Source organism: Coregonus clupeaformis, unplaced genomic scaffold (assembly GCF_020615455.1).
Source record: "Coregonus clupeaformis isolate EN_2021a unplaced genomic scaffold, ASM2061545v1 scaf0096, whole genome shotgun sequence".
Classification (NCBI taxonomy): domain Eukaryota; kingdom Metazoa; phylum Chordata; class Actinopteri; order Salmoniformes; family Salmonidae; genus Coregonus; species Coregonus clupeaformis.
Window position 1 is genome coordinate 497,385 of NW_025533551.1, and position 60,948 is coordinate 558,332.

The 60,948-nt window shown below is 43.0% G+C and overlaps 2 protein-coding genes across 2 annotated transcripts; both read right to left on the minus strand.

The window, feature by feature from the left end:
* Nucleotides 1-10,074: 10,074 nt before the first annotated feature.
* Nucleotides 10,075-12,526, minus strand: LOC123481088 (sialic acid-binding Ig-like lectin 13). The gene is made up of 7 exons (XM_045213313.1): nt 12,175-12,526; nt 11,930-11,985; nt 11,688-11,871; nt 11,231-11,457; nt 10,798-11,057; nt 10,396-10,482; nt 10,075-10,251 (listed from the first exon to the last, which is right to left on the minus strand). The coding sequence occupies exons 1-7, from the start codon at nt 12,524-12,526 to the stop codon at nt 10,158-10,160; spliced, it is 1,260 nt and encodes a 419-aa protein (XP_045069248.1). The 3' UTR covers nt 10,075-10,157.
* Nucleotides 12,527-37,300: 24,774 nt separating this feature from the next.
* LOC121586112 (sialoadhesin) lies at nt 37,301-40,695 on the minus strand. The gene is made up of 10 exons (XM_041902603.2): nt 40,611-40,695; nt 40,451-40,513; nt 39,760-40,122; nt 39,277-39,567; nt 38,754-39,005; nt 38,364-38,624; nt 38,153-38,249; nt 37,964-38,047; nt 37,749-37,824; nt 37,301-37,598 (listed from the first exon to the last, which is right to left on the minus strand). The coding sequence occupies exons 2-10, from the start codon at nt 40,503-40,505 to the stop codon at nt 37,533-37,535; spliced, it is 1,545 nt and encodes a 514-aa protein (XP_041758537.2). The 5' UTR covers nt 40,506-40,513; nt 40,611-40,695; the 3' UTR covers nt 37,301-37,532.
* Nucleotides 40,696-60,948: the final 20,253 nt, after the last annotated feature.

Here is a 60,948-nt window from a genome sequence, read left to right on the forward strand (position 1 = left end):
TCCATAATTATCTCTCCATGGGGGAGAAACGTCCCCATCCTAACCCTAATAAGTATTTTTCCCCTAAAATTGGTGCTGTATTGGTTCCCTTATAATCAAATGCGATATATTTATGGCTTTAATAACTATCAATGTTGAAAGAGTTAAATTGCTTCTCACTGTTGTTATAATAGACTGAAGTGTTAATGTCCTTAGTTACTTCTAGTTTTTCCCCAAAGAAAAGTTGTCTTTGCTTGTACTTCCATCTATCACCACTAGTGTCACTTTTTCCCAACTCTCAGTCCTATCTCTAATCCCTGACTTTCAAACTTTTGATTATAAAAAATACACCTATAATTACCTTGATCTCCCTGCTGGGAACTGTAACTATAGATACTCAATCACCCTCAATCTTCTCTTATCATCCAGCAACACATACTTTCTCAATGCATCTGCTCCTAACAGATCTAAACTCCTACCATATCTTCCCACTAAACTTTAAAATGTCCTTCACTACTGTTCTCTCTCTCTTACTACTAACTTTGAAACTTAGCTTACTGTCTTAGAGTTCCTTCAACCCTAGTTCTCCTAACTTATTTTAATCTAATCTTTTCTCTCATAACCTTTAAAACTTTTTCCACTGATTTATTCACAAAATCCCTTTACCACCAACTTTTTAGAATATATGATAGGGAAAGTCCCCACCTGTTTCTGACTTCTTCACACACAGACTTGGCAAATGACTAAACACCTTTTAGCCTAGCCTGAAATCTCTTAGTGTAAGAATGTAACCCAGAGTAACAGTCACCCCTTTTAACTTTATTTTTCAGACAGATTGTCTAATAGGCAGTCTAATAGATTATCATCCTTCCTATGATATTATCTTTTTAAGCAAATATGATTCCCAAAAACCCTACTTTTTAAAATCCTCTACCAGACAGCCGTTTAGTGTACATCCTATTGTACAGTTCAATTTAAACAATGCATCTCTTCCCAACACTGCAATAGGTATATGCTCTAATATTAGTATGTCTATTTTAATTTCTCTTTGAGTTCTTATAGAATTGGTTCCCTAAGAGTAATTAACTGTTTTACTACCTCCAATCCCTATCCTAATTAGTTAATTTTACATAGTGATATGTTTAACCTCTTTAGGCTGAACACAGATAAGTTTTTACACTATTCACTATCACTTCTCATAGTCCTCTGGTTTTACTTCAATTGTTAGATATTTTCTCTTCTTCTCTAATCGGTGCTATCAGCTGACCCCCTCCGGATCCTCTAGGCACTCTAGAATCTTTAGGGTTCACCTGGAGAACAGGTGATCTTGACTGACCCCTGTATCTTCCTTAAAAATGTTCTCTGTTGTTTCCTCCTGACTTGTTGCATTAACAGGTAAAGTGACCAACCTGTCCATAATTATAACAGTCTTCTGAAAGTTGCTGGAAGTGTAGCTGAAATCTTCCTCCTCCTTCTAAGCCTTCTCGTCCTCTTCCTCTCCAATTCTGTGTCTGTCCAGAAACTGGCTGTGGATATGGAACATTTGGTACCCCCCTTGGCTGGTACAATTGCATTTGATATTGTTCAGTTGAAGCTGTAACAGTGATTGTTGATTTGGTTCACTCTGATTCTTCATAACCAAAGCTTCTCTTCTCCACCAGTTGTATGATTGAGTTTTCTGAGAGTTTCTTGATCTGTTCTTTCTTGCTGTTGACATATCAGGATTCTTCAACAGCTTATATTCTAAGTACTGTCCTCGAAATATCATCTTCCATCATCTTCTTACTTTTCTTCAGCAGCTTGGCCTCAATGTATTCTTCTTCTCCTCCAATTCTTGGGATTAAAAATGTTCTCAGCAGGTTTTCTCCTTGTCTCTTCAACGTCTCGAGCTGTTCCTCTAGCTCTCTTACCTCTCCCAAAGTCCTCGCTTCCTCCAGGCCTGATAAGCCTCGGTCTATATCTCCTTCTATTTCTTCTGTGCCAGTCCTTGTAGGACAAACTCCTTTTGAATACACAGCACCTTCAGTCTCCTCTTTCTCGCTGTCTTCATCTGAACTCGAATCTCTTGTATCCTTCTTCCTTCAACTTCCATCAGAGATCAAATCTCTAGTATCCTTCTTCTTTCCTCTCTTGCCAACTTCCTTCTGATCACAGAGTCATATCCACCCATGACCTCTTCTCAATCACTCATCTTCATCATCCTCGTCCTCTTTAACCTCACTCTTCTCTTCCAGACATCTCATTTTCTTCCTTCTGGAGTTTTGATTCATCTTCATCGTCGTTTCTGCTTGTCCTCTATCTATTATTTGTTCATCTCCATCTCTGATGCAACAATCACCCTCCTGGATGATCACCGGAAGCTGAGGATAAACATCCCTAAGCTCTACTCCCTTAGCCTTATCTCTATAGCTTTGTTTATCTTATCGCTGGAATCTTTTATCAGTTTTTGTTTGAGAATGAAGGGCAACTTTTGTTTCACTTGCCGGATAACCTCGCAATACTTTAGTTAAAGGGTCACTATTTTGTACTATATCAATCGGTGTAATCACCTTCATATAGCCTTGCTGTCCTTTCTCCCCATTGTAACTACTCTTTTATATTCCTTTATCGTGAATTATTTTATTTTAGACTGTATAGCCTATGGCTTCCCCCCTCTAATTATTAATATAAACCTAACAACTTTTAAAATAAATCAATTAAAAATCCTGAATAATTAAAACCAATTTTTATTCCTATATCCTATGTCACCAATTTATCAATTAGTGTTGGCTATCTTACCACAACCCATCAAATGCAAGTAAATGTAAGTTAGTCAACTTCAAAGCAATCCCCAAAAACAAAGCCTGTAACCCCTTGCTCTATAACCCCTTGCCCCATAAGCACCCAATTATCTTAAATTTACAGAATAATGTCAGTCCTTGATTCCCAACACAATTCCAATCAAACCCCAGTGATGCACAGAGCCTCCAAAATGCAATTTTTAATGAATCATTTGCCAAGCCTATGTAAAATTGTCATAACATCACATATTTTGTAAGGGATGATTTTGTGAACTAGCCTGATATCTGATCCTCTGCCGCGTCACACCTTGTCACGTGACGCACGTCAGTCACACGTTAGCCCCTCCTCTCTCCTGTCGTATCGTCCTATTGCTCCTCTCATGACAGAAGAACAGAGACACAGAATAACATTTTAGTAGTTAATGCAATCACTGAGTTATTTCAAGCATATTCAATATTCCTTCGTTCATATTCGCTCTAAGACTTAATTTAATTCATTACGTATTTTATTTTAATCCGTCATTTAACTCAGGACTAAATAGATCGCTCAAAAACATTTTTATTTAATTTTAATCCGTCATTTAATTTAATTCATTATACTTCGCCAACATATATTTAATGTATAAATTCACTACATCTCAACAAATAGTTTCATGTTCGAATAACAGTTACTTTAACGATTTAGAAGATTCGTGTCCACCTTCCCCTTATCTGTGGCTATTTTCCCCTGCAGGGTAACCCCAAAGACCTATGACCCTTTCCCACAATGCCGTGTTTTGTAGGCTTAGCACAACCGCATGTCGTAGTTTTAGCGCCGTAAAATCAAGCGCATGCGCACATCCATTCAAAAATACTTTTTCACCGTGGAAGGGAGATTTTCTACTCCCTCCGCAAACAGACAGAATAACAGTCCCGCTTTACCTCCGTTTTCCCCTCATAGTCAAACAACATTTAACAGCGCTCACAAAACATATAACCTGACTTACACACACAGAGACAAGTTTAAGAGACTTTAATCCATCGCAAAGGGGTCTCTAAGGATATCCGTTAGCATGTAGCACGCAACACAATTAGCATTTAGCATTAGCATTATCATTAGCCTTAGCCGCTATGTACCACGTGGCCTGACACACAATCAAGCATTTAGAATTAGCCTTAGCCTTTAGCTAACTGCGGCCTACTACGCAAATAAATATCCTGCATTGTGCCCAAATCATTATCCATCATTATCCATATCTCCGCCTAACTTTATGCTGCCTTGAATGATGAATATCATATCGAGAGGTTACCCCCAACATATCTCCCGTCGGCTATAGGAGGAGTATAACATAAATACAATCGTTCAATTCATGGTTCCCAGAACCAACCTGACAAAGTCTAATACTTCGCCCAGGATTTGTAGCCCACTCCTGCGAGTCGCCTTGTTTCAAGGTCTTTAACAGATTCACAATGCCCTAAATATGCATACGTATTCCAGCTTTTATTCACTACCAATCCATTGTTCTAGACTTGCTATTATTTACCGTTTACCCATCAACCAAATTTAGAATATTTTTCAGACTCCCAGTCAACAGCAATAACGCCACCCGAGGCACGGTCGTAATGGTACATTCCTCCAGTGTACACAAGCAGTAACAAAACCAACAACTTAGCTGTGAGGAACACTCACCCTTGTCTGGTCATGACTCCAGACCAAAGTTAGCTTGAGTTAGCTTGGCGGCTACAAATGCAGCAGAGGAGAGATGCAGACCAGCCCCACGTTGGGCGCCATTTGTCGTATCGAGTGAGTGGTGGCAATTATTGCTGATAAACAAAGGAGTCTGCTCATACTGAATCCTTGATCATAAGTTTATTCAGATCACAAGCTTCAGCATAAGTGACAGGTGACATGACACCCGGAGAGCGACGCCTCAGAATGGCTGCTCTGCCCTTTCTGTAGTCTAGCCCCTATTTATAAACAATGCAAAAAGATGGGCTCCCTCTTCTGGCCAATCACCAGTCTCTCCTGTCTACAACACACTTCCTGTCTGTTGTATGTGGCGTTACACTAAAACATTCCCTCTTGATACTAACATAAACAACATTCCATTTCTTCATGAAAAACATTTAACAAAGACATAATCTTCATATACGATAAAAACTGTGCACGGGCAAGCGAATGCACTCAATAGAGAACCCGCTGAATGTCATGGTGTAATTCACACTCTGTCTACAGTACATACAGTACCTCCATGTTGCCATATAGCTGATCGTTGGTGTAGTAGTTTGTGTGGATTTCACTGCTGGAGTCTTTCTGCTCTTTCCTGTGGATAGAGTTAGGGCCACTATGTGATGCATTCTCTTCATTTGATAAAAAACAACAAGAGTGAATGTAGGCTAATGGTCTTTAGCAACTCCGCAGGATGTATACATTATGATCACAGATAGAACAGCCTGTAGAAAAATACCTTGATGGTGAGGGATCTGAGGAAGCACACTTTGCTGCATCCATGTCCTGCATACTGGTTACTGGCTGGATACCATGACTCTTCCCACTGACGAGAAAAATGCCAAGATATCAAAACAGAACAAAACAGCTATCAACAAACACAAATCTACATAACTCCCTCCAAAAATAAATAAAAGAGTAACTTACCCCTTCTTGGTCAACAGGCAAGCTGACATGATAATTAGTATTACTACCACCACTAATGCAGCAATACCAATTGAAACGTACAGCATAAATATCTTATCTGTCCAAAAACAGATGAATATGATTTATTCAATGTACCCATACTATTCCTTATGATATAAATATAGCATAATAATAATTAATTATTGATACACTTCCCTCCACTGTTTCACTTACCATTTGTGGGTACAGTGAAGGACAAGGTGGCATTGCCCTGTGTGTTGCTGGCATTGCAGTGGATGGTCTCTGAGAAGCCTAGTGCCCTCTGTAGGGTCACCATGGCAACTGACCCATGCATCTCCACCCTGGTACTGGGCAGGGGTCCTGCTGGAAGAGACCACTCCACAGTGCCGGGGGGCTCCGAATCCACAATGCACAGACAGGTTATCATGGAGCTGTCTGAAGTGCAGGCAGAGTCCACTTTGATCACAGGGGGGTCTGGGATGAGAATGATGAACAGTTGTTTCAACTGAACATGTAGTGCTAACTACATCCTCAAGAGCATTGTCTTAATATTATATACACAGACATGACATGCCTCTTAGTGACAACATGTGGATGAATCAACTAACTCTGGATCTACTTACACTCTACACTGAGCTTCAGTGAGCTGGATTGGCCTTGTCCCTCTGTGTTGATGCAGTGCAGTAGAGGGCTTCAGTGAGTCTGGTCACTCTCTCCAGTGTGATGGTAGATCCCATGGTGGGCAGAGGCCCTCTGCTGTTGTGCCAGCGGTAGCTGTGGGCAGCAGGGTTACTATCACTGGAGCATCTCAGCTCTACAGAGTCTCCCTCCTTCACACTGGACACTCCCTCAACCTTCACATCCACTGGGGCATCTATGAATAACATCATTAGCAAGAATTCTATTACTATGTAATAAACATCTTAGGACAGATTCAGTGGATCAACCACATGCAAGGTTAAGAATGGACAAAGTTTTAAGTTCCGTATCATGTAAGTTTAATTCTAGTATCACTTTCCTCATATTTACAGAAATATTCTGTTTTCACAGAAGTGAAAGTGAAAATCTTCCAAACAGTGTTGTTAACAGGTGTGGACCACTTACATTTTACATTTAGCGTTTTGGAGCTGCTCACTGTCTTCCCTCCCCTGTATGCTGCTGTGCAGACCAGAGGCTGGTTGTTATCAGCGATGGTGGATCTAATAGTCATGGATGATGTCTCTTCCCACTGGCCGTTGGTCTGCTGTTGTGATTGGATGCTGGGTGTTCCAGAGTGGCTCCAGGTGTCCTCCAGGAGAGGGGGATCAGATGGGCAGGAGTGAGACACAGAGCAGGAGGCAGATACGTCCTCCCCCACTTTCACCTCCTCCCTCTCTGACAGAGAGGGGGGGTCTGGAGAGCCTGAAATTAACAAAGAGATGACAACAGTTATAGCAGTGTGCTTCCACTTATTCTTGGGTCTGTCCTTTCTGTACCATTACAATTATAATCAACAAGAAGCTATAGCTAATAAGATAACGTTAGGTTAAATAGGATACTATAATTAATACATTTGAAATTCTCATTGTCAATTTTCCACGGGAAACTTACTGCTCACTGCAATGGAGACTGTGTCATCTTTGTATGAAGCTTTGCTATGATCTTTGATTTCAATCCTGAAAGTAAATGGTCCTTTGTCACTGTGACGGAGGGGGTCGATTCTGAGTGAGCAGTTCTTCTGCCGGAGGTCTCCCACCAGCTCTGTACGACCCCTGTAGTCTTTGATGATGCTGGAGCTGTCTGGGTGGTATATAACCTCATAAGCGCCTTTGAACCAGATGCCAGTGAGTTCAGAGGGCTTTATCTTTGGTTCTGGGTAGTTGAATGAGCAGGGAATCACGATGCATGAGCCCTGTAGGCCGAAGACTGAGCTGGGCACCTCAGCAGTCCAATGACGAGGCATCAACTCCCATCACTCAAATAGCAGTGGGGGAAATGTTAGTCAGAGGTGTTGGACACGGTCAAGGAATATGAGTATAAGAATGAAATGCAGATACTTAGTTTAGCCAACTCAAACACCCGGCTCAAACAGAAAGGGATGCTATGTTAGCTAGCTGGCTATCCAAGGCTGGATATCTTCCAAGTCAAGGTAAGCTTTTGGTTTTATTAATTTAAAGCCACCAGGGCCCGCCGGTGTAAATGCTAACTGCTTGCTGCTGACTGTACACTGTAGTCCATGATTGTAGCGGGTTTACTAACGCGTTGGTTCTAGCAGCTATGTTGACTATGACGTGACAACGATGTAGGCTGTGTGAGGTTAGTAGTCATGATATGAAGGTTAGGCTTGGAAAGTTTTTTTCGCCTGATCACAGACAGCTGATGTGTTGTGCACTGAAGTCCACAAACAAAGGGAAAAGGTGAGAGGAGTAGAGCGCGTAGATAGAGAAGGAATTGTATATAAAATGAACTGTTTGTATGTGGCTGGTATGAAGGTTAACTGTGTTTGCGTGTGATCAGGTGTGTATCTCCCGATTGGCGCAGTGGCCTAAGGCACTGCATCGAAGTGCTAGCTGTGCCACTAGAGATCCTGGTTCGAATCCAGGCTCTGTCGTAGCCGGCCGCGACCGGGGAGACCCATGGGGGCGGCGCACAATTGGCCCAGGGTAGGGGAGGGAAGGGCCGGCAGGGATGTAGCTCAGTTGGTAGAGCATGGCGTTTGCAACGCTGGGGTTGTGGGTTTGATTCCCACGGGGGCTAGTATGAAAAAATAAAAATAATGTATGCACTCACTAACTGTAAGTCGCTCTGGATAAGAGCGTCTGCAAAATGACTAAATTGTAAATGTATTCATTGCGCCGATTCTATTGAAAAACGTTTCTTAAATGGAAGCAAACGGGTATAAACATACCTGAATTGGTCCAATAGAAACTCTCGTTTGCAACTGTTGGACTAATGATTATACTCTAGATCAGCTAAATGCAGGCAAGAGTGTGCAAAGCGGTATTGACTGTGTCACTGTCTGTCACCTTGATTACTCAAAATTCTCTCAACCTGTGCACCTATGTTGTAAACATGAATTCCTAGGCTAGGTTGTATCAACCTCATGATGGGTACAGGGAAAACTTGAGCATAATGTAGTAGCCTAAACCAATCAATGTTACATTGAGCTGGGTGAATGGAATGTGAATGACAGTCAGCCAATATGCTGTAATAGAAATAAGGCCATGTTCATAAACGGCACAGACTGCCACTGCACTCATCACATTGTTTTGTATTTTCTTGTGAGCAAATGAGTGAATCAATAATAAATAAATACATTATTTTTTACTGTATACAGAATCTATATTTGTAGCCTACCTCCAAGCCAAATGCAATTAATAAGAAAACGGTGTGGTAATTTTTCACTCCCTGTCACGCCCTGACTCAGGGACGCTTAAATGTTGAGTCAGGGTGTGTATATTCTTTGTTGTGCGTTTTCTATGTTTATTATCTAGTATGTGTATTTCTATGTTGGCGGTGTGGTTCCCAATCAGAGGCAGCTGTCGCTCGTTGTCTCTGATTGGGGACCATACTTAGGCAACCTAAGGGCACTATTGGGTTGTGGGATCTTGCTCCGTGTAAGGTATGTTGTGTGTGCTACCTTGGACTTCACGTTTCATTTCATTTGTTGTTTTGTCGTGGTGTTTATCAGTTAATAAACATGTACGTATATCACGCTGCGCCTTGGTCTGTCCCATCATTAGACGAACGTGACAGACCAAGGTGCAGCGTGATATATGTACATGTTTATTAACTGATAAACACCACGACAAAACAACAAATGAAACGAAACGTGAAGTCCAAGGTAGCACACACAACATACCTTACACGGAGCAAGATCCCACAACCCAATAGTGCCCTTAGGTTGCCTAAGTATGGTCCCCAATCAGAGACAACGAGCGACAGCTGCCTCTGATTGGGAACCACACCGGCCAACATAGAAATACACATACACTTGTTTCAAGGTCTTTAACAGATTCACAATGCCCTAAATATGCATACGTATTCCAGCTTTTATTCACTACCAATCCATTGTTCTAGACTTGCTATTATTTACCGTTTACCCATCAACCAAATTTAGAATATTTTTCAGACTCCCAGTCAACAGCAATAACGCCACCCGAGGCACGGTCGTAATGGTACATTCCTCCAGTGTACACAAGCAGTAACAAAACCAACAACTTAGCTGTGAGGAACACTCACCCCTTGTCTGGTCATGACTCCAGACCAAAGTTAGCTTGAGTTAGCTTGGCGGCTACAAATGCAGCAGAGGAGAGATGCAGACCAGCCCCACGTTGGGCGCCATTTGTCGTGATCGAGTGAGTGGTGGCAATTATTGCTGATAAACAAAGGAGTCTGCTCATACTGAATCCTTGATCATAAGTTTATTCAGATCACAAGCTTCAGCATAAGTGACAGGTGACATGACACCCGGAGAGCGACGCCTCAGAATGGCTGCTCTGCCCTTTCTGTAGTCTAGCCCCTATTTATAAACAATGCAAAAAGATGGGCTCCCTCTTCTGGCCAATCACCAGTCTCTCCTGTCTACAACACACTTCCTGTCTGTTGTATGTGGCGTTACACTAAAACATTCCCTCTTGATACTAACATAAACAACATTCCATTTCTTCATGAAAAACATTTAACAAAGACATAATCTTCATATACGATAAAAACTGTGCACGGGCAAGCGAATGCACTCAATAGAGAACCCCCTGAATGTCATGGTGTAATTCACACTCTGTCTACAGTACATACAGTACCTCCATGTTGCCATATAGCTGATCGTTGGTGTAGTAGTTTGTGTGGATTTCACTGCTGGAGTCTTTCTGCTCTTTCCTGTGGATAGAGTTAGGGCCACTATGTGATGCATTCTCTTCATTTGATAAAAAACAACAAGAGTGAATGTAGGCTAATGGTCTTTAGCAACTCCGCAGGATGTATACATTATGATCACAGATAGAACAGCCTGTAGAAAAATACCTTGATGGTGAGGGATCTGAGGAAGCACACTTTGCTGCATCCATGTCCTGCATACTGGTTACTGGCTGGATACCATGACTCTTCCCACTGACGAGAAAAAATGCCAAGATATCAAAACAGAACAAAACAGCTATCAACAAACACAAATCTACATAACTCCCTCCAAAAATAAATAAAAGAGTAACTTACCCCTTCTTGGTCAACAGGCAAGCTGACATGATAATTAGTATTACTACCACCACTAATGCAGCAATACCAATTGAAACGTACAGCATAAATATCTTATCTGTCCAAAAACAGATGAATATGATTTATTCAATGTACCCATACTATTCCTTATGATATAAATATAGCATAATAATAATTAATTATTGATACACTTCCCTCCACTGTTTCACTTACCATTTGTGGGTACAGTGAAGGACAAGGTGGCATTGCCCTGTGTGTTGCTGGCATTGCAGTGGATGGTCTCTGAGAAGCCTAGTGCCCTCTGTAGGGTCACCATGGCAACTGACCCATGCATCTCCACCCTGGTACTGGGCAGGGGTCCTGCTGGAAGAGACCACTCCACAGTGCCGGGGGGCTCCGAATCCACAATGCACAGACAGGTTATCATGGAGCTGTCTGAAGTGCAGGCAGAGTCCACTTTGATCACAGGGGGTCTGGGATGAGAATGATGAACAGTTGTTTCAACTGAACATGTAGTGCTAACTACATCCTCAAGAGCATTGTCTTAATATTATATACACAGACATGACATGCCTCTTAGTGACAACATGTGGATGAATCAACTAACTCTGGATCTACTTACACTCTACACTGAGCTTCAGTGAGCTGGATTGGCCTTGTCCCTCTGTGTTGATGCAGTGCAGTAGAGGGCTTCAGTGAGTCTGGTCACTCTCTCCAGTGTGATGGTAGATCCCATGGTGGGCAGAGGCCCTCTGCTGTTGTGCCAGCGGTAGCTGTGGGCAGCAGGGTTACTATCACTGGAGCATCTCAGCTCTACAGAGTCTCCCTCCTTCACACTGGACACTCCCTCAACCTTCACATCCACTGGGGCATCTATGAATAACATCATTAGCAAGAATTCTATTACTATGTAATAAACATCTTAGGACAGATTCAGTGGATCAACCACATGCAAGGTTAAGAATGGACAAAGTTTTAAGTTCCGTATCATGTAAGTTTAATTCTAGTATCACTTTCCTCATATTTACAGAAATATTCTGTTTTCACAGAAGTGAAAGTGAAAATCTTCCAAACAGTGTTGTTAACAGGTGTGGACCACTTACATTTTACATTTAGCGTTTTGGAGCTGCTCACTGTCTTCCCTCCCCTGTATGCTGCTGTGCAGACCAGAGGCTGGTTGTTATCAGCGATGGTGGATCTAATAGTCATGGATGATGTCTCTTCCCACTGGCCGTTGGTCTGCTGTTGTGATTGGATGCTGGGTGTTCCAGAGTGGCTCCAGGTGTCCTCCAGGAGAGGGGGGATCAGATGGGCAGGAGTGAGACACAGAGCAGGAGGCAGATACGTCCTCCCCCACTTTCACCTCCTCCCTCTCTGACAGAGAGGGGGGGTCTGGAGAGCCTGAAATTAACAAAGAGATGACAACAGTTATAGCAGTGTGCTTCCACTTATTCTTGGGTCTGTCCTTTCTGTACCATTACAATTATAATCAACAAGAAGCTATAGCTAATAAGATAACGTTAGGTTAAATAGGATACTATAATTAATACATTTGAAATTCTCCTTGTCAATTTTCCACAGGAAACTTACTGCTCACTGCAATGGAGACTGTGTCATCTTTGTATGAAGCTTTGCTATGGTCTTTGATTTCAAGCCTGAAAGTAAATGGTCCTTTGTCACTGTGATGGAGGGGGTCGATTCTGAGTGAGCAGTTCTTCTGCCGGAGGTCTCCCACCAGCTCTGTACGACCCCTGTAGTCTTTGATGATGCTGGAGCTGTCTGGGTGGTATATAACCTCATAAGCGCCTTTGAACCAGATGCCAGTGAGTTCAGAGGGCTTTATCTTTGGTTCTGGGTAGTAGAATGAGCAGGGAATCACGATGCATGAGCCCTGTAGGCCGAAGACTGAGCTGGGCACCTCAGCAGTCCAATGACGAGGCATCAACTCCCATCACTCAAATAGCAGTGGGGGAAATGTTAGTCAGAGGTGTTGGACACGGTCAAGGAATATGAGTATAAGAATGAAATGCAGATACTTAGTTTAGCCAACTCAAACACCCGGCTCAAACAGAAAGGGATGCTATGTTAGCTAGCTGGCTATCCAAGGCTGGATATCTTCCAAGTCAAGGTAAGCTTTTGGTTTTATTAATTTAAAGCCACCAGGGCCCGCCGGTGTAAATGCTAACTGCTTGCTGCTGACTGTACACTGTAGTCCATGATTGTAGCGGGTTTACTAACGCGTTGGTTCTAGCAGCTATGTTGACTATGACGTGACAACGATGTAGGCTGTGTGAGGTTAGTAGTCATGATATGAAGGTTAGGCTTGGAAAGTTTTTTTCGCCTGATCACAGACAGCTGATGTGTTGTGCACTGAAGTCCACAAACAAAGGCAAAAGGTGAGAGGAGTAGAGCGCGTAGATAGAGAAGGAATTGTATATAAAATGAACTGTTTGTATGTGGCTGGTATGAAGGTTAACTGTGTTTGCGTGTGATCAGGTGTGTATCTCCCGATTGGCGCAGTGGCCTAAGGCACTGCATCGAAGTGCTAGCTGTGCCACTAGAGATCCTGGTTCGAATCCAGGCTCTGTCGTAGCCGGCCGCGACCGGGAGACCCATGGGGCGGCGCACAATTGGCCCAGGGTAGGGGAGGGAAGGGCCGGCAGGGATGTAGCTCAGTTGGTAGAGCATGGCGTTTGCAACGCTGGGGTTGTGGGTTTGATTCCCACGGGGGGCTAGTATGAAAAAATAAAAATAATGTATGCACTCACTAACTGTAAGTCGCTCTGGATAAGAGCGTCTGCAAAATGACTAAATTGTAAATGTATTCATTGCGCCGATTCTATTGAAAAACGTTTCTTAAATGGAAGCAAACGGGTATAAACATACCTGAATTGGTCCAATAGAAACTCTCGTTTGCAACTGTTGGACTAATGATTATACTCTAGATCAGCTAAATGCAGGCAAGAGTGTGCAAAGCGGTATTGACTGTGTCACTGTCTGTCACCTTGATTACTCAAAATTCTCTCAACCTGTGCACCTATGTTGTAAACATGAATTCCTAGGCTAGGTTGTATCAACCTCATGATGGGTACAGGGAAACTTGAGCATAATGTAGTAGCCTAAACCAATCGATGTTACATTGAGCTGGGTGAATGGAATGTGAATGACAGTCAGCCAATATGCTGTAATAGAAATAAGGCCATGTTCATAAACGGCACAGACTGCCACTGCACTCATCACATTGTTTTGTATTTTCTTGTGAGCAAATGAGTGAATCAATAATAAATAAATACATTATTTTTTACTGTATACAGAATCTATATTTGTAGCCTACCTCCAAGCCAAATGCAATTAATAAGAAAACGGTGTGGTAATTTTTCACTCCCTGTCACGCCCTGACTCAGGGGACGCTTAAATGTTGAGTCAGGGTGTGTATATTCTTTGTTGTGCGTTTTCTATGTTTATTATCTAGTATGTGTATTTCTATGTTGGCCGGTGTGGTTCCCAATCAGAGGCAGCTGTCGCTCGTTGTCTCTGATTGGGGACCATACTTAGGCAACCTAAGGGCACTATTGGGTTGTGGGATCTTGCTCCGTGTAAGGTATGTTGTGTGTGCTACCTTGGACTTCACGTTTCATTTCATTTGTTGTTTTGTCGTGGTGTTTATCAGTTAATAAACATGTACATATATCACGCTGCACCTTGGTCTGTCACGTTCGTCTAATGATGGGACAGACCAAGGCGCAGCGTGATATATGTACATGTTTATTAACTGATAAACACCACGACAAAACAACAAATGAAACGAAACGTGAAGTCCAAGGTAGCACACACAACATACCTTACACGGAGCAAGATCCCACAACTCAATAGTGCCCATAGGCTGCCTAAGTATGGTCCCCAATCAGAGACAACGAGCGACAGCTGACTCATTGGGAACCTCACCTGCCAACATAGAAATACACATACTAGATAGTAAACATAGAAAACGCACAACAAAGAATATACACACCCTGACTCAACATTTAAGCGTCCCCTGATTCAGGGCGTGACACATCCCCATCCCCTCCTCTCAGTGCTGGACCTGAAGGAATAAGGAACATTTTATTATCACTAGAAAGTTAGCATTGCATATGATACTTTTAATATCTAAACTCCAAATCACTTACTTGCGTAGTTTGACAATTCTTGCTCGTTCATGTCAGATAACCCCCCTCCTTCAGAGACTAAAGTCTCCTTCAGAGACATCTAAAATGATTTCTTTATTTTTGCCATCACGACTTCCCATATTTTGTCTCTGACTGATGGTAGGTGAGTTAACGATTCCCTTGATGGTTAACCGGCCTCCGCTCAGTACCCTGCCCTGAACCTTAGACACCGTCACTAGCCAGCTACCACCCAGTACTGCTGCCATATGTACACTGCTCAAAACAATTAAGGGAACACTTAAACAACACAATGTAACTCCAAGTCAATCACACTTCTGTGAAATCAAACTGTCCACTTAGGAAGCAACACTGATTGACAATAAATTTCACATGCTGTTGTGCAAATGGAATAGACAACAGGTGGAAATTATAGGCAATTAGCAAGACACCCCCAATAAAGAAGTGGTTCTGCAGGTGGTGACCACAGACCACTTCTCAGTTCCTATGCTTCCTGGCTGATGTTTTGGTCACTTTTGAATGCTGGCGGTGCTTTCACTCTAGTGGTAGCATGAGACGGAGTCTACAACCCACACAAGTGGCTCAGGTAGTGCAGCTCATCCAGGATGGCACATCAATGCGAGCTGTGGCAAGAAGGTTTGCTGTGTCTGTCAGCGTAGTGTCCAGAGCATGAAGGCGCTACCAGGAGACAGGGCAGTACATCAGGAGACGTGTAGGAGGCCGTAGGAGGGCAACAACCCAGTAGCAGGACCGCTACCTCCGCCTTTGTGCAAGAAGGAGCAGGAGGAGCACTGCCAGAGCCCTAAAAAATTACCTCCAGCAGGCCACAAATGTGCATGTGTCTGCTCAAACGGTCAGAAACAGACTCCATGAGGGTGGTATGAGGGACCGACGTCCACAGGTGGGGGTTGTGCTTACAGCCCAACACCGTGCAGGACGTTTGGCATTTGCCAGAGAACACCAAGATTGGCAAATTCGCAACTGGCGCCCTGTGCTCTTCACAGATGAAAGCAGGTTCACACTGAGCACATGTGACAGACGTGACAGAGTCTGGAGATACCTTGGAGAACGTTCTGCTGCCTGCAACATCCTCCAGCATGACCGGTTTGGCGGTGGGTCAGTCATGGTGTGGGGTGGCATTTCTTTGGGGGGCCGCACAGCCCTCCATGTGCTCGCCAGAGGTAGCCTGACTGCCATTAGGTACCGAGATGAGATCCTCAGACCCCTTGTGAGACCACATGCTGCTGCAGCTGGCACTGGGTTCCTCCTAATGCAAGACAATGCTAGACCTCATGTGGCTGGAGTGTGTCAGCAGTTCCTGCAAGAGGAAGGCATTGATGCTATGGACTGGCCCGCCCGTTCCCCAGACCTGAATCCAATTGAGCACATCTGGGACATCATGTCTCGCTCCATCCACCAACGCCACGTTGCACCACAGACTGTCCAGGAGTTGGCGGATGCTTTGGTCCAGGTCTGGGAGGAGATCCCTCAGGAGACCATCCGCCACCTCATCAGGAGCATGCCCAGGCATTGTAGGGAGGTCATACAGGCACGTGGAGGCCACACACACTACTGAGCCTCATTTTGGATCAGCCTGTAGTGTGGTTTTCCACTTTAATTTTGAGGGTGACTCCAAATCCAGACCTCCATGGGTTGATACATTTGATTTCCATTGATAATTTTTGTGTGATTTTGTTGTCAGCACATTCAACTATGTAAAGAAAAAAGTATTTAATAAGATTATTTCATTCATTCAGATCTAGGATGTGTTATTTTAGTGTTCCCTTTATTTATTTGAGCAGTGTATATACAGTGTGTGCAAATGTAGCAAGTTATGGAGGTAAGGCAATAAATTGGCTAAAGTGCAAAATAATTACAATTAGTATTAACACTGGAATGATAGATGTGCAAGAGATTATGTGCAAATAGAGATACTGGGGTGCAAATGAGCAAAATAAATAACAATATGGGGATGAGGTAGTTGGGTGGGCTAATTTCAGATGGGCTGTGTACAGGTGCAGTGATCGGTAAGGTGCTCTGACAACTGATGCTTAAAGTTAGTGAGGGAGATAAGAGTCTCCAGCTTCAGAGATTTTTGCAATTCGTTCCAGTCATTGGCAGCAGAGAACTGGAAGGAATGGCGGCCAAAGGAGGTGTTGGCTTTGGGGATGACCAGTGAGATATACCTGCTGGAGCACATACTACGGGTGGGTGTTGCTATGGTGACCAATGAGCTAAGATAAGGCAGGGATTTGCCTAGCAGTGATATATAGATGGCCTGGAGCCAGTGGGTTTGGCGACGAATATGTAGTGAGGCCCAGCCAACAAGAGCGAACAGGTCACAGTGGTGGGTAGTATATGGGGCTTTGGTGACAAAATGGATGGCACTGTGATAGACTACATCCAATTTTTGCTGAGTAGAGTGTTGGAGACTATTTTGTAAATGACATCGCCGAAGTCAAGGATCGGTAGGATAGTCAGTTTTACGAGGGCATGTTTGGCAGCATGAGTGAAGGAGGCTTTGTTGCGAAATAGGAATCCGATTCTAGATCTAACTTTTGATTGGAGATGCTTAATGTGAGTCTGGAAGGAGAGTTTACAGTCTAACCAGACACCTAGGTATTTGTAGTTGTCCACATACTCTAGGTCAGACCCGTCGAGAGTAGTGATTCTAGTCGGGTGGGGGGGTGCCAGCAGCGTTCGATTGAAGAGCATGCATTTAGTTTTACTAGTGTTTAAGAGCTGTTGGAGGCTACTGAAGGAGTGTTGTATGGCATTGAAGCTTGTTTGGAGGTTTGTTAACACAGTGTCCAATGAAGGGCCAGATGTATACAAAATGGTTTCGTCTGCGTAGGGGTGGATCTGAGAGTCACCAGCAGCAAGAGCGACATCATTGATATACACGGAGAAAAGAGTTGGCCCAAGAATTGACACATTGAACTCTATCTGAGAAGTAGTTGGTGAACCAGGCAAGGCAGTCATTTGAGAAACCAAGGCTATTTAGTCTGCCAATAAGAATGCGGTGGTTGACAGAGTCGAAAGCCTTGGCCAGGTCGATGAAGACGGCTGCATAGTACTGTCTTTTATCGATCGCGGTTAAAATATTGTTTAGGACCTTGAGCGTGGCTGAGGTGCACCCATGACCAGCTCGGAAACCGGATTGCATAGCGGAGAAGGTACGGTGGGATTCGAAATGGTCGGTGATCTGTTTGTTAACTTGGCTTTCAAAAACTTTTGAAAGGCAGGGCAGGATGGATATAGGTCTGTCACCCCCTTTGAAGAGGGGGATGACCGCGGCAGCTTTCCAATCTCTGGGGATCTCAGAGATGCCATGGTTGTGCTGTGACTTCTGTCAGCACTGGTTCCACTGCCGGTGTGTGCAGTGGGATCAAGAGGTAGCGGTGGAGCTGGATTATTATTGTGATTTTTGTGACAATATAGGGATGGAGGTAGAGATTTAATTGTTTGTTTTGTTTGGGTTCATATGAAATTATTTATTTGTACAAAAAAATAATTGTCTAAAATATAATATATATATATTTATTGAACCACTCTTGTGTATTTCTTCCTTTACTTTCCAAGTGCATCTCTGCAACACAAACTCCAACAGTGTTTTCATTGTTTATATCAATGCACATAACTGAAATTAAAGTTTTATTTGACGTAAATTATTAATACTCATATTTTAGAATTCAACTGTTATCTACTTTCTCAAAACATAAGATGAATCTGTAAAACAAATGATGAGACATAATTTGGTTACAACACTGAATATGTTGGTGAAGAAACCTCCACAGGAGGGCACACCGGGCTACACAATGAAAAGTTGACAGGCAAGTCTTTTTTTTTTACCGGAAGGCTAGTCAACTATCTAGTAAATACTTTTTTGAACAAAATTAAACGGATATACAGTGGGGAAAAAAAGTATTTAGTCAGCCACCAATTGTGCAAGTTCTCCCACTTAAAAAGATGAGAGAGGCCTGTAATTTTCATCATAGGTACACGTCAACTATGACAGACAAGTTGAGGAAAAAAAATCCAGAAAATCACATTGTAGGATTTTTATGAATTTATTTGCAAATTATGGTGGAAAATAAGTATTTGGTCACCTACAAACAAGCAAGATTTCTGGCTCTCACAGACCTCTAACTTCTTCTTTAAGAGGCTCCTCTGTCCTCCACTCGTTACCTGTATTAATGGCACCTGTTTGAACTTGTTATCAGTATAAAAGACACCTGTCCACAACCTCAAACAGTCACACTCCAAACTCCACTATGGCCAAGACCAAAGAGCTGTCAAAGGACACCAGAAACAAAATTGTAGACCTGCACCAGGCTGGGAAGACTGAATCTGCAATAGGTAAGTAGCTTGGTTTGAAGAAATCAACTGTGGGAGCAATTATTAGGAAATGGAAGACATACAAGACCACTGATAATCTCCCTTGATCTGGGGCTCCACTCAAGATCTCAGCCTGTGGGGTCAAAATGATCACAAGAACGGTGAGCAAAAATCCCAGAACCACACGGGGGGACCTAGTGAATGACCTGCAGAGAGCTGGGACCAAAGTAACAAAGCCTACCATCAGTAACACACTACGCCGCCAGACGTAGTGCCAGACGTGTCCCCCTGCTTAAGCCAGTACATGTCCAGGCCCGTCTGAAGTTTGCTAGAGTGCATTTGAATGATCCAGAAGAGGATTGGGAGAATGTCATATGGTCAGATGAAACCAAAATATAACTTTTTGGTAAAAACTCAACTCGTCGTGTTTGGAGGACAGAGAATGCTGAGTTGCATCCAAAGAACACCATACCTACTGTGAAGCATGGGGGTGGAAACATCATGCTTTGGGGCTGCTTTTCTGCAAAGGGACCAGGACGACTGATCCGTGTAAAGGAAAGAATGAATGGGGCCATGTATCGTGAGATTTTGAGTGAAAACCTCCTTCCATCAGCAAGGGCATTGAAGATGAAACGTGGCTGGATCTTTCAGCATGACAATGATCCCAAACACACCGCCTGGGCAACGAAGGAGTGGCTTCGTGAAGAAGCATTTCAAGGTCCTGGAGTGGCCTAGCCAGTCTCCAGATCTCAACCCAATAGAAAATCTTTGGAGGGAGTTGAAAGTCTGTGTTGCCCAGCGACACTGCTCTAGAGGAGATCTGCATGGAGGAATGGGCCAAAATACCAGCAACAGTGTGTGAAAACCTTGTGAAGACTTACAGAAAACGTTTGACCTGTGTCATTGCCAACAAAGGGTATATAACAAAGTATTGAGAAACTTTTGTTATTGACCAAATACTTTTTTTCCACCATAATTTGCAAATAAATTCATTAAAAATCCTACAATGTGATTTTCTGGCATTTTTTTTCTAATTTTGTCTGTCATATTTGACGTGTACCTATGATGAAAATTACAGGCCTCTCTCATCTTTTTAAGTGGGAGAACATGCACAATGGGTGGCTGACTAAATACTTTTTTTCCCCACTGTATCTTGTTATTGAACAAAATAGTAAGGTGGCCAATAACTGGGGGCCGTATGCCGATAATACGGGACGTATTTTTTTGCTAAACCGCTTATCAAAAAGCTGATAATAGTAGTATTTCCACTGAAATGTCAAACTTGCTAATTGCTAACATTTTTACGACACCAATAATCACATAACATTGATGGCTTGATCACAAGATAACACTGTTGAAGGTAATGTATTTTTTAAAAGCTGTTGAATATGCCGATTATACGGGGTTCCACGCTATATGTGACCAATAACATAACATTTGATTTTATTTTATTTTATTTTATTGACAGTTTTAGTGGAGGGGGAGTTTGAGGATAAGGACACTATATCCTGCACTGCCAGGAATGTGTATGGGGAGTCCTTTCTCACCATATAATTTGGAATTAGAATACTAGAATTTAATTAAAATATGAATTATTAGAATAATTTCTTAGGATCGTTATGTTTCTTACCCTTTCAATTACGTAGGTAGGAGATCACACCATGCCCACAATTCATTACACTAAATCAATTTATACATTCTATGCCTTTCAAAACATATGAAAGATTTGCTCAAAATAAACGTTTTGTGAAACAAACTCATTTTTAAAAATTCAGATTTGATAATGTATACAGAGCTATAATCAAAACCTAATACAAATGAATAATTGTGTCACGGATTCAGCCGAGGCTGCTCCTCCTCCTTGCTCGGGCAGGCTTCGGCGTTCGTCGTTCCCGGAGTACTAGCTACTGCCGATCGATGTTTCAGTGTTTGTCTTGTTTGGTCTTTATTGTGTACACCTGTTTCCCATTATGTTGTATTGTATTCCCTATATTAACCCCTGTCTCTCATTGGTTATTGTGTGTGATTGTTCTTTGTCATTCCGGCAGTTGCTTTGGTGTACGGGTTATTGTGTTTTCCTCCCTGTTTGGAGGTTTGTTGTTTTTGTACTCTATTTACTGTGTTCAGTAAAAGTACGTTGCCAGCCGCTCTGTGTCCTGCGTTTGACTTCGCTGACCGCATACACGTCGCGTGACAGAATCACACACCACGACATGGAGTCAGCAGGAGCGGCGGTGCCAGCTGGATCAATGGAGGAGCGCGTAGCACAACAAGCGGCCATGATCCAGGCTCTCGGCACCGCCATGGAACGGGTGGTGAACACCATGGAGCGATGGAAAAGAGGAGGTTTGCCCACACCTCCTCCGACGATACCACCACCATTAGCTACACCCATCGCTTCACCTCCGGGGTCCAGTTGGATTCGGCTCTCGCTCCCGAGGGCTTATGATGGCACAGCGGCCGGGTGTCAGGGTTTCCTGCTCCAAGTGGAACTCTACCTGGTAACCATCCACCCGGTGCCCTCGGGATACGAGAGCGTGTCCGCCCTCATCTCCTGTCTGTCCGGCAAGGCGCTGGAGTGGGCCAACGCAGAGTGGGGGGAAATAGACGCCGCTACAGTCAACTATGCAGAGTTCACCCGCCGCTTCAGGGCGGTGTTCGATCATCCCCCAGAGGGGAAGGCGGCGGGTGAGCATCTGTTTCGCCTCAGACAGGGGAAGAGGAGCGCGCAGGAGTTCGCACTGGACTTCCGGACTCTGGCTGCCAACGCGGGATGGAATGAGAGGGCCCTCATCGACCACTACAGATGTAGCCTGAGGGAGGACGTGCATCGGGAATTGGCCTGCAGGGACACCAATCTAAGCTTTGATCAGTTGGTGGACATGTCGATTCGCCTAGATACCCTGTTGGCTACCTGCGGACGTCCGGAGTCGGGGCCGTCCATTCCATCCCCCAGCACTTCCGAGCCGAGCCCTATGGAGCTCGGGGGTGCTGGTGCTAGGGAGACCAGGAGAGAGACCAGGAGAGAGGCCGTCCCCTGCACCAACTGTGGCCGCAGAGGACACACTGCGGGTCGGTGCTGGGGAGTGTCTCCTAGGAATCGAGGCAGTAGGCAGCGCACTGATGAGTCATTCCAGGTGAATAAGCACCCAACTCACCCAGAGCTCTCTGTTGCGCATATGTGTATTAAAGTTGTGTTTCCCGAGGTTTCTCCTCACTCCCAGCATAAGGCGCTAGTAGATTCAGGCGCAGCTGGGAATTTTATCGATCGCTGGTTCACGTATAAGTTAGGGATTCCTATTGTACCAGTTGATGTGCCCTTCCCCATCCATGCCCTAGATAGCTGCCCTTTGGGGTCGGGATTGATTAGGGAGGTCACAGCGCCACTTAAGATGAAGACGCAGGAGGGCCATGAGGAGATTATACGGTTTAATGAATGCTCCTTCAGTCTTCCAATCATTTGTGGACGAGATTTTCCGGGATTTGCATGGACAGGGTGTAGTGGTGTATATTGATGACATTCTAATATACTCCGCTACACGAGCCGAGCATGTGTCCCTGGTGCGTCGGGTGCTTGGTAGACTGTTGGAGCATGACCTGTATGCGAAGGCGGAGAAATGTCTGTTCTTCCAGGAGTCCATCTCCTTCCTGGGACATCGGTTGTCCGCGTCAGGGGTGAAGATGGAGATTGACCACGTTTCAGCCGTGCGTAATTGGCAGACTCCCACCACGGTGAAGGAGGTGCAGCGGTTCTTGGGTTTTGCCAATTACTACCGGAGGTTTATCCGGGGCTTTGGACAGGTAGCAGCTCCCATCACCTCCCTGCTAAAGGGGGGCCCGGTGCGTCTGCAGTGGTCGGCTGAGGTGGACAGGGCGTTTAGACATGTTCACCTCGGCTCCGGTGCTGGCACATCCGGATCCCTCTTTGGCGTTCCAAGTTGAGGTGGATGCGTCCGAGGCGGGGATCGGTGCTATACTGTCTCAGCGCTCGGGTACGCCACCAAAACTCCGCCCCTGTGCTTTCTATTCTAAGAAGCTCAGTCCGGCGGAGCGCAATTATGACGTGGGGGACAGGGAGCTGCTAGCGGTGGTTCAAGCCCTGAAGGTGTGGAGGCATTGGCTTGAGGGGGCTAAACACCCTTTTCTCATTCTGACTGACCATCGTAACCTGGAGTACATCCAGGCAGCGAGGAGACTGAACCCTCGCCAGGCTAGGTGGGCCATGTTTCTTACCTGATTTGTATTTAAGCTCACCTATAGACCAGGGTCACTGAACGCTAAGGCAGACGCCCTGTCCCGACGATATGACACAGAAGAGAGGTCCATTGAGCCCACTCCCATACTTCCAGAGTCTTGTCTGGTGGCACCGGTGGTGTGGGAGGTCGATGCGGACATCGAGCGGGCGTTACGTGCCGACCCTACTCCCCCACAGTGTCCAGAGGGACAGAGGTACGTGCCGCTCGAGGTTTGTGATCGATTGATATATTGGGCTCACACGTCACCCTCCTCTGGTCATCCTGGTATTGGTCGGACAGTGCACTGCCTTAGTGGGAAGTACTGGTGGCCCACTTTAGCTAGGGACGTGAGGGTTTACGTTTCCTCCTGCTCGGTGTGCGCCCAGTATAAGGCGCCTAGACACCTGCCCAGAGGGAAGTTACAACCCCTACCCGTTCCACAACGGCCGTGGTCTCACCTATCGGTGGATTTTGTCACGGACCTTCCCCCCTCCCAGGGGAACACTACGATCTTGGTCGTTATGGATCGGTTTTCTAAGGCCTGCTGTCTCATTCCTATGCCAGGTCTCCCTACAGCCCTACAAACTGCTGACGCCCTGTTTACTCACGTCTTCCGGCACTACGGGGTGCCTGAGGATATAGTGTCTGATCGGGGTCCCCAGTTCACCTCTAGAGTCTGGAGGGCATTTATGGAACGTCTGGGAACGTCTCGATTAGCCTTACCTCAGGTTTTCACCCTGAGAGTAATGGGCAGGTAGAGAGAGTGAACCAGGATGTGGGTAGGTTTCTGAGGTCCTATTGCCAGGACCGGCAGGAGGAGTGGTCGGGGTATATCCCCTGGGCAGAGATAGCCCAAAACTCACTCCGCCACTCCTCCACTAATCTTACGCCTTTTCAGTGTGTGCTGGGTTATCGACCCGAAACCTGCCCCTTCGCCTGCCCTGCCGGAAGTAGCTGGTCCACTCCAGGAGAATGAGGTACGAGAGGCTCCTCCGACCCCACTAGACATCGAGGGGGATCCGGCGTACTCGGTCCGTTCCATCTTGGATTCGAGGCGTCGGATGGGGGGTCTGCAGTATCTCGTGGAGTGGGAGGGGTACGGTCCGGAGGAACGGTGCTGGGTCCCTAGGAGGGACATCCTAGATCCCTCCCTGTTGAGGGATTTCCACCGGAGTCATCCGACTCGCCCTGCTCCGCGTCCTCCTGGCCGTCCCCAAGGCCGGGGTCGGCGCACGGCTGGATCCGCGCGTCAAGGGGAGGGTACTGTCACGGATTCAGCCAAGGCTGCTCCTCCTCCTTGCTCGGGCAGGCTTCGGCGTTGGTCGTCCCTGGAGTACTAGCTACTGCCGATCGATGTTTCGGTGTTTGTCTTGTTTGGTCTTTATTGTGTACACCTGTTTCCCATTATGGTGTATTGTATTCCCTATATTAACCCCTGTCTCTCATTGGTTATTGTGTGTGATTGTTCTTTGTCATTCCGGCAGTTGCTTTGGTGTACGGGTTATTGTGTTTTCCTCCCTGTTTGGAGGTTTGTTGTTTTTGTACTCTATTTACTGTGTTCAGTAAAAGTACGTTGCCAGCCGCTCTGTGTCCTGCGTTTGACTTCGCTGACCGCATACACGTCGCGTGACAAATTGTCTGTATTTTTGTCTACATTCTTCTTGTTGTGTTCACACGTTAGCATAGACTGCATCGTCTCCACCATCACACTGGTATGGGTCGCCAACCTCTGCAGCCTACAGGAAACCAGATAAGAGATATCGTCAACAACAACCACACCTCTATAGTTTTTTATATCCTTTGTATTTAGTGCAAAGTTCTTCTCAGGTCTCAGATATCTACTGTAAATGTCTGCAGTAGGCCTACAGTACATACCTCCATGTTGCCATATAGGTGATCGTTGGTGTAGTAGTTTGTGTGGATTTCACTGCTGGAGTCTTTCTGCTCTTTCCTGTGGATAGAGTTAGGGCCACTATGTGATGCATTCTCTTTATATGACACAACAATAGTGAATGTAGGCTAATGGTCTTTGGCAACTCAGAAAGGGTTCTAGGTTATGATCACAGACATAGCCACGGGATGTAGGGGTGCTGATGGGTGCTGCAGCACCTCCTGATAAATCAGAATAAATAAACAAATTAAATCATAATATATACTGAACAAAACTATAAACACAACATGTAAAGTGTTGGTCCCATGTTTCATGAGCTGAAATAAAATATCCCAGAAATGTTCCATATGCAAAAAAAGCTTATTTCTCTCAAATGTTGTGCACAAATTTGTTTACATCCTTGTTAGTGAGCATTTCTCCCTTGCCAAGATAATCCATCCACCTGACAGGTGTGGCATATCAAGAAGCTGATTAAACAGCATGATCATTACACAGGTGTACATTGTACTGGGGACAATAAAAGGCCACTCTGAAATGTGCAATTTTGTCACACAACACAATGCCACAGATGTCTCAAGTTTTGGGGGAGTGTGCAATTGTCATGCTGACTGCAGAAATGTCCACAGAGCTGTTGCCAGATAATTTAATGTTCAGTTCTCTACCACAGGCTGCCTCCAACGTCGTTTTAGAGAATTTGACAGTTTGTCCAACCGGCCTCACAATTGCAGACCACATGTAACCAAGCCAGCCCAGGACCTCCACATCCGGCTTCTTCAACTGCGGGATCGTCTGAGACCAGCCACCCAGACAGCTGATGAAACTGAGTATTTCTGTCCAATGTTCCCTCTATGCTACGCGTGAGTAGCCACGAGCCTGCCGCTCAGCTCCTCCGGGACTGTTGCACAGAAATATCAGCCCACAGAGAGAGAAGCATGAGATTGAACTTCATTGAACTTTCTAGAGCTGGTCGATCTCCAAGGCATTCCTAGTTGACCGCCAAACATTTCTGTAAAAACCCCAATGATAAAGCCTTGTGTTCCTACTTCTTTTTATTCGTCTCGGACTGTTGGTGGTAGGTGCACCCGAATCAGCTGCCCTGCACACCGGGTAGGCAAATTGTTGCCATTTTGAACCATTTCATGTGTCTGAAGGCACAAACTCTGCCTTCCTGGTGGGCCCAGAGAGCAAATTAAGTGTACTATACGTCTACCGCTGGCCAATCGGATGGCTCAGATGACGGTGTCTGCAGTAAAGTAGCAGGCATATAAGAAAGCTACAGATACTGTGAGATTTCAAAACGTTTAAAACCATGACTAGAGAGACTAGCAAAGAGATTGTTTTTATAAGTGAGTTCATGTTTAAGTTCTTACTCAGCACAGTCAACACTTTGTATTCAACACTTTTATAAGCCATAAAATGCACATTCTTCCTACCCTTACAAAAAAAGATTGCAGTTTTGTAACTGCAGAAAAAAAGTCAATTGTGGTATTTTGGACGCAGTAATTGCAGAATAACTACAGAGTATTGCAGTTGAACTGCAGTTATACTGCACTTTAACTGCAGTTACACTGCAAAATTACTGCACAAAAAAAACGGTGTTATATTGGATGCAGTATTTGCAGCATACACCTGTTTGATATATGCACTCTAACTGCAGTTATACTGTGCTCTGACTGCAATCTGTTTTTGTAAGGGTATTTCCACTCAGCACTACAACAAGCACTGCAGCAGTAATGAATGAGTAGGAAGTGTATCTATAGGCTTGCGTTGTTGTTATTATTAGTGGCTTTGGACTTTCTTAATATCGAGGAGTATTTCACTTTCTCTGTTCATAGGAGTAACAACATGAATTTGTACATGAGGCAGATATAATGCGATGCGATTCGAGTTTCGCCATCAACTGGAAGACGGTGTCCCTTTATGGTCAGTGTCAGCGGAGGAAAGGGAGAGCGGTGGCGTACCTCAGTCTGCTGCTCTCTCCCTCTGCTGAGACTGGCCATCAGATGCTGTCACCATCAGCCCAGTAAAATAAAAAATGGCCGAACAACAATGCATTGGCAGGGCAATTCAAGCAAAGCCAATATGCAGTGATAATATATTGGGCCTATAGCTCACTGCACAAACCTCATTGCTGTAGTACTGTTTTTAATTGGTTAATGTTGCATAGGCTTCCATTTTTTAAGTCATGTTAAAAAATCATCTGAGCGGTAGATCTCGGCTTGCATTTTGACTCAAATTGATCTTGACTCAGAAAAGGTTGGTGACCGCTGTTCTAGAGTTTTCCCTGTTAACACTATCAACGTTTCCCTTTACTGTGGCAATTGTGATCGAATCAATGCAATATTAGCCACTTTCCTTGCAACATACCGAAACAAAACAAACTATAAAACAGATTTTGTTGTAGGCAGAACACATCGGAGTAGGATTCTATTGTCTTGACATGCACTACTCAGACCGTACTCTACACAGACCGTACTCTACACAAACTGGTGCGGCATAAACAATCAGAGCTGCAGTAGCTTATATGCAAATAGACCATTGCCATATATGGATCTGTGCCATTTACTTTGAACTGGACTGTGTTTACAGCATTAGCGGTCGTGAGTAGATTAGCTTGTTTTGAGATCAAAGCGAGAGCTGCATGTAGCCATGTGTGCACATTTTGTTAATATCCTTTGCAAGTTAGTGAGTTATTAGCCCAGTTATAGATCATTTGTAGTCAGAAATAGGGGAGTGATTGCTTCCTACAAGAGCACAAAACGTATACATCTTTGAAAATTGAGTCAGGTAAAGAGCTTTTTAATTGTCTTAAAGGTGCAGTGTCGTATTTTGAGACAGGCTTGAATAAGCTAAGTAGCCAATAGGCAGAGGGTAGCATAATTCTGTAATAATGGTATGGGAATAATAACGCATTTTATTTTGTAAAGTGGTTTCTTGCATCAAACAACAACAAAGTTTTCAGTCACCTCCTTGTCTGAAGGACAACTGGATAAACAGGTTAATGTCAAGCCGTGCATGTTATCTTTTCTTCAAAAGTCTCATGGAATGTAGGCCAACATTGAACACCACACATTGGATGCTACTGTAGGCTGAATGATAGAACAGCTATTTCCATGTTAAAATGTTATGGGATGCATTTTCTCCACTGTTTTCGATGGTAAGCCACTTTGCTAGGCCTACATTATGATCAAATAGCCACAGTAGCCTACATGGCCACTGTTAAAACTGTAACTTAAAACTGGTACAGCCTCAGTGTTCACAGTAAACGCGCACTGGAAGTTGCACAGAATTTTCACAACGTTCAAGTATGCGCTCAGTAGACCTGAAATTTCCTCAGTGCCTAAAAACATTAGAGGGAACATTGCTCCACACTATATCAAAGCGTAGGTTTAGATCTTGTGCTTCAATTGAGTGGTATTGTACAGCTCTACAGTGGATGGTTAGGAGAAATCCACTTGAACGGCCCTCCAACCGGTACTAGTTAAATCAGCCATGAATCCCCTTGTGACAAGAAGAATTGAAGCTTGTTGTGTGCAACAGGGAGGGGCAATTGAATGCAATATTCACACATAATTTTAAATTGTTAAAACATTTCTAGCCTGTCTATCTATGGGTAACAGGGTTGACGTGTTATGCTAGACCCGCTCAAATTTTTACCACAAAACACCAGAAAATGGCCAAAAGAGTAAAACCAGCTCAACTGCTTTTACACTATAATTTAAAAAGGAATAGTTTCACCATATTAAAATGAGAGTTCAGTTCACGTAACAGGGTTGACCTTAAAATGAGGGACAGACAAATGAATCACTATTCACATAAAATAAATAATAATCTTCTGAAATAACTTAGTCAAAGCAACGAAATCACTAGGGCTTTACAATGATGGTGAAAACTTGGAGTATTTTGGGGGTTAGTGGGTTAAAATCTTTCTAGAAGTCACAGAGGGTGCATGGAGGGACATGTCAAAATGCAGAATTTTGGCACTTTAGCAAGTCTCTATTCATATTTAAATCTGATTTATTGAATTCTCCATGTGGTCTATATTAAAGGTCACTTCATTTCATATAATAGGGTTTTCAAATGCAATATTGGTGCAACATCTCTACTTTACATATCAAAGGGATGCAAAAACAATTCATTTCTGCCCATTGGATTGGTTGCAACGCTCTCATCAAGTTTGTTTGTTTCTTTGTTATACACATGAAAGACATGGAGTCACTACATGACAGATAATGTATCATTTTTGTAGTAATTTAAATGCATTTAAATGCATGTTATGCTTTTGGTATGTGTCAAGTACAATAAAAATGCATTTTGACTAATGTTGGGATCTATTTTCTTATAATTAGATGTGATGCCTAGCTTAAAAAGAATACATTAATGATCAAACATAATAGGTTTGTGCTGTGCTGTAATGCCCGGCAACAGTGAAGCGCCAAGGGGCTGGGACCAGCCTGTGCGCCAACGATAGGCTGAGTAAGTTTAAACCACGCTCAGCCTCTACTCTGACAGGCCCGCTTTGAACGGGAACTATCTCTGTCAGAGTATTACAATAATAACTTTGGGTTGGGACAGTTAGTTCTCTGTTTTGCCCTGCGAGGTGTTACAGTGAACCCGTATATACGAAAATTGCATTTTCCATTTAATCGCTTGACTAATTATATTAATAAAAAAGCTGAGAATATATTCAGTGACTTAGTGTTAAATTCTGTTCTGATACCAGATTCGAATTACGCAACTTAAACCGACGTGATCTGGTAGAAGGACTTCGCTGGAACTTGTCCGGCCGATTGGCCATTGCTGTCGTCGGACGGTGTGTCTCACAAATCCTGACCAGTCAGACAAAAAGGTAAGCAGACACCTATTGTGAATAACTAAAGTTCTGCATATTGGCATTATCCAAATTTATTTTGTGAGACACCTGTTTGATGTAAGCTACCAAATTGTATAATTCATAAAGTTGAAAACGTAATTAACAATTATTAGTTTGAATGTATGAAGCGTGTATTGTGGTGAATGTAATTTTAAAACCGATCGATCGTTGATGATATAATGAGTGAATGAAATGTGCTAGGTAGTAACTACCAGTTGTGTATGTGGTTAGTCGGTGTACTTAACCGGAATGTGTGTGGGTGAACGTAGGTATAACAACGAATGTAATGTACTAGATACCGGGTATCAAGTTTGATTGTGGTTAATAAGTCTGGGACTATTAACAAGACTGAATGAAGTTTGGGAGGCCAACCCAATCGTGTGAATGAAGTACATTAGATATTAGTCGGCGCACTAATATCGGTTTGAATGATCTACGGATCATAAATACAGGCAAGGTCCCGTAGCTGTACGGGCTAGGTTCTCTCCAAGGCAAGGTCCTGTAATTGTGAACATATTACAGGCTAGGTTCTAGGTTATACTGAAGAGGTTTACTGAGTGTATGTAGTACATTTGATATTAGTCAGAGATCTAATATCGGTTTGGTTGACCTACGGGTAAATAAAAGGTTGGGGACCTGAGTTATATCATTAAATTCAGCGCTAAGGAAATAGATCACTAGGAGTAATAAATAAACTTGGATAGTTAGATCACAGTAGATTAAAATTAAATATGACCAACTAGGAGACCGAAAGGGTGCTGAAAGCATTGAAGTCAGCACTAGAAATTAATGGGGGTAAAGACGGTAAGGAGTGGAAGAGAAGGGGGGAGAAATTATATAAGAAATGGATAAAAGACGGGAATATTAATTCACCCGATGGACTCCCGGTTGACGGGGAGCCTGGCAGAATATTGGATACGTTAAAACGAAAAACAGACAAAATCTCTTCTGGTTGTATAGAGGAGGGAGAACCCATTCCTGTTGTATGAGACTGTCAGGAATTGTCAAGATTACATTGTGGGGATAAACTCCTCCGTAGAGTAGGAGATAATTCTGGGGGACTAGTCAAGAATACCTATACAGGGAGGGGTGATTCCAGGTGTTGTGGTGTGAAGCTGTTTTGAATTACCTGTTATATTGACTTGTTATATAGAAGAGGTGGCTTAGGGATTTTTAACAGTACCAACCATGGGGGACAAATCCTCACAAGAGGTCCCAGAATTTACTGGGGACGAGAAATACTTGATGTAATTAAAATGGAATCCAGGGATGGAAGAAATCTCCAGTATGTAACCAGGTGGAGGGAGAGGTATGGTTTTGAGGGACGTCTGGACGCAGATAAACTCGAATCCATGCTAAAACAGATACAGAAGGTGTGTAAAGGAGAAAGAAGCAGTGAGAGAGAGAGAGAGTAGGAGGGGGCCAGTACCCACTGATAGCCTTACCTAATCTATTGGCGGGGAATAAAAGAGGCCCCAGCAACCTTAGATGTATACAGTAATAATAATAATAATAATATGCCATTTAGCAGACAGGCCATGAACACAGAGGACGTGGCCAGAGCGGTAGAAGGAATGACCCACCCCAAAACAGGAATAGTAAAGTTTGGGCTGCCGTTAGAGGGCAATGGGTTTCAGGGGATGCCCAGAGGACACTTTTGTCATGGGCCGATCACGGAGAGTATGTTGGGAAAATAACTGAATTGTGTAATAGCCTCAGAGAGACATGCAATCCATCATGAGCAGAATAACAGACAGGACAGAGCCAAGAAAGAGCAGAAAGGAGCAGAGTACCTAATGGCCATTACCCGCAAATAGCGGGTAAAGGCAGGGAAAAGTGAAGGCTACAGCGGGGGAGGTCGATGCTTCAACTGTAACAAAGGAGGGCATTTCGCCAGAGAGTGTGAGGCCCCATGCAGATACTGTGGTAAGACAGGCCATAACTCTTTTCAATGCAAACCCAAAGGAAAAGGAAAGAAAGAAAAAAGAGAGAAGCCTAACAGACGTCTATTTCCCAGCTTTGAGCGTGAGGAAGAGGAAGATAAGGCGTGACTAGTCCTTGAGGAAGAGAGAGTAGACTCTAGTGAGGGGAAGACTAAGGATCCTTTGATCCAAATTGTGAGGTGTTTGAATTGGCTACTATTGACTTAGCACTTCAACAGGAACAGAAACCTTATTTGACATTGACAGTAATGGGTAAGAAAATTAAATTCCTTTGTGATACGGGAGCCTGCAGGACAGCAATCTGTGCAACAGACAAGCCAGATGGAGTCAGGATTGATGGGGAGAAAATCATAGTGCGATCTGCCTCTGGTCATCAATTTATTGAAAGGTTATCAGCCCCAATAACCCTAAAACATGACCAATCAGGAGGAGAGGCAACCATACCCATCCTGATATCTAAGCTGTGTCCGGTAAATTTACTAAGACGTGATGTAATGACTAAATTGAATGTGGCCATCATTTCCACTGAGAGGGGAATGAAAGTACACATAGTCAGAGACAATATGGTGGTCTGTGGGGAAGGGGAGCCATGTTATTGGTATAGTCAAGATTTGTTAAGGGGGGGAATAACTGATATTCCCTGAACCTTGATGGAACTTGCTGATGATGTAGTACCAGGCCCCACTAAAATGTCCCCCGATGACCTACACTGTACTCTCTGGTATAACCAACACCCAGGTCCAGATGCAATCTATGAGGAAGCATTATTTAAAACCACAAAAAGGACTATAGCCTTGAAATGGTTTCACTATGACAACACCCACGCAGCAGTGGAGGTGGAACTAGGGCCCCAAAGTTCAGGGAAAGATGGAGCCCACATGTGTCCCTAGCAAAGGAGCCAGCAGAGGACTGGAAAGACATGGGCCAGTGGGTATCCAAGGGTAAGAGGATCACTGATTGGGTCAATATTGTGAGTGGAGATCAACACAGCCCATCCACAGATAGGTATCGTCGGAAATTGAATTGGAGAGCCAATTCAGTTCCCGGAGTACATTTAGATGAGAATAGCAGATGCTGAGGAGAGGAATACCTGTTGACAGAACAACAGGAGTCAGACTTAAAATAAGTTCCAGAGCATTTGTGGTCCTGGGGTCCAGCAGACGTAGGATTAATAAAAGGGGTAATTCCAGTACAGGTAATACCCAAATCTAATCATAAAATAATATGCCATTTAGCAGACGCTTTTATCCAAAGCGACTTACAGTCATGCGTGCATACATTTTTGTGTATGGGTGGTCCCGGGGATTGAACCCACTACCTTGGCGTTACAAGCACCGTGCTCTACCAGCTGAGCTACAGAGGACCACGGCCATAGGCCATATCAGAAGCAATACCCTATGAAACCAGAAGCAATAAAAGGTTTGCAGTTTACCAAGAGCAGATTGGGAGGGACCTTGAGGGAGGGCCAATTCTCGGGGAGATAGTGAGGCCAGAAACAAAGGTACAGTGTCCTGGAAATCACAGTCTGTTTTGTTTAGTTTTTTCAGTTCTGCTGGGAGTACATTTGATGATGGGGTTTTGTGTTGAATTAGAGGCTAGGGACTTCATAAAATAATAATGTGAATAATAATTATATATTAACTTGCTCACCCAAACGTAGACATACGTCATGGGTGAGACATAATTAATATAATATTGTACCATTACGGAACGTCAATCACTACATTGGATATTAATACTATGGAGATAAATTGGCACAACTCTGTGATAATCTGAGAGAATATTATCACAGACATGCCGACTTCTCCAAAGTCCACGAGTGTAAGCAGGGAGACAGTGAGACTATTAGTCAATACCTAGAGAGACTGAGAGATGTGTTCAATGCAAACATTGGATTTATTAAACAGTAGGTTTATATTTTAATAAATTAATGCAACATGTTTAAATCAGTAGATTACCGGAAGGTGGTTATGGGTTTGTTATTTATAGGTTTAGTGAATGTAATGATACGTGGAGTTATCTGATGTTTTCCCAGGATTGAGGGAAATCCCCTACAGTATCAGGAAGATATGAGCAATAAAGAAGCAAGGGACAGTCTCAAAAATAAATAAGGAATGGCAATTGGATGATAAATTACCAATATTACCTAAGTGATTGTTTAGGTAGGTGGTAATATTGACACATGGGTAAAACATGTGTCAAGAGGGGGATGATAGTAGATGGTAGGATTAAATAATAAATATATACGAAGGAAAGGACAAAATACTTTTAAAAAACAATTTTTTAGATACAGTCTAGAAAGAGAATACTGATGTGAACGGTATGATTAGAGAGGGGTTAAGGAAAACACACAGGAGAGCAGGAAGAAATGGGGTACAAGGTCTACCGATAGTATTAATGACGATCAGGAGAACTCCAGATAAAGAAGGATTATTGCCATTGGAGAAGGGATTTGGTAGACCATACAGAATTCCCGGGTTGGGAGGACCGGAGCAGTCAGAAATAGAAATTGAGAGCTGAACACGTGTGAAGGTAGTTTATTAACCACACCCGTATGTCAGAGGTTTTGTGCCCCACAGGTGAACTAAAGGAGTAGGTGACCCACTCTATCTAACCAGGTGACTGGTGAGGATCCAGTCCCTAAAGAAGAAAAGCTGGAAGCAGGCCTGTTGGGAAGGGCCCTATCAGGTTATATTGGTCACTGCCTTTGCCATTAGAATAGCAGAAAGAGCAACCTGGGTCCACGTTACCCACTGCAAAAAGGTAAGAACACATGCAAGCACCACTGAACACACGCAGAGTTAGAGAGAAGAACTGGACCAATAGGGTCTGGGGATCACCTCTGTTAACGAAGATCTCCTACCCCGACCTATCATCACTGTAGTGTGTTCTCAGGGTGTGAGTATGGGGTAGTACCAAGCAGAAAGACTGAGGACAGGAGAGGGTTGGCGGTTTTGGGGAATATGGGTGACTTGAGCTGCATCATAGTCTCGGCAATGGTCTTGATATGTCAAGATCCACCACCAATTACGCTATGCCCTTACCTTTGTTAAGAAGTAAAAGAGAAGAGAAGCAACCCGACATACTGACCGTCAAGGACGAGTGGCCTACAAAATGGGAGTCAGGGAAGGGCAGACTGTCAGATTCAAAATAAGGGTTAGGGACGTAGCCAATGGGTGGGGTACATGTCAATAAGCAAATTGGGATTATAAAATCCCATTATATTCGTGTTCGGCCCCACGGCGGATTGTTCCTAGACTCAAGTGTTTAAACACACTTGGGGACGGGGATATGAGACCGGGCGGGACTGAACATCCAGATGGGGGGTAAAGAGAAACAAAGACATCACCAATTATCAATTGGAGATAGTAGTAATGTGACGGACTTAAGTTCGGAAGCACAGGAGAGAATTCTAAACCTTACAGCCCCTGTAACCGATGTGTGGTGGGCATGTGCCAGTAAAGGCAGTATAAGGCAGAGAATGCCAAAAGGGTGGCTAGATACATGCGCCCTCGTTCTACTGGTTCTGCTAGTTAGAATTAGTCACCAGGAACCAAGGATTAAACAGATGTAGGAGGAGTTTTAACAAGAAGGAGAATAGCCCTATTTAGATGGATGCGATTGGGATACCAAGGGGGGTATCGGATGGATACCGAGCTATGAAACAATTAGGGGAATGGTTTACTACCACGTTCTTTTGGTGGGTGACAAACAAAATTGTGGATTGGATTAATTATATCTATTACGACCAACAACGATTTATTGGCTAGACTAGGGATGCAGCAAAAGGGATCTCTGAACAATTATCTGCCATCTCACTCATGACTTAGTAAAAGAGGTTGGCTCTAGATCAGGCAGAAAGGGGCGGTGTCTATAGAATGGTAAGCCATTGTTGCACATTTATCCCTAACAATACCAGTCCTGACGGGAGTATCTCTAAAGCCCTAGTTGGTTTAGATAAACTATCAGCTGAAATGAAGAGCATGGCTGGAGTGGAGGAAACCGGACTGTTTTCTTGGTTGGGTGAGTGGTTTGGTAAGTATGCTGCACTGGTGGTTACTGGATTTCTGACCCTAATCGTTATGTTTTTAATTTTGATGTGCTGTGCTGCCTGTATTATCACTTGTCTAAGAAAGTCTGTTACAGATGTCGTGCACGCTGCTGGTATGATGCCTTTGCTGGAGGCACAAGAAGGAGATGCAGACACTGAGTCTAACTGTCGGAGGAAACTGGGGTTGACAAAAGATTAACCTTGGTTTGCTATTGGTGAGGTGGTGGAGTGACACCCTAGTGGGTGTCTAAAGGGGGAATCAAAATTCCCTGTTTGTGTTTTTATGTTTTATAAATCCATTTAAACTATTGTGAATGTTTGTCTTTCCTTATGTGAAGGTTTGAAGTTCCTGGGTGGCTGGTAGCCAACCTAGTAAAAGTTAGGTGTAGATGGAAGGACTGAAGGGTTTTTTATTATCATTATTGCCTATTAATAAAAGTGTGATTATTACTGAAATTTCTTATTTTGGGTTCACACCCAGCGGGTGTGAAAAGGGGGATTGTTGGGATCTATTTTCTTATAATTAGATGTGATGCCTAGCTTAAAAAGAACGTAGGTTTGTGCTGTACTGATATAGATTGTTTAACATAACAAGCTGTGACTAATGTGAGGAACCATTAGGGGAGAGGCTGAGATAGACTTGTGACACACACACTGCCTCTTTGTTAAACCGCTCAAGGACATGTGAACTGCAACAATGAAGAAGAGGAAACTATGTCTGAGGTTGCTGACTCTCGAGACAAGTTGCAAAAAACAACTAATGCCCGGCAACAGTGAAGCGCCAAGGGGCTGGGACCAGCCTGTGCGCCAACGATAGGCTGAGTAAGTTTAAACCACGCTCAGCCTCTACTCTGACAGGCCCGCTTTGAACGGGAACTATCTCTGTCAGAGTATTAAACGAATAACTTTGGGTTGGGACAGTTAGTTCTCTGTTTTGCCCTGCGAGGTGTTACAGTGAACCCGTATATACGAAAATTGCATTTACCATTTAATCGCTTGACTAATTATATTAATAAAAAAGCTGAGAATATATTCAGTGACTTAGTGTTAAATTCTGTTCTGATACCAGATTTGAATTACGCAACTTAACACTAATGAGACGGATTGTCATGCCAGTTAATGTGTTATGTTGTGTTCTGTAATTAAAGGTGAAGTTTGCACACAGTTCTGCAGTCTTAATGAGACTGACATAAGTGTATGTGATACCAAAGAGCCTGAATTACCCAAGCATTAGCCCTTTATTTTTTTAAGTACTGTAAAAGCCATAACACAAAGCCACAACACAAATAAGAATGTACCATATTATTTAGCCACAAGAACCATAAAGCTAACAAATATAAGCAGTCGCCAGCTCTGCTACATTGGGTTAAAATGTTAACGTTAAACTTTAAACCTTGACAGACTGAGTACCATGGCCTCTGAGCCAGACTCCCACATGCTTCCTATTGTGTTCACGAGTTGGCATAGACTGCATCGTCTCCACCAACACACTCGTATGGGTCGCCATCCTCTTCAGCCTACAGGAAACCAGATCAGAGATACCGTATCATCATCATCATCATCAACAACACCTCTGTAGTTTTTTATATCCTTTGTATTTAGTGCAAAGTTCTTCTCAGATCTCAGATATCTACTGTAAATGTCTGCAGTAGGCCTACAGTACATACCTCCATGTTGCCATATAGGTGATCGTTGGTGTAGTAGTTTGTGTGGATTTCACTGCTGGAGTCTTTCTGCTCTTTCCTGTGGATAGAGTTAGGGTCACTATGTGCTGCATTCTCTTTATATGACACAACAAGAGTGAATGTAGGCTAATGGTATTTTGCAACTCAGCAGGATGTATACATTATGATCACAGATAGAACAGCCTGTAGAAAAATACCTTGATGTTGAGGGATCTAAAAAAGCACCCTTGGCTGTATCCACGTCCTGCTTGCTGGTTACTGGCTGGTCACTACGACGACTCCTACAGTTGAGAAAAATAATGCGAAGTTATCAAAACAGAACAAAACAGCTAAAAACAAATACAAATCCATGTAACTCCCTCCAACAAAAAAAAAGAGCAACTTACCCCTTCTTGGTCAACAGGCAAGCTGACATGGGAATTAGTATTACTACCACCACTAATGCAGCAATACCAATTGAAACGTACAGCATCAACATCTTATCTGTCCAAAAACAAATAAATATGATTTATTAATGTATCCATAATATCCTTTATGATGTAAATATAGTATATAATACTTCATTTATGATACACTTTTCCCCACTGTTTCCCTTACCATTTGTGGACACAGTGAAGGACAAGGTGGCATTGCCCTGTGTGTTGCTGGCATTGCAGTGGATGGTCTCTAAGAAGCCTAGTGCCCTCTGTAGGGTCACCATGGTAACTGACCCATGCCTCTCCACCCTGGTACTGGGCAGGGGTCCTGCTGGAAGAGACCACTCCACAGTGCCGGGGGGCTCCGAATCCACAATGCACAGACAGGTTACCATGGAGATGTCTAATGTGCATGCAGAGCCCACTTTGATCTCAGGGGGGTCTGGGATGAGAATGATAAACAGTTTGGTTTTAACTGAACATGTAGTGCTGCATGCTGAAGAGTATTGTCTTCATATTATATACACAGAAAGACATGATCCTTATTGACAGAACATCGGCATCTACTTACACTCTACATTGAGTTTCATTGGGCTGGATTGGCCTTGTCCCTCTGTGTTGATGGCAGTGCAGAAGAGGGCTTCAGTGAGTCTGGTCACATTCTCCAGTGTGATGGTAGGTCCCGTGGTGGGCAGAGGCCCTCTGCTGTTGTGCCAGCGGTAGCTGTGGGCAGCAGGGTTACTATCACTGGAGCATCTCAGCTCTACAGAGTCTCCCTCCTTCACACTGGACACTCCCTCAACTTTCACATCCACTGGAGCATCTATAAATATCAACATTAGTAAGAATGATATTACAATGTAATACAGATCTTAGGACAGATTCAGTGTATCAAACACATGCTAAATCTATTTCAATTTAAAAAGTGAAGTATGCCAAATCCAGGCTCTGGACAAAGTTCATGATTCTTTTTCAAATTAGTTCAATTTAATTTATTGTTTCACTTTTGTCATATGCACAGAAGCATTCTGTTTTCACAGAAATCAAAGTGTAAATCTTCCAGTGTTATTAACACACAGGTGTGGTCCACTTACATTTGACATTGAGTATTTTGGACCTTTTCACTGTCTTCCCTCCCATGTACGCTGCTGTGCAGACCAGAGACTTGTTGTGATCAGTGATGCTGGGGGTAAAGGTCAGGGATGATGTCACTTCCCACTGGCCGTTGGTCAGCTGCTGTGATTGGACACTGGGTGTTCCGGAGTGGCTCCAGGTGAGGAGAGGGGGATCAGATGGGCATGAGTGAGACACAGAGCAGGAGGCAGATACCTCCTCCTCCACCTTCACCTCCTCCCTCACTGACAGAGAGGGGGGGTCTGGAGAGCCTGAAATCAGCAAAGAGAAGAGAACAGTTATTGCAGTTCTTTTGAGGTATGCATCCACTAGTTCTTGAGTCTGTCCTTTCAGCACTATAATTGTAATCTAGAAGAAGCTATAGCTATCATTAGGGTAAATAATTGGATACTGTATTACATAAATTGAAATTCTCCTTGTCAATTCTTCCCAAGGGAACTTACTGCTCACTGCAATGGAGACTGTGTCACGTATGTAGGAATACTTGTCATGGTCTTCGATTTCAATCCTGAAATAAAAGGGTCCTTTGTCATTGCGATGGAGGGGGTCGATTCTGAGTGAGCAGTTCTTCTGCCGGAGGTCTCCCACCAGCTCTGTACGACCCTTGTAGTCTGTGAATACTTTGGAACTGTCTGGGTGGTATATAACATCATTGGTGTCTTTGAACCAGATGCCAGTGAATTCAGAGGGCTTCTCCTCTGATTCTGGGTAGTTGAATGAGCAGGGAATCACAATGCACGAGCCCTGCAGGCCGGACACTGAGCTGGGCACATCAGCAGTCCATGACGAGGCATCAACTCCCATCACTCAAATCGCAGTGGGGGAAATGTTAGTAAGAGGTGTTGGACACAGTCAAGGAATATAAGTATAAGAAATTTAATCCCTGATCTTTCTTTGTCTAGTCACAGGGGTTGATTTGAACAAATCAAGATGCCATTTTATTGTTCATTTTGTTCTATTAATATTTGCCTTACTAGCACCTCAAGGTTTTTTTTTATCTCCCCTGCACATGCACTTTTCACTTCTCTTTTTAACTCTCCTCACATTGTTTTGTATTTTCTTGTTTAAAACTGAATAAATAAATAATAAATAAATACAATATTTATACTGTATACATCTATAATTGTGTCCTACCTCCAAGCCAAATGCAATGAATAAGAAAAGGCCACGGTAATGTTTCACTCCGCATCCCCTCCTCTTTGTACAGGACATGAGGGAATAAGAAACATTTGATTATCACTAGAATGTTAGCATTGCATATGATACTTTTACTGTCTAAAAGACAATCACTTACTTGCTTAGCAGGATCTTTCTTTCTCTTGTCAGATAACCACTCTCCTTCAGAGACTAATGGCATTGACATATAAAGGAAATATTACCATCCTGCTCACACTTCCCATTTCACATATAACGTGATTTCTATATTTTTGCTATCAGGACTTCCCATATTTTGTCTCTGACTGATAGTGGGGTGATTTAACTCTTCCCTTGAGGGAAGCATTAAATGTAATGTTTTTGAGAATATTTATTTTGACTATGGTTTCCACATTGCAAAATTCAAAGGTTTTCAGAAGCTAAAGGTGAAATCTCTTGAAATTAGTATAAATTCTTATAAGATTGTTACTGTACCATTCCGCCACATTAACTTTAGTCAGGGCTATTACTCATACTCAGTCAGTAGCACTAAAACCACATTATTAAATATAACTTTTTGTCATATGCATTGCAATTCACAATTTCCTTCAAACAATGTACTTGTGATCAAGTCTTTCACATTCTGTATCATGATCTGTGCTGTGAACATTATAGATGTGACGATAATCACGTCTATTATAGGGATTGGATGAAGCTCAGTGTTAAATTCCAATCTCCCTATCACCATAACTAAGCCAATATGACACCAATCTCAGAAAATTCTCAAATGAACTATATTGGAGGTACTCAAAACACATCTCAACAAAAAAGGGTGGGAAAAGTATGAATTAGGCTGTTTGAGAAGGTTTGAATCCTAAGCAAACTGACTACACATAGTGTGAAGTATAATAGACCCTTTTTCAGCACACAACACACTGACGTCACGCACGGATGTGCGCGATGTGGATTTATGTTTTGATTACTTCTAAACAAAATTACTGTTTGGGGTTCTCATACGCTTACAATGATGCTTTGATTCATGCTTGAACATTTGCTATGATTATTTTTGGTTGTGATCTTTGTAAAATAACTATTTTGGATGCAGCAGTTGTTAGCTAGAAGGCTAACGCTCATTGATATTGGCTGTAGCAAAAGCTAGCCAAAAAGCCATTTTACTGGTTGAAGTTGAAGTGTTTTTTAAGTATAATGCAGTTGATTTGCGATGATGACAAAATAATATATTAAGCAGGACATTCACACGAGCCTTAAAATCCAACTATAATCCAAAAGTAGTGTGAAATGTATTGATAAGCAATATGTAAATAGAGGCTTTCTTTTGCTGGCGTTCTATAAGATCTCCCCCTTGTTCTGTCACCAACTTGCACGCATCTTCCTCGTGTTTGTAAACACAGAAAGGGGTCTATACCAACATACACTACATTACCAAAAGTATGTGGACACCTGCTCGTCAAATATCTCATTCCAAAATCATGGGCATTAATATGGAGTTGGTTCAACATAGAGCTCCCCTCCCTCGCTTGTCATGTATGACATTTCTGCTCAAGTTGAGCAGTGACTCAGTCAGGAAGTAACAAGTGGTCTAAATGTAGGACCTCATACATAGATAATGGTTATAGCCAGGGGCGCAACTTTCACTGGGGACGGGGGGGACATGTCCCCCCCTGTAAGGGTTGGTGTGAGGTGTGACCCAGGTGCAGTGCAGGATATACAGTAGGCAGTAGGCAGAGATGGTGAAACAAGAATCTTTACTGGTGGTCCCGAAGCCAGAATACAAAATAACGGACTTATCACGATAAAAGAAAGGCGGAGCAAATGTCTCCAAAAACCGGCTGACAGCCCAAATACGAAATACTAACTACGACTGAAACAAACACTTCTCAAGTACCTGTACATGCAGTGGGGAGAACAAGTATTTGATACACTGCTGATTTTGCAGGTTTTCCTATTTACAAAGCATGTAGAGGTCTGTAATGTTTATCATAGGTACACTTCAACTGTGAGAGACGGAATCTAAAACAAAAATCCAGAAAATCACATTGTATGATTTTTTAGTAATTAATTTGCATTTTATTGCATGACATAAGTATTTGATCACCTACCAACCAGTAAGAATTCCGTCTCTCACAGACCTGTTAGTTTTTCTTTAAGAAGCCTTCCTGTTCTCCACTCATTACCTGTATTAACTGCACCTGTTTGAACTCGTTACCTGTATAAAAGACACCTGTCCACACACTCAATCAAACAGACTCCAACCTCTCCACAATGGCCAAGACCAGAGAGCTGTGTAAGGACATCAGGGATACAATTGTAGACCTGCACAAGGCTGGAATGGGCTACAGGACAATAGGCAAGCAGCTTGGTGAGAAGGCAACAACTGTTGGCGCAATTATTAGAAAATGGAAGAAGTTCAAGATGCGGTCAATCACCCTCGGTCTGGGGCTCCATGCAAGATCTCACCTCGTGGGGCATCAATGATCATGAGGAAGGCTAGGGATCAGCCCAGAACTACACGGCAGGACCTGGTCAATGACCTGAAGAGAACTGGGACCACAGTCTCAAAGAAAACCATTAGTAACACACTACGCCGTCATGGATTAAAATCCTGCAGCGCACGCAAGGTCCCCCTGCTCAAGCCAGCGCAAGTCCAGGCCCGTCTGAAGTTTGCCAATGACCATCTGGATGATCCAGAGGAGGAATGGGAGAAGGTCATGTGGTCTGATGAGACAAAAATATAGCTTTTTGGTCTAAACTCCACTCGCCGTGTTTGGAGGAAGAAGAAGGATGAGTACAACCCCAAGAACACCATTCCAACCGTGAAGCATGGAGGTGGAAACATAATTCTTTGGGGATGCTTTTCTGCAAAGGGGACAGGACGACTGCACCGTATTGAGGGGAGGATGGATGGGTCCAACAACCTCCTTCTTGGCCAACAACCTCCTTCCCTCAGTAAGAGCATTGAAGATGGGTCGTGGCTGGGTCTTCCAGCATGACAATGACCCGAAACACACAGCCAGGGCAACTAAGGAGTGGCTCCGTAAGAAGCATCTCAAGGTCCTGGAGTGGCCTAGCCAGTCTCCAGACCTGAACCCAATAGAAAATCTTTGGAGGGAGCTGAAAGTCCGTATTGCCCAGCGACAGCCCCGAAATTGAAGGATCTGGAGAATGTCTGTATGGTGGAGTGGGCCAAAATCCCTGCTGCAGTGTGTGCAAACCTGGTCAAGACCTACAGGAAACGTATGATCTCTGTAATTGCAAACAAAGGTTTCTGTACCAAGTTCTGCTTTTCTGATGTATCAAATACTTATGTCATGCAATAAAATGCAAATTCATTACTTAAAAATCATACAATGTGATTTTCTCGATTTTTGTTTTAGATTCCGTCTCTCACAGTTGAAGTGTACCTATGATAAAAATGACAGACCTCTACATGCTTTGTATGTAGGAAAGCCTGCAAAATTGGCAGTGTATCAAATACTTGTTCTCCCCACTGTATATATATATATATATATATATATGGCTATAGCCATACTATTTTGACATTTAAAAAAATTATTATCAAAATGAAATTTAACTATAGGCTATAGCCTAAATAGTCCTCTTACCTTTGGGGAGAAGCACGCTCACGAGGATGGTTACAATAAGGTGCATTTTGACTTGGAGCTGAAGGAGGTGAAATTATATAGGGTGTGTCGAGTTACATCATTCATCTGTGCTCATTTAGAGGTGTGGTATGTTTGTTGAGAAGCATCCACACTCACTCACAGAGCTATTGAAATCCAATGTGTTCAATAATGGAGCTTTGAATAGTGTTCTGTTGCAACACATACCATTTGTAGAATGTGACAACAATTTGTTTTCTGTGGTCTTACAGCCTGGAATTAAAATGCATTCACTTTTTTTTCACTGCTCAGTGCTCTGCAAAACCTTCACAATTTCCAAATAAAAAATAAATGTCAAAAAATAGAATTTTCTTTTTGGATAGGCCTCCACCAACTTTGCACACATCTTTCAAAATTGCTCAAAGTCAGTCAAGTTGTTTGCAGATCATTGCAGTCAAAAATGTGACAGGCCCATTGTGAATATGATTTGTATTCCTTTTTATTTATGCTGTTGTATTTACTGTTATTAAATCTGTCTTTTGTTATTGGCGATGAGAAATAATAACAGCAAATAAAACAATTTAAAGGAGTTAATTCCTAGTCACAATGCGCTATAGGTGACTCGGGAGTTGCCACTGTCTTGTCTTGGTAAGAAACTGTTTTCTTTCAATAAGAAAGTGTGGATTTGGACTTGTTTTGTGTTATTGTCCTGCTAAAAGGAGAATTTTTCTCCCAGTGTCAGGTCTCAAGCAGACTGAAGCAGGCCTAAAGGCGTCAGTATGCTTCAGATCGTTTGGCGGCTAGGCAAAGTCGGCTCGGTGAACCGAATGAGTGTGCTTGCAAACTCCAAAACCTTCGCTTGAAAAAACAAGAAAGAAGCGGCAATAGTACTGTTTGTCCATTTTGAGACACGGTAGTCAGAATTGATCTAATATAACTCAAGAAATCTGTAATTAATGTAACTTGTTTCAGAAAACTAGGTGTGTCGCACATCACTACTTCACAGGTATTTGAACTTAATTTGTATTTTTTTAATCAAAATGCGTTTTTTTGGCAGAAATGCCATCTGGAACATGTAAACTTTCATGTGCCTTAAAAACAAACTTGTGTGCCATCTGTAAATACGAATAAAATGGTTAAATTACCAGCCTAGTTGGTTTAGCCACGGGAAAAGACAGGAACCTTCCCGCTAGCCATGATTGGCTGAGATAATGGATGGGCTGGACATGCCGAGAGATGAGTTTGGATTGGTCTGCCATGTAGCACGCTTCTGTCTATAACATGAGCTGCTTAGTATGTGTAAGTCATCTTTTATAAAGCGTTTTTTTTTAAAGATATCACGAAGAACTGCACATGTGTTGCTAAGGTTCTCCACTTTCTGGTGGACCGAGTTTTGATATCAGTGGAATTCCCGGTGGAAGCAGAGTATGATAGTTAAGGAGATGGAGAAAAATCTGGCGTTTGAATTATTATTATTATTTTTTATTTTTTTTCACCTTTATTTAACCAGGTAAGCCAGTTGAGAACAGGTTCTCATTTACAACTGCGACCTGGCCAAGATAAAGCAAAGTAGTGCAATAAAAACAACACAGAGTTACATATGGGGTAAAAAAAACATAAAGTCAGAAATACAACAGAAAATATATATACAGTGTGTGCAAATGTAGCAAGTTATGGAGGTAAGGCAATAAATAGGCTATAGTGCAGAATAATTACAATAGTATTAACACTGGAATGCTAGATGTGCAAGAGATGATGTGCAAATAGAGATACTGGGGTGCAAAAGAGCAAAATAAATAACAATATAGGGATGAGGTAGTTGGGTGGGCTAATTTCAGATGGGCTGTGTACAGGTGCAGTGATCGGTAAGGTGCTCTGACAACTGATGCTTAAAGTTATTGAGGGAGATAAGAGTCTCCAGCTTCAGAGATTTTTGCAATTCGTTCCAGTCATTGGCAGCAGAGAACTGGAAGGAATGGCGGCCAAAGGAGGTGTTGGCTTTGGGAATGACCAGTGAGATATACCTGCTGGAGCGCAGACTACGGGTGGGTGCTGCTATGGTGACCAATGAGCTAAGATAAGGCGGGGATTTGCCTAGCAGTGATTTATAGATGGCCTGGAGCCAGTGGGTTTGACGACGAACATGTAGTGAGGACCAGCCAACAAGAGCGTACAGGTCACAGTGGTGGGTAGTGTATGGGGCTTTGGAGACAAAACGGATGGCACTGTGATAGACTACATCCAATTTGCTGAGTAGAGTGTTGGAGGCTATTTTGTAAATGACATCGCCGAAGTCAAGGATCGGTAGGATAGTCAGTTTTACGAGGGCATGTTTGGCAGCATGAGTAAAGGAGGCTTTGTTGCGAAATAGGAAGCCGATTCTAGATTTAACTTTGGATTGGAGATTCTTTATGTGAGTCTGGAAGTTGAGTTTACAGTCTAACCAGACACCTAGATATTTGTAGTTGTCCACATACTCTAGGTCAGACCCGTCGAGAGTGGTGATTCTAGTCGGGTGGGCGGGTGCTAGCAGCGTTCGATTGAAAAGCATGCATTTAGTTTTACTAGTGTTTAAGAGCAGTTGAAGGCTACTGAAGGATTGTTGTATGGCATTGAAGCTCGTTTGGAGGTTTGTTAACACAGTGTCCAATGAAGGGCCAGATGTATACAAAATGGTGTCGTCTGCGTAGAGGTGGATCTGAGAGTCACCAGCAGCAAGAGCGACATCATTGATATACACGGAGAAAAGTGTCGGCCCAAGAATTGAACCCTGTGGCACCCCCATAGAGACTGCCATAGGTCCAGACAACAGGCCCTCCGATTTGACACACTGAACTCTATCTGAGAAGTAGTTGGTGAACCAGGCGAGGCAGTCATTTGAGAAACCAAGGCTATTTAGTCTGCCAATAAGAATGCGGTGGTTGACAGAGTCGAAAGCCTTGGCCAGGTCGATGAAGACGGCTGCACAGTACTGTCTATTATCAATCGTGGTTATAATATCGTTTAGGACATTGAGCGTGGCTGAAGTGCACCCGTGACCAGCTCGGAAACCGGATTGCATAGCGGAGAAGGTACGGTGGTATTCGAAATGGTCGATGATCTGTTTGTTAACTTGGCTTTCGAATACTTTCGAAAGGCAGGGCAGGATGGATATAGGTCTGTAGCAGTTTGGATCTAGAGTGTCACCCCCTTTGAAGAGGGGGATGACCGCGGCAGCTTTCCAATCTCTGGGGATCTCAGACGTTATGAAAGAGAGGTTGAATGACTAGTAATAGGGGTTGCGACAATTTCGGCGGCTAGTTTTAGAAAGAAAGGGTCCAGATTGTCTAGCCCAGCTGATTTGTAGGGGTCCAGATTTTGCAGCGCTTTCAAAACATCAGCTGTCTGAATTTGTGTGAAGGAGAAGCGGGGGGGGCATGGGCAAGTTGCAGCAGAGGGTGCAGAGTTGGTGGCCGGGTTAGTGGTAGCCAGATGGAAAGCATGGCCAGCTGTAGCAAAATGCTTGTTGAAATTCTCGATTATTGTAGATTTATCGGTGGTGATAGTGTTTCCTAGCCTCAGTGCAGTGGGCAGCTGGGAGGAAGTGCTCTTATTCTCCATGGACTTTACAGTGTCCCAAAACTTTTTGGAGTTAGTGCTACAGGATGCAAATTTCTGTTTGAAAAAAGTTAGCCTTTGCTTTCCTGACTGCTTGTGTATATTGGTTCCTAACTTCCCTGAAAAGTTGCATATCGCGGGGGGCTATTTGATGCTAATGCTGTATGCCACAGGATGTTTTTGTGCTGGTCAAGGGCAGTCAAGTCTGAGGAGAACCAGGGGCTATATCGGTTCTTAGTTCTGAATTTTTGAATGGGGCATGTTTATTTAAGATTGAGAGGAAATTACTTTTAAGGAACAACCAGGCATCCTCTACTGACGGAATGAGATCTATATCCATCCAGGATACCTGGGCCAGGTCAATTAGGAAGGCCTCCTCGCTAAAGTGTTTTAGGGAGCGTTTGACAGTGATGAGGGGTGGTCGTTTGACCGCGGACCCGTTACGGACGCAGGCAATAAGGCAGTGATCGCTGAGATCCTGGTTGAAGACAGCTGAGGTGTATTTAGAGGGTATGTTAGTCAGGATGATATCTATGAGGGTACCCATGTTTAAGGATTTAGGGTTGTACCTGGTAGGTTCGTTGATAATTTGCGTGAGGTTGAGGGCATCTAGCTTGGATTGTAGGATGGCTGGGGTATTAAGCATATCCCAATTTAGGTCACCAAGCAGTACAAACTCAGAGGATAAATGGGGGGCAATCAATTCACATATGGTGTCCAGGGCACAGCTGGGGGCTGAGGGGGTCTGTAGCAAGCGGCAACAGTGAGAGACTTATTTCTGGAAAGGTGGATTTTTAGAAGTAGAAGCTCAAACTGTTTGGGCACAGACCTGGATAGTATGATAGAGCTCTGCAGGCTATCTCTACAGTAGATTGCAACTCCACCCCCTTTGGCAGTTCTATCTAGACGGAAAATGTTATAGTTGGGGATGGAAATTTCAGAATTTTTGGTGGCCTTCCTGAGCCAGGATTCAGACACTGCTAGAACATCAGGGTTGGCAGAGTGTGCTAACGCAGTGAATAACTCAAACTTAGGAAGTAGACTTCTGATATTTATGTGCAAGAAACCAAGACTTTTGCGATTACAGAAGTCATCAAATGATAGCTCCTGGGGAGTAGGAGTGATACTGGGGGCTACAGGGCCTGGGTTAGCCTCTACATCACCAGAGGAACAGAGGAGGACTAGAATAAGGATACGGCTAAAGGCTTTAAGAACTGGTCTTCTAGTGCGTTGGGTACATAGAATAAAGGGGGCAGATTTCCGGGTGTTATAGAAAAGATTCAGGGCATTATGTACAGACAAGGATATGGAAGGATATGAGTAAAGTGGAGGTAAACCTAAGCATTGGGTAACAATGAAAGAGATAGTATCTCTAGAGGCATCAATTGAGTCGGTCTCTGAGTGTATGGGGGGGGGGACAAAGGAGCTAACTAAGGCAGGTTTAGCTAGGCTGGGGGTCTACAGTGATATAGTACAATTAGAAATAACCGAAACAACAATAAACTAACCATGTTTGGGCTGAGGCTAAACATAAACAGGATGTAGTACCGTAAAAAGGAACAGTCCAGCAGATATCAGCTGTATGGCTGAGTTATCATAAGGTCCGGTGGTGAAGCGCTAGTGAGTAAGAGGCCACGGCTAGCGTGTGCTACGTCCGTTTTGTTGTAGCCAGCTGGTAGCGATGAATCCGGAGTTAAAGGTCCAGTGATTCAGTGATTCCGGTGGAAAAACTGATATGTTCTGGGTCGATAACGCGCTGTGCAGACTGGCCGAATATCCGGTGATCAATGTCCAGTGATTAAAAATTAATCCCGCGGAAAAAAATCCAATATTCTGGGTGAAACACTGCTAGCTGTGGCTAATAGCAAGTAGCTAGTTCAGTAGCTAGTTCAGTTTAGTGAGTAAGAGGCCACGGATAACGTGTGCTAACGGGCCAGGGCTAGCAGATGGATGGAATCTTCGTGGTTAACGTCAGTAACCACATCAGACGATTTCGTCGGCAGACCAGTCGTGTAGGATCGGCGGGGCTCCGTGTCAACACTAGGTGGTCCCGTCCGGTTGATAGAGAGGTAGATAGCCGGGAGATGGGCCTAGCTCGGGATGATTAGCCAGACCACAGCGTCCGTTTTGTTGTAGCCAGCTGGTAGCGATGAATCTGGAGTTAAAGGTCCAGTGAATCAGTGATTCCGGCGGAAAAACTGATATGTTCTGGGTCGATAACGCTGTGCAGACTGGCCGAATATCCGGTGATCAATGTCCAGTGATTAAAATTAATCCCGCTGAAAAAAATCCAATGATCTGGGTGAAACACCGCTAGCTGTGGCTAATAGCAAGTAGCTAGTTAGCTGGCTAGCTAGTTTCAACTGGAGATTCTAGATTCTAGATAAAAGGTAAGTCAATAATAGAATCCGTTCCACATTGAGTGAGGCGGGTAGCAGGAAAGTATATTTTGTAGAAGGATGAAAAGTCTGATAGGGAAATATGTACGAAAAATACAAAAAAACTGGGTATTTACAGGCTATTTACAGACACACGACAGAAACAGGACTGCACTACTTCGCCATCTTGGAATTGAATGCAAATGCGGAGGGAGTCGAAAAGAGAACACAGAAGGCTGTTCTATAAAACACCTGTCAGGATTACATCTTCAAAGTAAGGGCAACCATGGCAGCCGTGACAGAGAGGGAAAAGCGTCCATCTCAATGTATATGGGTAAGAGAGTCTAGCTAGCTACATATTCAGATATTACACGTTTCTAATTTGATCAGAAAGTCGTTTTCATTGCAAGTTAAAGTGTACTGTTAGCTAGCTAGCTAACTTTAGCTGGCTGGCTGGCTGGCTAGCTAACGTTATGTGCAGGATCTGTGTAGTAATGTTATTCGTATCTCAGAGCCATTTGCATTGCTAGTTATAGCCTAGCTAGTTGGTTAGCTTTAGCTACCTGTAGATTCATGCAGGGTAGTAAAGTTATGAGTTGGGATTATGGTTAATTGTTTAGCTAGCTACATGTCTAAATAAAAGACTCCACTATGCAAGTAACCATTTTACTGTACCGTTTACACCTTCTAACAAGCTAGAAACGAACCAAAAACATTGTTCAGAAAGTTGCTTTTAGTTGCCTGGTTTGCTAGATTGACATGTACTGAATTCATTTTTAAACGGATGGGTTTATTAGTGTTAAAATGCACCAGTTATGCTATTTTGGATCCCCAGGTTGCTGATGAAATGCAGCCTGTCATTTTTGTGTTTATCGTTTTTCATAACGACAACGACAAGTTTGATGTCGGACGACAATAGAATGTTCATGATGTCACTGCGACAACTGTATACAGACATGTCGATAGAAGTAGTATAAACCAGCCTTTAGTCTTGCAATCTCTGGTTGTACACTACCGTACTCACGGTTTGGTGCATTATTTCTCAATAAAAAAATGTACATGAAAATGAGTGGAGAAATTTAAAGGGTTACTCAATGAGGGTTACTTCGCACCAAATGTAACGCTTTGCATTTAGGCCTTTTTGCAGTATTAAGTGCCTTGCTGCAAACAGGATGCATGCTTTGGAATGGGTTTTTCAGTACAGGCTTTCACTCTGTCATACAGGCCAGTGTGAAGCGACTGCGATGTTGTTGATCCATCCAAATGCAGGTTAGCGTTTTTTGTCATGAATCTTGTCTGGAGGCAGCTCTGCAGAGTGGTCACTAGCTGGCACTACCACAAAGTCACAAAATCTGATTTTCAACCTAAACTTAACCACATGTACATATTACCTCAATTACCTCAACTAACCTGTATCCCTGCACATTGACTCTGTACCGGTACCCCCTGTATATATCGCCTCATTATTGATATTTTATTGTGATACTTTTATTTTCTTGAGTTTCTTTAGTACATTTTTTCTCTTATTTTTCTTAAAACTGAATTGTTGGTTAAAGGCTTGTAAGTAAGCATTTCACGGTAAGGTCTACTACACCTGTTGTATTCGGCGCATGCGACAAAGAAAATGTGATTTGATTTGACTACTAACTACTACTAAATTAAGACCAACAAGCTAATTTCATAATTTTTTACAATATAGCCAATTTTGACAGAACACAGACTTTAATTGTATGAATATGCATGACTTGAGACCGATGGATGTTCTTAGTTTTTTGCTTCTAGATGCACAGTTGAGAGAGGATGAGAGAGACATTTGGAGAGGAGTTAATGTTGACCTGATGAGTGATGAGAAGGATGGCCTGCAAAACGGCAAACCAGTGTGGCTTTGTCAAGAAATACAGAGCCGCTCGGAGAGGGACCAGAGCTACTTGGCGAGCTACACTACATGGATCATGTCTGGGGACTTATCGTCAAGGCAACATGGATCCCATGGGCCCCTCAACACTATAGCAACATTTTTACCCTAATGGAGACTCGCCCTGGGCAAAGCTGGATGACTCCTGTTTACTGAATGTTTCCGGACATATACTCGTCCATGCACGTCTGCGCACATAAAGGTGACAAGATGTTTCAACCTCCATGTTTGACGGTGGGGATGGTGTTCTTGGGGTCATAGGCAGCATTCCTCCTCCTCCAAACATGGCGAGTTGAGTTGATGCCAATGAGCTCCATTTTGGTCTCATCTGACCACAACACTGATCACCCAGTTCTCCTCTGAATCATTCAGATGTTCATTGGCAAACTTCAGATGGGCATGTATATGTGCTTTCTTGAGCAGGGAGACCTTGCGGGCGCTGCAGGATTTCAGTCCTTCACGGCGTAGTGTGTTACCAATTGTTTTCTTGGTGACTATGGTCCCAGCTGCCTTGAGATCATTGACAAGATCCTCCCGTGTAGTTCTGGGCTGATTCCTCACCGTTCTCATGATCATTGCAACTCCACGAGGTGAGGTCTTGCATGGAGCCCCAGGCCGAGGGAGATTGACAGTTATTTTGTGTTTCTTCCATTTGCGAATAATCGTACCAACTGTTGTCACCTTCTCACCAAGATGCTTGGTGATGGTCTTGTAGCCCATTCCAGCCTTGTGTAGGTCTACAATCTTGTCCCTGACATCCTTGGAGAGCTCTTTGGTCTTGGCCATGGTGGAGAGTTTGGAATCTGATTGATTGATCGCTTCTGTGGACAGGTGTCTTTTATACAGGTAACAAACTGAGATTAGGAGCACTCCCCTTTAAGAGTGTGCTCCTAATCTCTGCTCATACCTGTATAAAAGACACCTGGGAGCCAGAAATCTTTCTGATTGAGAGGGGGTCAAATACTTATTTCCCTCATTAAAATGCAAATCAATTTATAAAAAAATGTACATGCGTTTTTCTGGATTTTTTTGTTGTTATTCTGTCTCTCACTGTTCAAATAAACCTACCATAAAAATTATAGACTGATAATTTATTTGTCAGTGGGCAAACGTACAAAATCAGCAGGGGATCAAATACTATTTTCCCTCACTGTATGCTAACTGGATAACAGTCATTCAAGCTCTTGCTAGCTAACCAAATGACACCTGCATCTCTAGCTGTGTATATCCACTGAAAAACGATATGAGGGGAAAAAGTCAGTCACTCTCCCCCTCCTCCAATGACATTGCATGACATCCTCCTAGCAGCTAGCTAGCTATCTAGCTAACGTTAGGCTCTGTCTTTTTACCTTGCTACATAAATAGATACACTAGCCTATTAGCCACGCTATGACTGACTTGTGATCATTGCCCTTGCTAGTTTGATTGTATTGAAATTCCAAGCCTTAGTTACATTTGTCCATTTTTGTTCAAAATATTTAGTCATTGAAACTGAAACAGTGCATCCCGAATGGAGGCAGCAAACAATGTACCAGGCCATCTGTGATTAACAAACTGATAATAGCAATATTTTTTGGACTACCAAGAAATGTATTGGTGAATTATATTAATCATGCAGTGAACTGCATCCATCTATTCTGCCAACAATGCCTTAATGTACGTCATGGTATGTTGAGTCAAATACTACCTATTTTTAAAACCTCTTATAAAGTTGGTTTGTAGCATAAACTGGGAATTTGATATTTTTGACTGATATTATGATTGTCTGTTTGTTTCATATCTGCAAAGTAGTTAAAACTCTTTCAGTTCTACTTTAAAGTTCTCAGAACATAAAGAAAACTTTCCATAAAAATTACAAGAAAACATTAGTAATGTTCAAAGAACATTCTTAGAATGTCATTAAAAAACATATACATTCCATTCTCAGCGTCAACAGAACTCTCTTTATCCTCTATCTTTTTAAGTGTATTCAGGTGTGATGGCAACGCCCACACCTGATCTTAATGGCTGCTTGTTTCCTTTGAAATGGGGTTTGTTTGAATAGACGAAAATGAACAGCTTTTTATGAGTTAAAAAAACATGGCACGCTAGCTCCATCCTGGTGGCGCATTGGACTAATTCCATGGATAGAGAACAGAAGATCATAGGCGCAAATCTGACTGACACCATGCCACAATAAAAAATAAATGTGTTTGCATGATTAGTGCCTAAGGAAATTAATTTCAATGTGTCCTATTGTTGCTTGGAGTTCGAAACCGTGTTATTAAAAGTATTATTGAAACATTTTCATAGAATATTATTTAATTACCCTCAAATAACCTATAATTTATGTTCTGAGAACGTTAAAGAACCTCCCATGAAAACTTTCAGGGAACCATAGTAAAAATGAACCCTCAAAGAACAGGCAAAATTGTTACTTCCGTTCTCAGAACGTTTAAAAAAAGTTGAATGGTCAGGAAACGTATGGCTTCATTCCCAGAACCAATTGGAAACCAAAAACGAACGTTCCCACAACTTCCAAGGAACCAAATGTGCTAGCTGGGAAGTGCCTGGCAGCAAACAGGATGCATGCTTTGGAATGGGTTTTTCAGTACAGGCTTTCACTCTGTCTTACAGGCCAGTGTGAAGCAACTGCGAAGTTGCTGATCCATCCCAACAAAGGTTAGCATTTTTTGTCATGAATCTTGTTCTGGAGGCAGCTCTGCAGAGTGGTCACTAGCTGGCACCCTAACCTTAACCCTAACCACACTACTAACCCTAATGCATTTTTACATTTTAGTCATTTAGCAGACGCTCTTATCCAGAGCGACTTACAGTTAGTGATTACATATTTTTTTTATACTGCCCCCCCCCCGTGGGAATCGAACCCACAACCCTGGCGTTGCAAACGCCATGCTCTATCAACTGAGCTACATCCCTGCCGGCCATTCCCTCCCCTACCCTGGACGACGCTGGGCCAATTGTGCGCCGCCCATGAGTCTCCCGGTCGCGGCCGGCTGCGACAGAGCCTGGATTCGAACCAGGATCTCTAGTGGCACAGTAATGCCTGACCATAACCTTTAATTAAGACCAAAAAGCAAATGTTTGTTTTAATTAATTTTTACAATATAGCCAATTTTGACTGTGCAGCTGGCCCATGTTGCAGAAATCAATCAGTTCTGCCTCAAGGAGAAGACTCATGACAATAAATGACAACCTGCTATCCAAACACAGTTTAGTTTCTCCAACCTCAGCCATAGTAGCTGTTAAAAAATGAAAATGGTGAACTTTGGGCATAAGCATCTGTGTTTAATGACATCTTTTTAGATGATACTGTACCTGAAAGCCAAAGAATGGGTTTGAAAAGGAAATGATCAGGGCTGGATACATCCCAAAACAATTCTAGAATGTCAATCTTATGGAGGAAGTCAGCAAGGCTGTTGAGAAAGGAAGAGTAGCAGCAAGCAAAGCAACATGAATTGAGGGGCTTCCTAATGAGGCACTAGTTACCTTATTTACTGCCAGTTCTATTTACAAAATGGTATCCCCCTCATCATGGTATAAACCTTTAATCAACCCGAACTCTGAAGTTGCCATGGGGTTTGATCTGGTGTACCGCCACTGCTTTTGGTGTACGCACCCACAATTTCCTCTCCCTCTACAGTGTATATGTTATCTTTAGCCTACTTTGAGTGCTGACATCTTGTCTTTGTCTGGTGGCCAGGTATGTGTTATTATTTTGTGTACCTCCAGATAATTCATATTCAGTTACTCACAACAAGTAAGTTCTCGACCTCCTGTTTGCAGTATCTCTCGCTCTGGTTTGTGGTCTGCCCGTCTATGCCAACCTACATCTGGTTCTTGTAAGTGTTTGTGCCCGTGGCCTACATACCCGTCTCCCTGAGCATGATTATGTCCATGTATGGACACCAAGCCCCGATAGGGTGTTTGTCTTGTGCCTAGAGGCTGACAGCTGTTCATCATCCAGACAGGAAACACAGTAGCAAGTCTAGTGACTACTGCACAAGGGAACATGTCCAACAGACCAACCGGCACATTGAAACCAATGTAAAGTGATATTTCAAAGTATTTAAAGGTCCAATGCAGTCGTTTTTATCTCAATATCAAATAATTGTTTTCAATTAAAGTGGTTAAAAATAAACAAAAATAGCTTCTTAGCAAAGAGCAATTTCTTTCTTATTGGTCTATTAACTAATTTACCAACTGGTGATGTCACCAGGCAGGCCAAAACGCAATCCCACCAAAGCAGGCTGAAATGTCAGGCGGTCTTTTCAAACAGCTCTTACACACACAAAAAAACACAATTTCACAGTATTGTTTCAACCTCATAGTGTGGAAATATATATAAAACACAGAAAAATTAATCACGTTTTGAATGCACTTGGCCCTTAACATCTGCATCTGATTTGGTTTGTTAGACGCACAATAGTCATCTCTCCACTGTAGTAGCTGATGTGTGATGAGCTCCACACCCCCCTCTCATACAATGCAAAAATACTCAGTGTAAAAAACATTAAGAACACCTTCCTAATATTGAGTTGCACCCCCTTTTTCTGTCAGAACAGCCTCAATTTGTCAGGGCATGGACTCGACAAGGTGCCGAAAGCGTTCCACAGGAATGCTGGCCCATGTTGACTCCAATACTTCCCACAGTTGTGTCAAGTTGGCTGGATGTCCTTTGGGTGGTGGACCATTCTTGATACACACGGGAAACTGTTGAGCGTGAAAAACCCAGCAGTATTGCAGTTCTTGACACACTCAAACCAGTGCACCTGGCACCTACTACCATACCCCGTTCAAAGGAACTTAAATATTTTGTCTTGCCCATTCACCCTTTGGACGGCACATATACACAATGCATGTCTCAATTGTCTCAAGGCTTAAAAATCCTTCTTTAACCTGTCTCCTCCCCTTCATCTACACTGATTGAAGTGGATTTAACAAGTGACATCAATAAGGGACCATAGCTTTCACCATAGCTTTCATGGAAAGAGCAGGTGTTCCTAATGTTTTGTACACTCAGTGTATATAATGTATGCCATTTAGCAGATACTTTTATCCAAAGCGACTAACAGTCATGCATGCATGCATTTTACATATGGGTGGTCCCGGGAATCGAACCCATTATCCTGGCGTTGCAAGTGCCATGCTCTACCAACAGAGGACCAAAATGCTTCAAGCACCTGGTGGAAAGGTGCTATATAAATCCAATGTTGTTGTTATTATTAACTACTTGTAAGGGCACATCAGGACTTTGTTGTTCCATGTTCTGAATGGGAGCTATTCCATGACAAGATGCACCTGACAATCTTAATCCTCTACCTCCACTTCAGCTAGCCTAAACCAAGCCCTGTTTCAGAAGTGCCAACGTGCGATGCCCATTTATTTATCTTTACAATAAGAAAGTCTGCACATGGCATATTCTGCTCCCAAATGTTTCAATTTGACCTAAACCTGGTTCAATGTGCTCCTGCCGAACGTTAAGCACTTTCTTTCACTATTCATATCGTTTATTGTTGGCAGCAGGATGTGCCTATCGCTCACACAGACTTCTTGTAATGGTACATGACACATGATTCAATCCCTGCTGACTAACGTGTATTGGTTTTGTAAGTGCCTGTATACTTTTCAATACATTACACTAAAGGTGTGGTCTCCATTTTCCCAAGACTTATAGCTAAAAGTCTTGAACGTGACTCAAATATATTTGTTCTGACACAAACCTGTCTTCTCTAATGGGGGAAGATTTCTGCAGTTTCACAATAAATGGCAAGAGTTTTCCCTTCTGTTCTCGATCCAACAAGGATCATTGAGGTTTAGAATATTCTAATAATATTTCTCCCAGAGATGGTGTGAGCACTCAGGAAATCTGATCACCCATGTAGTCAAATAACAATAATGTTATTTTTCTGGACAAAGGTAAAGTGAATTTAAACACTTAACCCTAGTTGTTCCTGTAAGTCCCTCTGTATAAGAGTGTCAGCTAAATTACTAAAATGTATATGCAATTTGTCCAATAAAACAGAATTGAACAGACTCCTGTGATAAAATGTTTTTACAATGATTGCAACAATGTCATTGGAGTGTGTGTGCAAAGCATACACAGAATATGCACAATATTGCATCCTAATGAGTGATGAGGGGACAAAGAAACGGGGCAGGAAGCCAAGTAACACAAATGCATACAACACTTTGCCCTTGAACTGAAGGTAATATGTAAAAGATTTACAAATGATTTACAATTGATTTGGTTGGTGATATTAGTTTGTCACACTCCTGTTTTTACTTTCATTTCCTCTGCAAATGAGCCCTTAAGTTTCTATTCCTTTCATTACATTTCCTGTCAAAACCTCAAACCGAACCACGTGACAAGCTCTACCTTTGAATTGATAAAGCCTGACCCACTTTCATTTCTTCCATTGTGTGGTCTATAATCCACATCTTTTTAAGGTTCTGTTTCTCTCAGTTATGTTTTATGTCATGAGCCTGTTTCACAACTTCCCGCAAAAAATAGCGGGCTCTGTCTGTGTTGCACCTATTTGTTATTGTTTGAATCCTGGAAAACAATCTGGATCCCAGTCAGAGGAACACACCTCCTATGCCTAAGGGCATTTTACCGTTCTTTTCCTCCTGTAAAAGACACCTTAGGGAAATTAGCTGCTCTGTGGTTGCTATATAAATCTGATCCAATGTTGTTGTTATTATTAACTACCTGTAAGGGCACATCAGGCAGAGCCCGCTATTGAAAGGCTTTTTCAAAGACCGTTACCCTGGCAGTGCCAACTTCACCTTTTCAACAATTAATAATCGTTCCAAGTTCATTAACCTACATTTTATACTACCCTATCATTATTACAGAGTATGTAAATAGACCAAAAAAGCAGATAGACTAGGGATCTTGTTCTTGAATAGAAATTAATGATGAAAGTGAAAACTATTGACTGAACAATACTGTTATGAAGAAGGTTAAAACTAACCACTAAAATGATTGGGGTGTTATGTCCATAGCCGCAGGGAAGTAGGGGGTGTTGCAGCACCCCCTGAAAAGTCGGAATAAAAATAAAATATTAATAAAAATAAAATATGAAAAAATATTTTCAGGAAAGTAGTGCCCTGGGCCTTTAATAGTAGTCCTGTATTAGTGAACCGATATAGCCATCTGCAGCACGGGCAAAACTTTTTTTCCAGGACAAAATTCAAATTAAAGGTATATCAAATTTAAAGGGATGGCTTTAGCTAAATGTACTGAAAACCCTATTGAATGAAAACTCCATGAGAAACTCTGATGGCCAGCAAGTGGGAGGGTTTTCAGCTGTTTAATTAAATGTATTCAGCACACGCAAGGGAACCACGCCTGCAAAGCTCGTTACGCACATGCATAGGAAGTGCGTAGGGAAAGGTGTACATTTCCTAAATCTGAATCGGCCCTAAATTACCACAACTGTTTTGAAACCATTTTGATAAATATAATTTTGTTGATATTGTTGTGAATGCAGATATACTGTACCCCTTTTATGTCCCGCCTACCTTGTTGGTGATTTGCAATAGTGTCGGCCAATCACCAGTCAGCACCACATTCATGTTCTGTGTAACTGTCATTTTGGGCCAGTTGACTTGATGTATGGCCCCTGCATAGAACCCAGATTGTTCTGTGCTGGAGCTAGTCAGTCCTTAAAAAGTGTGTGTTGTTTGTGTACAATAAACATCAGGGAAAGAAGAAGGTTTGTTGTGGTCCTTCCACCCACGTCCTCCACATCAGCTGTACAGTGTTAGCTATTTGTTAGCTACTGTAGATTCATAGCACTAGCCAGGGTAAGGTTAGCTGATTAGGTGATTGAGCATTAGCTAACGTTAGCTCACACTCAGTGAAGATCTCAAAACATAACACTAGTGCCAGAAGTGTTTTATTGTATTTTTTAAATATTTTCTGTGCACGTTGACGGTTTTGAGTGTTTTGGGGCATTCTCACTGATCTGACATTGCTAGCTAGCTTGTTAGCTAGATTCAGTTGCTAGCTAGCTAGCTACGGGCTCTCTCCTCACAGGCCCTCCCTGTGAGCTGTGCAAGCCCTGAACACATTGCTATGGCAACCCAAGGGCAGCTAGCACAGTGAAAAAAGACCCTGCACTGCAGAGGCACAGCCAGGCCTATTTAGCATTTTTGTGCAATCCACATTTTTTCCTCTTCTGGATATTTGCTTTTTTTTCATCATTGTAGGGACTAAGTGGTTCAGGGAATACCACATCCAGCTGGCCAACACCATAAGGCAGGCTGGAAAAAGGCTCTATTTTGTTAGAAACAAAGTGGACAGTGACCTGGAGGCCTCATTCAGGTGCAGGAGTGGCAAGGGTCTCACTGAAGCTGATATTCTGAGTCAGATAAGAGCTGATTGTGAGGTGAATCTGAGGAAGGCTGGGGTAAAGCAGGCCAAAGTGTTCTTACTGTCCTGCTTTCAACCACAGAGCTTTTACTTCCCCCTCTTGCAGACCACCATTGAGAAGGAGCTTGAGGGCCACAAACGCCACGTTTACCTCCTGTCACTGCCTAATCTCTCATCTGCTGTGGTAGAGCGTAAGAAGATGTCTCTGGCTGGGACTGTGTGGAGAGCCATAGAGGCATGCCTGACTGCTGTAACAACAGGAGATGCTGGCCATGGTGTTGTGTCTCTGTTGATGAACACACAGATCTTACCAGCAGAACTTTGGTCTGGATGCGGATTCATTTTGTCAGTTAGCTGCACTGACAGGAAAGACTTATCAGGTAAAGGAGCCGCTCTACTTCAATATGAGACAGCAACAATATTACAAATGTTGATAATTGATTAATCAATAATAATCGATAATAATTGATAACTTTTTTTTTTTTTTTCTCTCTCCAAAGGTAGATTTTTCTTTGCTATCCATAATCACTTCTCTGATCATTCTTTTTCTGTCAACTCAAAACCACCTCCCAGGTAACAGGTTTGGGTTTTTCCATTTATGTTTTGAG

Bases quoted from the DNA above. Each gene is read 5' to 3' on its own strand.
- LOC121586112 (XM_041902603.2), bottom strand. From the start codon at position 40,505: ATGCGGAGTGAAACATTACCGTGGCCTTTTCTTATTCATTGCATTTGG. The intron at 39,006-39,276 runs GTAAGTGGACCA...TGATATTTATAG, and splicing joins CAAAATACTCAATGTCAAAT to ATGCTCCAGTGGATGTGAAA. The intron at 38,250-38,363 runs GTAAGGGAAACA...GTTTTTGGACAG, and splicing joins CTTCACTGTGTCCACAAATG to ATAAGATGTTGATGCTGTAC.
- LOC123481088 (XM_045213313.1), bottom strand. From the start codon at position 12,526: ATGCCTCGTCATTGGACTGCTGAGGTGCCCAGCTCAGTCTTCGGCCTA. The intron at 11,458-11,687 runs GTAAGTGGTCCA...TGTTATTCATAG, and splicing joins CAAAACGCTAAATGTAAAAT to ATGCCCCAGTGGATGTGAAG. The intron at 10,483-10,797 runs GTAAGTGAAACA...TTTTCTCGTCAG, and splicing joins CTTCACTGTACCCACAAATG to TGGGAAGAGTCATGGTATCC.